The 63,388-nt window shown below is 47.3% G+C and overlaps 4 protein-coding genes and 2 long non-coding RNA genes across 12 annotated transcripts in view; 3 read left to right on the plus strand and 3 right to left on the minus strand.

Moving 5' to 3' along the window:
• The window catches only part of LOC133110962 (uncharacterized), a 14,555-nt gene extending 14,510 nt beyond the window's left edge, over positions 1 to 45 (minus strand). Inside the window, exon 1 of the long non-coding RNA XR_009704947.1 lies at positions 1 to 45. This exon is cut by the window's left edge and continues 16 nt beyond it. This is a non-coding gene — a long non-coding RNA (uncharacterized LOC133110962).
• The window catches only part of rassf7a (Ras association domain family member 7a), a 35,072-nt gene extending 28,121 nt beyond the window's left edge, over positions 1 to 6,951 (plus strand). For both annotated transcript variants that reach the window (XM_061221088.1, XM_061221089.1), the window contains 3 exons: positions 792 to 981; positions 3,410 to 3,517; positions 6,699 to 6,951. In XM_061221088.1, coding sequence (XP_061077072.1) covers positions 792 to 981; positions 3,410 to 3,517; positions 6,699 to 6,730 — 330 coding nt within the window. In that variant the 3' untranslated portion in view covers positions 6,731 to 6,951. The remainder of the gene's footprint in view (positions 1 to 791; positions 982 to 3,409; positions 3,518 to 6,698) is intronic.
• Positions 6,952 to 10,960: 4,009 nt separating this feature from the next.
• LOC133112113 (uncharacterized) lies at positions 10,961 to 12,368 on the minus strand. Its single transcript, XR_009705037.1, has 2 exons — positions 12,204 to 12,368; positions 10,961 to 11,650 (listed from the first exon to the last, which is right to left on the minus strand). It is a non-coding gene; the product is annotated as an uncharacterized LOC133112113 (long non-coding RNA).
• A 3,103-nt stretch (positions 12,369 to 15,471) lies between these two features.
• Positions 15,472 to 36,294, plus strand: phrf1 (PHD and ring finger domains 1). Of its 5 annotated transcripts, none has more exons than XM_061221992.1 (18): positions 15,472 to 15,559; positions 18,164 to 18,283; positions 19,377 to 19,550; positions 19,913 to 20,121; positions 21,363 to 21,446; positions 22,644 to 22,774; positions 23,663 to 23,754; positions 24,808 to 24,974; positions 25,933 to 26,056; positions 26,999 to 27,138; positions 27,648 to 27,838; positions 28,334 to 28,450; positions 28,713 to 28,867; positions 29,202 to 32,465; positions 32,701 to 32,780; positions 33,814 to 33,987; positions 35,076 to 35,204; positions 35,598 to 36,294. In XM_061221992.1, the coding sequence occupies exons 2-18, from the start codon at positions 18,190 to 18,192 to the stop codon at positions 35,733 to 35,735; spliced, it is 5,463 nt and encodes a 1,820-aa protein (XP_061077976.1). In that variant the 5' UTR covers positions 15,472 to 15,559; positions 18,164 to 18,189; the 3' UTR covers positions 35,736 to 36,294. The 5 variants fall into 5 exon arrangements, with proteins under 5 accessions (XP_061077976.1, XP_061077979.1, XP_061077980.1 ...); XM_061221995.1 differs by having other exon boundaries at positions 25,936 to 26,056; XM_061221996.1 differs by having other exon boundaries at positions 24,808 to 24,956.
• A 2,422-nt stretch (positions 36,295 to 38,716) lies between these two features.
• LOC133111788 (malignant fibrous histiocytoma-amplified sequence 1 homolog) lies at positions 38,717 to 48,034 on the plus strand. The gene is made up of 11 exons (XM_061222373.1): positions 38,717 to 38,791; positions 39,566 to 40,436; positions 40,677 to 40,971; positions 42,143 to 42,329; positions 42,855 to 43,033; positions 43,464 to 43,972; positions 44,374 to 44,528; positions 45,380 to 45,557; positions 46,742 to 46,809; positions 46,901 to 46,986; positions 47,569 to 48,034. Exons 1-11 carry the CDS (start codon positions 38,764 to 38,766, stop codon positions 47,590 to 47,592), a joined length of 2,580 nt encoding a protein of 859 aa, XP_061078357.1. The 5' UTR covers positions 38,717 to 38,763; the 3' UTR covers positions 47,593 to 48,034.
• A 2,513-nt stretch (positions 48,035 to 50,547) lies between these two features.
• Positions 50,548 to 60,701, minus strand: irf7 (interferon regulatory factor 7). 2 transcript variants are annotated; one of them, XM_061222301.1, is made up of 9 exons: positions 60,594 to 60,701; positions 59,348 to 59,504; positions 57,546 to 57,714; positions 57,005 to 57,099; positions 56,190 to 56,244; positions 55,273 to 55,401; positions 53,587 to 53,955; positions 52,899 to 53,014; positions 50,548 to 52,335 (listed from the first exon to the last, which is right to left on the minus strand). In XM_061222301.1, exons 1-9 carry the CDS (start codon positions 60,599 to 60,601, stop codon positions 52,183 to 52,185), a joined length of 1,251 nt encoding a protein of 416 aa, XP_061078285.1. In that variant the 5' UTR covers positions 60,602 to 60,701; the 3' UTR covers positions 50,548 to 52,182. The 2 variants fall into 2 exon arrangements, with proteins under 2 accessions (XP_061078285.1, XP_061078284.1); XM_061222300.1 differs by having other exon boundaries at positions 55,273 to 55,404.
• Between the last annotated feature and the right edge of the window lie 2,687 nt (positions 60,702 to 63,388).

Below are 63,388 nucleotides of genomic sequence, written 5' to 3' on the forward strand. Positions count from 1 at the left end.
GAAAACACACACGGCACTTCTACTATGAAGACTGTTGTCGGCGTCCACTTGAATGTTATGGGCACTAGTGCGCCCGTGTGGCTATACTATGCATCACCGTCAACAAACTCTGCAAACCAGGGCGCCCTCGTGTGGCGAACGAGTGGTACTGCCATTAAGACCTTGAGCCCAAACTTAATAAATCTTTGGATTCTCAGCTTTTTTATTTTTTAAATAATAATAAGAATAATAATAATCAACAAACTGTTAAGGGTATACATGTATTTCTTCTGTGTGGGCCACATTATCCAATAAAATACAAAAAAATAAGAATAATATGAAAATGCTGCACAGGTAGACTACCTTTAATTTGCAGCGCATTGTCAATCAGTTCTAATTGCTGGCACTGTTACGCCGTGTTCTGAAATAATGTCTGAGAGAGCAGGAAGATTAAAAACAAATAGGAACAATACAAATTCAGTCAAATGATGAAAAAAAACTAATAAAAAGTCATCTGCATTCATGCGGATTATATGCGGAACACTGCCCACGCGTGCACACACGCACACACGCAGGCACTCGCAGACACACCGACGTACGAGTTCCAACACGCACTGCGTTAAGAATTCACACAGCAAGTGTGTGAGTGAGTGGCAGACCCTGGAGGCTTGCAGGCACAGGTGTGGCTGGCTTCCAGGTGTATCGCTGACGGGGCTGTTTCTCTCCCCTCCACCCCTCTCCTCCACTCCCCTCCTCCACCCCTCCACCCTTCCACCCACCCATCCCTCCTCCACCCCCTCCGCCACCCCCAGGCTAAGAACGAGGAGCTGGACGAGCTGAACAAGGAGCTGAGACAGTGCAACCTGCAGCAGTTCATCCAGCAGACGGGCGCCCTGCCCAGCCAATCACAGACGCGCACAGACCTCCAGGAGCAGCTGGAACAGCTGGAGCAGCTGGAACAGCTGGAGCAGCCGGAGCAGCTGGACGGATACAGCAACGGTGGTGAGAAGCGGCAGTGACCTTCGCAGGAAATATGCAAACACATGAACACACACACACAGTCACACGTGCGTCCGCACACACACACATTCATGCACACATAGTCACACGCACGCACACAGTCGCACACACACATTCATGCACACACACAGTCACACGCACACACAAGCACACACACACACACAAAGCTGCCTATGTATACTGGCACACACACACACACAACTGCCTGTGTATGCAGGCGCACACACACACACACACACATGCATGCACAGACATAACTGCCAATGGCAGTTTTTCCATTAAAGGATAATATTGCTACAGCTTGATGTGCATGATAAAGTTATTGTGACAACAATGGAAAACAAGTTCAGTTGAGACACACTGCGTGAGGCAAATTTTGTTTGCTATAGGTGGATAAGGGTCCATCATAATTTGATTAAGTGCAGTGGAAAACACTGTAGTGTATGCTGGGACACACACACACACACCCACACTCACATTTGCTTAGTAGCACACTGACTGGTATATACAAGTCTATATTTAAATGGATGATAAGATGTATAATGTGTTACCGTTCGTGAAGTAAAATCACCCTCTGGAGGGAGTCCGTTTGAGTGCAAATAAGAAGTGAAAGTGATAAGAGACATTAACCCCAGTGAAGGATCCTGCGTACAGCGGAGTGTAACAAGCTTTTACACAATCTCACCCTGCGTACAGCAGTGTGTAACAAGCTTTTACACAATCTCACCCTGCGTACAGCAGTGTGTAACAAGCTTTTACACAATCTCACTCTGCGTACAGCAGTGTGTAACAAGCTTTTACACAATCTCACCCTGCGTACAGCAGTGTGTAACAAGCTTTTACACAATCTCACCCTGCGTACAGCAGTGTGTAACAAGCTTTTACACAATCTCACCCTGCGTACAGCAGTGTGTAACAAGCTTTTACACAATCTCACCCTGCGTACAGCAGTGTGTAACAAGCTTTTACACAATCTCACCCTGCGTACAGCAGTGTGTAACAAGCTTTTACACAACCTCACCCTGCGCACAGCAGTGTGTAACAAGCTTTTACACAACCTCACCCTGCGTACAGCAGTGTGTAATAAGCTTTTACACAATCTCACCCTGCGTACAGCAGTGTGTAACAAGCTTTTACACAATCTCACCCTGCGTACAGCAGTGTGTAACAAGCTTTTACACAATCTCACCCTGCGTACAGCAGTGTGTAACAAGCTTTTACACACTCTCACCCTGCGTACAGCAGTGTGTAACAAGCTTTTACACAATCTCACCCTGCGTACAGCAGTGTGTAACAAGCTTTTACACACTCTCACCCTGCGTACAGCAGTGTGTAACAAGCTTTTACACACTCTCACCCTGCGTACAGCAGTGTGTAACAAGCTTTTACACAACCTTACCCTGCGTACAGCAGTGTGTAACAAGCTTTTACACACTCTCACCCTGCGTACAGCAGTGTGTAACAAGCTTTTACACACTCTCACCCTGCGTACAGCAGTGTGTAACAAGCTTTTACACAATCTCACCCTGCGTACAGCAGTGTGTAACAAGCTTTTACACAATCTCACCCTGCGCACAGCAGTGTGTAACAAGCTTTTACACAATCTCACCCTGCGTACAGCAGTGTGTAACAAGCTTTTACAATCTTACTCTGCGTACAGCAGTGTGTAACAAGCTTTTACACAATCTCACCCTGCGTACAGCAGTGTGTAACAAGCTTTTACACAATCTCACCCTGCGTACAGCAGTGTGTAACAAGCTTTTACACAATCTCACCCTGCGTACAGCAGTGTGTAACAAGCTTTTCACTTCCCCACCATCATATGATTGTCTCCAGGGAGAGGCAAGGGGTTTCTCACCTGAGTCTGCAGGGGCTCCTCTATGTATGCTGGGATCTTCCCTCCAGGCAATCTCTAGATCAGTGAAGCTTCTTAAAAACACACCTTAATGTTCCCCATAATTTTGCACTTGGACAGTTTTTAACACAGGCGTATTATTGCTGGCACTGTCCATGTTCAAATGGTTTATTTTTAGTGAACACGTCTCTGTAGTTTCACCATCTTAAATCTCTCAAATTAATAACGTGGTACAGAACAGGTTGTAGCATGCACATATGTTGGCATTCATTACTCATTAGACATGTCCAATCATAACCATGTATTTGTTGTTTTTATTTCCAGAAATTGTTCTTACCTCTGTTGGGGTAATATAATGGGTAATAATGTTCGATGTTTCACCTGGGTCAAATACATAATTGTTTTGGATTCAAATACTTTTCATAGGTTAAGCTCGGTGAAGTGTAGAAAAGAATATGTAAGTATTTGAATCCAAAACAAGCTTGCTCCGCTCACGGACAGCTTAACCCTGTGCACTAAACCCCCTCCTTCCTCGCCCTTCTGTGTCCCCCGCAGGCTCCTTGTCGTACCCCTCCGAGTCGCCCCCCCGCCCCACGGCCAAGCAGTTCATGGGGAACCCCCGAAACCTGCAGAACCCCCTGGTGTCCAGTCTGAACCCCGAGGGTGTGTATGTGTGAGACCCGCCCGCCGGCTGCCCGCCCGCCCGCCCGCCCGCCCGCCTGCCTGCCCTCCGCTTCAAACCTGACTGTACCCTTCCAAAAAACACAGACCACCCCCCCCCCCTCCTCTCCTGTCTGCGGGATGTCCTGGGCCCGGTGTGTCTGCAGGGAACCCCCCCCCCCCTTCCCTCGCCAAGTTTCCTCCTCCCAGCCCGGTTTTCCCCTCTTTTATTCCGCTGTTCTTCTTTCATTCTGACTTTCTCTCTCTCTCTCTTTCTCTCTGCATCCATGACCCTGCTGTAATACCCTCTTATCTCTGGGCTGAGCCTCACCCCTCTTAATTCCCCCCTCTGTCATTCTCCCTCTCTTCTTCTTCTGTTCTGGACAGCCCTTTCTCCCCCCCCCATCTCCCCCTCTCCTTCCCTTCTTCTCCAGTTTCCTGTGTGGATTCTAATGGTGGCGTTGGTTTCTGACTAACCCGGCGTGTCCGTAGAGGGAGACGGAGAGATTTCCAGCGCTTTATTAATTCATTATTAATTCATCTAATGGTTACACAGGGGGAGGCTCAGATCAGACAGGCTAACAGATCATCTCTCTTTCGCTCTCCCTCTCTCCACTACTCCCCCCCTCTCAGGAGCTGCTCGTTTTAAACAGAACGAAGCGTCACCGAGCTGCACTTTGACCATTACGATAATGATTTACAGCAGAAAATATGACTGATGGCAGTACCATGGGCTGAGTGTTTGTGTTATATACGTGTATGTGGCAGTGAGACAGCCGGAGGGGAGCTGAGTGTGTCCTGTGGAATCATGGTGCACAGCAGCAGTTTATCACCTCCGTGGAGAGGATGAGAGAAAGGCAGGAGTGGAAGACAAAGAGAGTGCAGGCACACAAACGCACACACACACAGACGCACACACACAGGCAGACACACACACACACAGACGCAGACACACAGGCAGACACACACGCACACACACACACACACAGGCATACAGACACAGACACACAGACACACACACACACACACACACACACAGACACACAGCCAGACACACACACACACATACACAAACACAGACACACAGGCAGACACACACACACACAGGCATACAGACACAGACACACACACACACACACAGGCATACAGACACACACACACACAGACACACACACACACACAGGCACACAGACACACACAGGCAGATACACAGACAGACACAGACACACAGACACACAGGCACACAGACACACACACACAGATGCAGGCACACAGACACACACAGGCAGATACACACAGACAGACACAGACACAGACACACACACACACACACACACACAGATGCAGGCACACAGGCACACACACGGAGACACAGGCACAGACACACACAGGCAGACAGACACACAGACACACAGACGCACACACACGCCTCCCCTCTGTCCCGCTGGTCTGAAGTCACCGCTGTGTGCGGTGTTGATTGTGTGTGTGTGCTCTGGGGTCTGAGTTTAGACACACCCCCGCCCCCTCCGCCCCCCCCCCCCCCACCGCCACACACTTCAGCTGCCAGCACTGTGTGAGGGGCACCTAGAAATGGTCTCCATTTTGTTTTTTTTAGAAAAAAGAGGATTGAACACAGTGAAGGAATTCCCCACCATCACCTCTTCCTCTTCCTCCTTTCTGCAGCTCCCTGTATCGCTGCTTTAGTTACAATCCCCCGCCCAAGAGGGCACTGCTGAAATCCGGATTTTTTTGCTGAGCGCAGGGGTGTTTTAAAATACATGCGCCACACAGGCATGTCAGTGCAGCAGCCATTTATCTGCTTCCCAGTGGCGCTGTGCGACATATTTTGGTGCATCGACTGGTCCACACCTCCCTCACACACACACACACACACACCTCCCTCACACACACACACACACACACACACACACACACACACACACACCTCCCTCACACACACACACACCTCCCTCACACACACACACACCTCCCTCACACACACACACACCTCCCTCACACACACACACACACACACCTCCCTCACACACACACACCTCCCTCACACACACACACACCTCCCTCACACACACACCTCCCTCACACACACACACCTCCCTCACACACAGACACACCTCCCTCACACACACACACACACCTCCCTCACACACAGACACACACACACCTCCCTCACACACACACACACCTCCCTCACACACACACACAAACACCTCCCTCACACACACACACACAAACACCTCCCTCACACACAGACACAGACACACACACCTCCCTCCCTCACACACACACACACCTCCCTCACACACACACACACCTCCCTCACACACACACACACACACACACCTCCCTCACACACACACACACCTCCCTCACACACACACACACCTCCCTCACACACACACACACACCTCCCTCACACACACACACCTCCCTCACACACAGACACACCTCCCTCACACACAGACACACCTCCCTCACACACACACACACCTCCCTCACACACAGACACACACACACCTCCCTCACACACACACACACCTCCCTCACACACACACACAAACACCTCCCTCACACACACACACACACAAACACCTCCCTCACACACAGACACAGACACACACACCTCCCTCACACACACACACACACACCTCCCTCACACACAAACACACACACCTCCCTCACACACAGACACACACACACCTCCCTCACACACACACACACACACACACACACACACACACACACACACACAGACACACACACACACACACACACACACAGAGCTCACACACACAGACACACACACACACACACACACACACAGAGCTAATGTCTTCTGACAGGCTGGCAGGTCAAGCCCTCCCCCTCTGTTCCCTCCCTCCCTCCCTCTCTCTCTTTCACTCTTTCTCTCTCCCTCTATCCTGGGTGCTGTGCAGAATGGGGTGCTTCGGGAACATGGGACAAAAAGGCTTGCGGATGTTTGAGGGCTCGGTTGGGGGGAGGGGGGTTTTGGGGGGGATTTTGGTGGCAGCTGGGATTTTTCCCACAGAGGTATTTTTTTAACCTCACCAGCCCCCCAGCCCACCACCACCCACCCCCCCCCCCTCAAATGTTTTGACACTAAACAATAGAGGCATCATGCTGGTTATTTTTGTGTGTCTTGCAGTCTTGACATCCAGGGAGTCGTCTTGGAGATAAAACAGGAATCGCAAGTCCAAGGATTTGTTCACTGTTCGCTCATTATTTCACACATATGTTTAACCCACTGTTGTTATTATATGTATATATATATAGCAAAACATGTATTTACTGTAAAATATTTTATGAAACTTATTTTGTGAATTATTGTGTGTATATACACATATATACATATATATATATAAAATAAAGGTTGTCACTTTGTGAAACAGATGACTCTGCATTTGCATTGGCCGTGGTTGCATGGACTGTACTTCACATCATTCAAGATTTTTTATTTTTATTTCCCTCCCTGAAAGGATGGTTTTTATATGCCTTTAGTCAATCCCACAATGCATTGCATTCGGAGTAAGTGGTAATTTGCATTGGTAACCTGACATTCTGAGACAATCTAAAAAAATAAAATAAAAAGCCCCCAAGGCATGAGGAAATGCAGTCTTGCCCTGCTGGTCACACACACACACACACACGCTTACATCATGGACAGCATTCCCCCCTCTCTCTCTTTGTGTTAGCACGTCAGCAGTAGAACAGTGGCCCACTGTCTGCCCTGCAGTATAAATAGCTCATCTGGGCTCCACACACCCTGCACTCAGAGCTCTCCCTGTGGCTCTGGATCATCTCCCGGACACATGAAGCCGTTGTTTTTGCCGGTATTAGAGCTATAGGCTTCGCGAAAGGCACTCGGCTCCATGCGACGGTTGTGGCTGTGAGCCTTTGATCCCCTGGACACAGCGGGGGAACGGCTCGTCGCTGACGTCCGCCCGCAGAAGCAGACCGTTCGTAGTGCAGAGCACGCGTGTTCTCCCGATGACGGACACGGGCTCAGCCATCGTACCGGCGTGTTGCGTGTGCGTTCCTCGAGCATGCTCCGATCCCTCTGAGCTACGCGCAAGGTGTGGCGCATCGTCAAGACAACGGCGTCACCGACCCGGAGGATGCTGGGAGATTTCGCTCGTCAGGGAGTACCGGAGTAGTGTGCTTGGCGTGTCCAACCTTTCCCAGCGTCTGCCGGTCACACGTCAGATATTCTACAACCCCACACCTCCCGCCTCACCCTCAGTCCACCGTAGCTCCTACCAGGGTGCCACATTAGCTGACCAGTCGTCTGGCAGTCAGAAGGTTGCCGGTTCCATCCCCCAACCTGGGTGTGTTGAAGTGTCCCTGGGCAACACACCTCACCCCCCAGTTTCTCCTGATGAGCTGTGTGTGCGCGTGTGTGTGTGCGTGTGCGTGTGTGTGAACGAGAGGCACTAATTATAAAGCGCTTTGGGTAGCCCGAAAGTGTAATATCAATGTAGTCCATTTACTTGACCTGCGCAGTGACAATGGCCGAGACTTATGGGAACTTTATTTCACTTTCAGTTTCAGTTTCTCATTTGCCCTAAACATCCACTGAGAGTCTCACCCTCACTCAGTCACTGGGAGTCTCACACTCACTCAGTCACTGGGAGTCTCACACTCACTCAGTCACTGGGAGTCTCACACTCACTCAGTCTCTGGGAGTCTCACACTCACTCAGTCACTGGGAGTCTCACACTCACTCAGTCACTGGGAGTCTCACACTCACTCAGTCACTGGGAGTCTCACACTCACTCAGTCACTGGGAGTCTCACACTCACTCAGTCACTGGGAGTCTCACACTCCCTCAGTCACTGGGAGTCTCACACTCACTCAGTCACTGGGAGTCTCACACTCACTCAGTCACTGGGAGTCTCACACTCACTCAGTCACTGGGAGTCTCACACTCCCTCAGTCACTGGGAGTCTCACACTCCCTCAGTCACTGGGAGTCTCACACTCACTCAGTCACTGGGAGTCTCACACTCACTCAGTCACTGGGAGTCTCACACTCACTCAGTCACTGGGTGTGCCACGTGTTAGTACAGGGAAAGCATGGATGGGATATGGCTTCACTACATTTCAAACATCTTAGTTTATTTCCAAACACCTCAAAATCATCTGTACACAACTGCCCCCTTTCTGGAACCCTTCTAAAAAAAAGAAAATGCTACATTTAGAAGCTAATGCAAACGTTTATTGTTCCCATTAACTCCACTGCAAACATCAGTGTGTGTCCGGGGCACATATCCTGGAAGAGGATCTGTTGATTTAGTTTAGCTCTGCAAAACAGGGCACAGAGTTGGTTTGGCCAGGGGACAGACAGCAACGGTGAACGGCAACGGCAGGCGTTGTACACACATAATAACTACTTGCATTTGTATTGGCTTTTTCTCACACTCAAAAGTGCTTTACAGTGATGAGGGGGGAAACCCACCTTAACCACCAACCATGAGCAGCGCACACCTGGGTGACACACGGCACAACGGCGGCCATTTTGTGCCACGACGCTCACCACACATCAACTGACACACAATATCGAGAACAATTTAAACGGGTTACTTACGGTCCTTTGAAATGAAACCCATTTATACAGCCATTTACAGAGCATGAATAACGTCATATAAAGGCACCATAGGTCATTTCAGACTTCTAACAGTCGAGAGAGGAATTGCAGCAACAAACACCGTCAAACCGCAACACCCTCCCTCCCCCTTCTCTGTGAACACACACCATCATTGGCTGTGGCAATTAGAAGCAATTTTCAACCAATGAGTGAGAATGTTTGTACAGCAATGACAGGAAGGGATTTATGACGGTCTTGTAACAATGTTTTAACACAAAAATCTTACCTATTGTACCTTTAATGAAGATTAAGGACCTTAAATCAAGGGCAAAACCGCAGTACTCCACATGGGAGACACACCCACAACCTTGGGCCTGCAAGCCCAACCCCCAATTGTTCCTGGTTGGTGCCTTGCATGGCAGCCTACCACGGTGGGTGTGAGTGTGTGTGTGAGTGCATGGGTGAGTGCGAGGCATTAATTGGGCTTTGGATAAAAGCGCTATATAAACGCAGTCCATTTACCATTTTTGTTCCAAGTGATTACCATAGTTTCAGTTATCTGACAGCTGTATAAAATAAGAGCCGGTTCACTCCGATACATGATTAACACAGTAAAAGCTTTAGGACACGCTCGCATTCTGCAGCTCCAGCTGTTGCTTACCTGAACTTCACAATAAAACATGATTTGAGCCCATTAAATAATTAAAAACAGAAGTTGGCAAAAAAAAAAAAAAAATGAAATGGATTGACTTTTTGCAGCGCCGCTGTAACGCATGTAGGCCTGGGCTCTGATGGGAAAGCCGCCGGCTCATTAAAAGAGTGCAAAATGAACGACTCCCAGCACAGAAGGTGTCTTCCTGCAGAATCCGCCCGTCGATCCACCGCCGCGATTAAACGTCTCCGGTCGAGTCCGGCTGGGTTTCGCATTAGCCGCGGAGTCCGCATTCCATGTGCGAATGCACGCGCGTTCAAATGCTGCGAGTTAGCGAGAGCGAAGGCACCATGTGACCAGTCTTCCCTGCAGTGCGAACAGTCCACAGGGCAGAACTTGAGCAATCCGGGACGGGCGGTGACGGCAGCTGCTGTTTCTGCGGAGACTATTAGAGAAACACTTGAAGAAACTCCCCGAATAATGGCCACAAAGAGTGAGTTGCTCAAGCCCCCCCGCCCCCAATGCAAAAAGAGCCTCGTGCAGTCAGGAATGATCTTACACCGAGATACTGCAAGATGACAATCAATGCAGAATCGGTCCTAATCTTCAGAAAATCCGTGTTTCTGGATCACAACTGCTGGCGTCATTCTTGCTCCTTGACACAACCCCAACCGCCCCCCCCATCTCCTCCCCCAGCGCGCGCGCGCGCACACACACACACACACACACACACACACACACACACACGCACTGTCGCTCTCCATTTACACTGGGCCTGCGATACTCTGCGGGAAATTAGGCCGTCACTACCGCGCGCAGATGCCCTTATCCACCTAAAATGTTTGCTTTGAAAGAGCGCGCTGCGCGTGTCCCTCGTTTCAGACGAACCACAGGCATATCTTTCCCAGCCGGTCGAGTGGCCCATAAACCGAAAAGTGGTGGGCAGGAAACGATTTTGTGAAAGTGAAAATGATTAGGAAGAACGGCAGAATTTATCACACGTTACAACAAGAGCTCGTGGCCACTGGCAGAGTTGCACGTTTAACCCCATGCTTGCTGACGGCGGTATAAGGGATCGAAATATGCATCTTACACCCAGAATTCCACTTATTGGGAAAGGCGTCGCATAACAAAAAAAACAAAACAAAAAAAAAAACGCTACACAAGACTGGTAGAGATAAGCCAATTTATTCAAGTCCAAAAACGAGTAGTTCGTTATGTAATGCAATTACATAATTTCGTTTATTGCACATTTGTGACACCACATCTGAAATAAATCCAAATTTGTCCGGGCATTATGGATTACTTTTCGTTGATCAGATTAGGACAAAGTGTCCTTCGTTGTAGCCCTGTCGAATATTCATATAACGCACAGTATCACGAGTCACTCGCCTTTTTTAAACTTTTGGTTTCGTTGGAGTAGACTACAGTTTAATCGGGGGTAGTAATCTCCACTGGCCTTTCCCCTCCACAGCCGTCTGCTGCATTTCCCATTGTCTTGTGTCGGATAATGCCTCGACAGGAGCCAGCCACTACGGTACGGTTCGCGGTTCGATATTTCCCACATGACCCGAGTTTTCGGCCTTGTCAGCTACAGTATGCGTCGGATGGGGCGCGTATGGTCTTTCCATTTAAGTGAAGACTGAAACATCATTACCGCGCAGTCTGCGTCGCTTCTGGTCCGGCTGTCTCCGAGACTTGACTTGACGGGGGGGGGGGGGGGGACTTGACTTGGTGATACCCCGAAAAGCTGGTTAGCCGCTGTCACACGCACAGTGGAATGTGAAAAGCGCAATGTGCGTTAGTCAGTGGCTTACCTGCTTTTGGAAATAACAAGGTCCAGGCGCTTTACACAATGGGTGCTACAAGAAAATAATAGATACTCCCATTAATGAATGAGAACAATTAATATACTAGCCTCCTACTACGACGACTACTACTACTACTACTACTACTACTACTACTACTACTACTAACAATAATACGTAATAATAATAATAATAATAATAATAATATAATAATAGCTGATAAGAATAATAATAATAATACATTCTGCACAACTGAGAACAGGAATTACTTTTGAACAATAAGCATCTGCGAAATCAATGAACACTTACACCAGCTTCTGCATTCCGCCAATAAACTCGCGAGTTATTTACAGAAGCGAGCTAGAACTTTCATTTTATCAACAAAGCCATCTGGATGTGCTACAAAGACTGTTCTCCAATCGTGTTTTCAATATTCTGCAGATAGCCTATCTTCATTTAGATTTAGAAGTAGCTTGCCAGTCCCTTCAAAAATACCGTTTGAGAAGAGCATAAACATTTTAGAGAAAATTATGCATAATTTACATTTCTGTAAAATAAATTCAGAAGAAAATGCCAAATTATAGCAAGCAATTAGCTAGGTACTCACCATTATTTGAAGTTTTCTTTTGAAGCCAAAATATGTTTCTTTGTTTGGATGATTAGCTACATAATTTTTTTATATCTATTATCCTGTACCGGTTTGTTCGAGGGGAAAAAAAATTGTAATGAACTTGCATTTTCTTTTATAGCAACCTACTGTACCGCTGAAGTTCAGTACAGTTGCACTGATACAGCCCAACCCACGTCCCTGTGTCTGCAACCTGACCTGGATATGCAAATGATTTTGTTATTGGCATGACTTACAACCAATACGCCGACAAATCCGCAGAGTAAAACCCGCCTAATAAGGGCTCCTATCGTATTACAACCAACGAGGGGTGTGTCAAATGCCGCCAATGGGTTCGGTGGATTTTCTCTAGTTAGTTGGGGTGCGGCGCGTTCATTTTTGCACGTCTTACTTTGGGAATGAACCATTTGCTGGTCATGTACTTCCTGTCAAATGCGACTTTTCCCAACAGAGTCGTCGTAATTTTAATTTACCTGATTTTATAAAAGATCCTGTCAATATGGCACTGATTATTTGTGTCCAGTGGGGGGTCGATTCGACCCAATTGGAGAGCGCGCACTCTACCCGTGCCGAGCAGAGTGGTTGAACTCTGTACATTTGTGTACAGTGTTGCCATGAAGCTAGTGAGGATGTGCACGTACAAAGGATGCAGCAAGGCAGCGTCGACAAAGCGGCGCGAGCGAAAGGCTATCCACAGTGTACTCGCGGTCGAGGCGTATCTTTGAAATTGATTGACTTAATCGCGCAAGATGGCAGTAAACGTTGTCAATTGCACTGACCCAGTTGAACGGCTGCAATTGGCTAGGAACATGCAAAATGGGCACACCGAGCAGAACAAAGACAATTAAATCCGCCAAGAACAAGAAACAATTTATAGCCAGCACATGCGTCCCCCCCCCCCCTTACGCCGAGATAAGATTGTCGATTTCAATGATCGCAGGAATTGAGCTTTTTGATTTCTCCCTTTGCATTTAGCAATATAATTTTATATTAGAGCTACCCACATAGTCTGCCCTAAATAGTCCCAACTGTTCCTCTCCACCGTTTCGGTTTGCTTTAAATCATTGTGTGAGACATTGTGTGATGTAACAGGTCGATGAAAAGAAAATGGATCCGGAAGAAACTTGCTTTACAAACCCCTTTCCCCCATATGCGAGCAGCCTGGAACAAAAGCCCATTTGCTATGCATTTTATTTTTATTAATGTATTTTTTCAATTTAGCCTACCGCTGAACGGAGCGCATAACATCGATAGCCTATAATATATATATATATATATATATATATATATATATATATATATATATATATATATAGAGAGAGAGAGAGAGAGAGAGAGAGAGAGAGAGAGAGAGAGAGAGAGGGGTACAGTAATATCATTATAGACATGATATCGGTTTAAAACGAATATACCACCTAATTTAACAGTAATATATAGTGATTTATGATGACGCCATTTTAAACGGCGCATGAACGCACGCCTGAACTTTTAATTTCTCTAAAACGAGGCTCTCGACGCGAGACGCAACCGATCCCATCGCTCAATATCAGGATTACATAAGTGGACAGCCCAGATCCGACAGGCCCATATTAACAGATGGCTGTGCGCAGGCCTACAGCCTTGCGTCCTCTGTTTGAATACGTGTTTAGAGTTAATGCGTGCGCAATTCATGATTAGTTAATGAAAGTTAAATGATTTGATCGACCAAATTCTGACGCAACCCGACGGACACGACAGAACCTAAATGTAAAAAGGGTTTTTAACTTAACGCTAAACCTTAATTTCCTGTGCCAATGTCAAAAACAAGAGTCGTCCCTAGGGCTCTGGTGACCCGAATCAAGAATGTGTTCCCGTGTAAGAGATATTCTTAGAATGTGTTCGATAAAAAGTTAGTCAAAAAACAAAATGAAATAAAGAACATAATTATAAGATAAATAAACACATTGCTTAAATCAAACTAGAGGATATATAAACGGGTGATGTTTTTTATTTTTTTAGGAAGAATTGAGTGTCGTAATGTGTAATGGGTTCTATCCAGGGGAGTGGAAAATTCAGGCAGTGACTCACGGACTCGTCTGTGCGGAATACGACGGGTATGCACGCGCGTCCACGTAGCCCATGTCCTCTCACCGTTCCCTCACTCGCCGTACGGATTGCGCGAGATGGCGAAGACTGTTGGCATCGCGCCATAACTGTCCCCACCCACGTGCCCTGCTATTGTACCTCAAGTCACCTGTGATAAAAAAAAAAAAATTATTAACCGCAATTCTGTCACTTTAGATTCCGCCACCATTTACGATTAATAATCCCAGTGATTATTTTTATAATGTTTAGAATTATATTAGAATTAGAATTAAATTGTGAAGTCCGAAGGTGAATATAATTTCCACCTAAACATTCCAAATGACACTCAATATATATATATATATATATATATATATATATATATATATATATATATATATATATTTATTTATTTTGCAGTCTGTAGCCAAGTGGCTGGGACCGGGGAAGGTTCAAGCCCTGCTGTAACCACGAGAAGATATGCACAGCTGTTAGGCCCTTGAGCAAGGCCCTCAACCTCGCATTTCTCCAGGGGGTTATTATCCCCTGCCCTGCTTAGTCTAATCAACTGTAAGTCACTTTGCATAATTAAAAATATATACAATTAGAAATTATGAATAAACAAACAGTATGAATTTCCCTTTTTTGAATATGCTTAATTTCTGAATTAGCTGATGTGACCTCGGGAAGAAATGTATCCAAAGAGCATATTCTTAAAAAAAAAAAAAGTTGTGGAAGAAACAACTTTCAGGCACTGATTTCTATGCGTCTAGAAATAGCCTACCGCTAGTGCAAGGGGAAAACAAAGGTTTCTGTGTTCGTGCTGTTAGATTTGGCTAGCTGCCAAAAGCACATTTCACACAAGCACATTTCACACAGTGGCTCAAGCGACCCGCTACCGTCCACCTGAATGTACAAATATCACCGCCATACAATTATCATAGAAAACCACTTGAAGGGATCTTCTCAGCTAAACATAGCAATCAGTTTTCAGTAGCCCGTGAAGACACATTTTCTTTAGAGGGCTACGTGCCGAACTGAATTAGAAATACTCATCGTATCCAATCCAGTATTATCAGACATTGACAGAAGGGACTTTTAAGCGGATTGTCACTCAGTAGCTACATGTAAATTGGCCCACTATATCTTTAAGAGTGTTACAATGATTTTGACACGTTCGGCTATTTCCGCCATCTCCAGCCGGTCGTGTCTTTCAACGCACAAACCGTGGACTTCGGAATACTTCAAATAAGGCTCACAAACTGATTTCGGTAGGTGTTTAACATACGCGTTAACACACGTACTCAACATTGTGTGTGTCAATACTAACGCATGTTTTGATTGCACAATGGTACATGCGTTGCCTGGTTCTTTTTGTAGAATTTAGATCCGAGCTAGCTAGCTCTGCCCAACACGATAGTTAGCCAGCCAGCTAGCTAGCCAGTTCACAAGAGGCCTGCTTTCGTGACCGGCTAGCTGCACAGTTTTGACACGGTGTTGGGGTAAACCCACTAATATGTGATCATGTAAACATTATTTTGCATTTTGTGAGCGTTTTTCGTTTGATACTGACGAGTGGTTGTAACAGAGCCAACAATTCAACGCATTGTTTGCATTTAGCATGCTAGCCTAGCGACAGGCTGCTGTGTTGTGCTATTGGCTTTGTAAACATATGTATTTTCAAGCCACGAGACGTTTTGTCAATACATTTCTTTTATTCATAAATTTGAATTTATTTTTAGCCATGTTACTACGCTCGCTAGATTTACGGGTTAATAGCACAGTCTGTCTGCTTTAAATTGAGATAAAAGTTGGCCAAGTTACTATTTAACGATAAACACTGACGCTCAATTATTATTTTAGTGAAGCGAGCAATACGAAAAAAAACTATGCAAAGTAAACGGCCACGTTGAAGTTTGTTGCTGGTAATATTTTAACCAAAGCCGTGGGCGAGTCCGCAAGAGCAGTTCCTACAATAGTTGGCATTCGTAGTAGCTTCGAGCAGCATGGTGCGAGCAGGAACCCTGAAGAGTTTTATCAGTGTCAGAAGCAGTACGTTAGTAACACTAGCCCATAGCTCTGCAAGTTGAAACATAAAATGACTAATTTGTTGGTGTCCATGAAATATATATTTTTTTAATCGTACAGCAGCAAAAATGCCCTATTGACATGGACGAGATATCCTGGCGCCGTACCGTTGTAGCGTTTCTTTACTTTATATAGCCTAGAGTCCGCCATTGTCTTGGCTCAACGTTTACCTTTTGTGGTCAAGGATACCGTGCTCCATACTCTCTTATTGGCTTTCAGAACCAGTGTGCTCTTACATAAAACATTAAATAAAGGTGTATTGTGTTACCCAAGGGATTGTGTGTAATTTGCACAATTGGAAGCCAATCAACCCAATTACCACAGAAATGCAGATGTAACAGGGCATAAGGCCTTATTGTGTGTCTGTTTTTTGGTTCGTATTGGCAAGGAACGCTTGTGAAATTGTATTCTTGATTTTGAAAAATGTTTTACATCAACTGAGGTAGCCTTATGTTAGTAGTTCCCAAACCTCTCCTTGGGTATTTGGTGTGCTTCAGGTGGAACACGTGAAATACCTGTATCCAGCTGGGAGTGCATGTGACGAGGGTTTGGGAACCACTATTATACCGCAGGTTAGGGATGGGCCATATTTGTTTCTGGGTTTCAGGCCAACTTCTCCTCCTAATTATTTAATTAGCCCAATAATTTACATCATCTGTCATTTGTAGCCACATTTCACGATATAAACGGCAGCCGACAAATAGTCTTGCAGTGTTTTGTTGTGGTCTAATTTACGAGTGAATCGGTCGTGGCGCTTATGGCTAATTAGCTGATTGAGAGAGGGTAACTGGTGCCAGTAAAATCCTGCATACACACGGGCCCTCCCAGGACTGGAGTTGCCCAACGCGACTGTAGGTCATCAGCTGAGTTTGCTTTCATCAGTTAAATGGCAAAACTTGTTCCAGGAAATTGGGAAGCCTCAGTGCTGTGAGGTTCAGAGCCTGATGAAAGTTTTTTTTATTTGTTAATGTTTATTTATTTACTTTTTTACTTTTGACTAAGATGGCAGAGACACTACTTAGGTCAGGGGTCGGCAAACCTGGTCCTGGAGAGCCGCAGGGTGTGCTGGCTTTCGTCTCCACCTTAAAATAAGCAGCCGATTCAGACCCAAGAAACCAGGTGGGGTGAGTTAACTGTGTAATCAACGGCTTTCATTGATCAATTAATGCCAATTAACAACGAAAGCCAACACACCCTGCGGCTCTCCAGGACCAGGGTTGCCGACCTTGTTACAGTACAGTTGTTTGAATGAAAAGGAAAAGGGCCTACTTATTAAATCCTGTATTATGAAGAAGATCCAGTGCAGGGTCGGGGTGTGTGTGTTCGTGTGTTCGTGTGTTCGTGTGTTTGTGTGTCGGGTCTGTTGGGTTGTGTGTGTGTGTGTGTGTGTGTGTGTGTGTCGGGTGTCGGGTGTGTCCCAGGTCTGTTGTGTGTGTGTGTGTGTGTGTGTGTGTGGTCGTGCGTTACAGGTCTGTGGGGCTGTTCGTTACAGGTCTGTGGGGTTGTTTGTCACGGGTCTGTGGGGTTGTTCGTTACAAGTCTGTGGGGTTGTGCGTTACAGGTCTGTGGGGTTGTTGATTACAGGTCGGGTCGTGCGTTACAGGTCTGTAGGGCTGTGTGTTACAGGTCTGTGGGGTTGTTCATTACAGGTCTGTGGGGTCGTGCGTTACAGGTCTGTGGGGTTGTGTGTTACAGGTCTGTGGGGTTGTTCATTACAGGTCTGTGGGGTTGTGTGTTACAGGTCTGTGGGGTTGTTCATTACAGGTCTGTGGGGTCGTGTGTTACAGGTCTGTCGGGTTGCTCATGGTCGACCATGGATGAGGAGGACAGCCAGGACGAGCTGATCGCCAGAAGCTCCTCCCACCGACGGGGCAAACGGCCTGTCTCGTCTATCATCTCGGACGAAGGTGAGACTTGTTTAATTTGCTCTGTGGGCCGGTGAATTAATCACATAAAACCTGTAGAAACCCATAACCAAATAATTACAGTAAGTAAACACGTGAGGATTTCAAAAAGTTTTCCCCCAGAATTCAAACTTGGTGCTCTAGAACTCCATTGCTTTCAATTACTGGCATTAGAATCTTCAGTAAAGAACATCCTAATTGCATATTTGTGAGCTTATGGATGGTTGGCCGTTCATTCTGTCTTGTTTTTTTTTTTCTTTTTTCTTTTTTTTCTTCCTTCTACGCTCAGTTGGGACAACGATCTATCACGGTGACCATTTCAGTGTGAATTAAATGATCGTTCTCAGCACGTAAATGGTAAATGGCAGGCATTTATATAGCGCCTTTCCATTCACCCATTCATACACACGCCGACGGCGATTGGCTGCCATGCAAGGCACCGACCAGCTCGTCAGGAGCATTTTAGGGGTTAGGTGTCTTGCTCAGGGACACTTCGACACAGTCCCGGACGGGGGATCGAACCTGCAACCCTCCGTCTGCGAGACGACTGCTCTTACTGCCTGAGCCATGTCGCCCCCTACGTTCGTTTTCAAGGAACTTTGTGGATTTGACACAGTCCCTAAGACACATTGCACCAGCACAGAGCTGGGAACTTAAATTATTAAGCAGAATGACGTGGTGTAGAAGTATTTTGGGACCAATTGCCAACACTCCCGACACCGGTTACACTGTATCGCGCTGTCGGGACGGAGGAGACCCAGCTTTCTCTAATCTCTCAATTTAGTCTTAATTCAGTAGTAATGAGTAGTCTGCTATGGCTTCATGTCACTCCCAGACCTGTGTCAAATACTAATTAGTTACTGGTAAAAATCTGATTAATTGTCAGGGATGTGCAGGCGATTATCAAAACTTGCAATTATATGAAATATGTTTTTATTGTTTTGCGTTTAGGATTTTTTTTTTAGTTGCGTGTCTAAAGCATTAAGAGAGTTTCTGATGAAGTATTTGTCCAGGTTGTGGTCACTGGGGTGTCGCCTTCAGGTGTTGATGTATTCTTGTTTTCGCCACGATGCAATCCCCTCGTCTTCCCCCGCAGAGGAAGACAGCGATGAGAGCCGGGGTGATTCCGGGGCAGGAGAGAGTGAAAGTGGGGACGACAACGATGATGATGATGATGATGAAGGAGAAGAGGAAGACGAAGAGAACCTGGACGGAGAGGATGACGAGGAAGAGGAGGAGGAAGACGAAGAGGAGGAGGATGACAGCGATGGTAAGTGCGTCTGGAAATTGGCGGTCTGTTGCCCAAGTGTTGTTTTTCATTGATTTCAAATGATGTGTGGGTTTAATTGGCGCACCATCACAAGGGGGGTAAACTACCACTCACAAGTGTGTAAAAATGTTTTCAGCCGTGAAGATTGCAGACCATTTGGGAGACTATACCTTGATTTTTCTTCCTTTCTACACTCAACACTGTGACTGCGTCTTAGTCACGGTGACCGTTTCAGTGCACGTGCTGTTCTCCTCATTTCGCCACGTTAATTGCCTTTCTCATCTGTGTCCCTGCATTCCCTTCCCGGCACCACTCGGCACCCCTGGCTCGATCGCGTTCCATTTGTGCGACGCGTCAAACAGGGGAGGGGCGCGACGCAGCGAAGGCGGGGCTAGAAGGAGCCGTGGGCGGAGCAACGGGCGGAGTCCCGGCCGACCTGTCCTACCTCAGCTCGGACGAAGACGCGGAAAAGTGCCCCATCTGCCTCAACTCCTTCCACGAGCAGCCGGTGGCCACGCCCGAGAGCTGCGCGCACTACTTCTGCCTGGACTGCATCCTGGAGTGGTCCAAGGTGGGTGCGGTCCCGAGCATCGAGAGGAGCTCGGGGCTGTCCGACTCTGCTCCCGAAGATTCGGCGTCCTGTAAAGTTTTCATTTTCAGCCCTAAGTTTGGCACGCCTGATCGACTAAAGCGCGGCAGCTCAACGAGATCTAGTCGCTGGGTGAGGCGTGTGCTTTGTGGAGCGAAAAACTGACAGGGCAGTAGATCTCCAGGAACAGGGTTGGGCAGCCCTGCTCCAGCTGTTGAAGGAGGTGTGCTTTGTTAGGGTTGGAGTGAAAATCTACGGGAAGATGGATCTCCAGGAACAGGGTTGGGCAACACCTGTTGTAGATTGTACACAGCTGGATTTGTTTTCGAGAACTGATGTACTCTCAGACCTGTAGTCTACCCATCTGTGCCTGGGATGAGAACTGAGATTGGAAAATGTTCACACACCACGCTCCATAGTCTGAGGAATACCTGAACTCTCAACTGAAACTGGGGCATTTTCTTAAAGGCCCACTCAGTTATTTCAGTCGTGGATAAAATGCAAATTGCTGACAATGAGGGGAAAAAAAGACATGCCACTAGAGGTTAGAATTATTAATAAAATAATGATAAAAATCCCCACGAAAGCTCTTCAAAAGGAACTTGTTGCCAACTTGTCAGTTAAGATATCGAAAGGAGTGGTTAGCTCATATTTTTCCCAAATAGACCTTGCCCAGCTTCCTGAGATGGACGTGTCATTACCATGGTGCTGTTATGGGAACTGCAACGGTAGCAAAGGCTAAAAGTACATTGATCCTCCAAGTTACTTTGTGACCATCTGTGTAATTCTTGTCAATTATCAACCAAAATTACTGAGTGGTCCTTTAAGTAAAATGATTAATTGCTAGTCAGATGTGGCCGTTTTTTTTAAATCTCTGAAAATAGTGTAACTTTGTGGAGGCTTCCTTTTTAAGTGTGATTGTATTCTCAGAATTTGCTGACGTTGTAAAACTCTGGGGCTGCTGTTTTTCTAGGTCTCTCTCGCAAAAGTTTTTTGATTTTTATTTCATGACCGACTGGTTAAATTGTAAATTGGTGTTTGAATACAACCGACACCATCACTCGCATTCTGATCCATGCAAGACGATGCCTTGTGAGCCATGACATGAACACTTGACAGGGAGTGCTTGCACTTTCTAATTGCATATGACGGATGTACTGGAACAAAGAGCGCACGCAGGTGGAAACTAACCGTCTTCCTCTCTGGCATTTTCCCCTTTTCAGAATGCAAACTCCTGTCCCGTCGACCGGATTGTCTTCAACAAAATCTGCGTGAGGAAAAATCACGGGGGTAAAGTTCAGAAAGTGGTAGGTCACGAATTCAGACCTTTTTTCACGCACACTTCCCAGGGTCGACGCTGGATTACTAACCACATTCATGTTGTGGAACTGTGACTTGCTGGCTGAGGTCGGAGTCAGCTTGGTCACATCCCTCGCCTTGAGATGTGAGCAGGTTGATTCCCATCGTGCCGGGTTCGAGCCTCATTAATTCCAGTCGATTAGACTAAGCACGAGACAATCCTCCCCTGGAGCAATGCAGGGTTAAGGGCCACGCTCAAGGGCCCAACGGCTGTGCGAATCTTATTGTGCCTGTCCCAGTCATTTACCTTAACCACTACGCTACAGGCCGCCCTACTATTTGATGTGTATTGCGCTTTTCACTTGTCACAAAGACACTTTACAGAGTAACAGAAGGTAAATAAAACAACTCCCTAGTGTGCAGTAAAACCCTGTAACAGTGGTGAGAGAAAAAAAAAAAACGGATCTCATTGTGGCTACACCCGGGATTCGAACCACCGACCTTGCGTGTTCCAGTCCGTTACCTTAACCACTACACTACAGGCCTCCACCTCAGCACGATCCTGTCAGAGCAGTGGAACACTCGCACAGTGGTTAGCACGGATGCCTCGCTAAGGAGGTGGCTCTGGGTTTGAGTCTCAGCCAGCCGGGATCCTCTCCGCGTGGAGTTTGAATGTTCTCTCCGTATTCGCAAGGGTTTCTTCCGGATAACCCGGTCTTCCTGCCACAATCCAAAAAACACGAAGCCCAAGGTCTACAGGTGAAAATCGCCTCACCCTTGGACATTCACAGAAATGTTATTACTGTGCATTGACCTTGTCAAATAGATTAAGTGAAACGCGTTCTCATCCCACCATAATTACTGCCAGGCGCCGGGGCCCTGTATAACAAAACATGATTACGAAGTTAATCATGCAACCCTCCCAAGTCTGGTAGTGGCAGTAGAGCGCTAGTTCTGGGTTTTAACCTCAGTCAGCCTGCTTCGTGGAAACACCCCCCAGTTGTCAATGACTGATAAGCCTCTCCTCGAGTCAGTGCTAGCACTCTCCTGTAGTACTGTGTGGGGTGCTCGGAGGCAGGATGTGCTCTTATGCCTGTGTGTGTGTGTGCGCCTGTGCGCCTGTGCGCGTGTGTGTGTGTGTGTGTGTGTGTGTGTGTGTGTGTGTGTGTGTGTGTGTGTGTGTGTGTGTGTGTGTGTGTGTGCAGATCACCCTGCAGAAGCCAGCAAAGGCGGGTCAGGTGGTGGAGGAGCCGGAGCTGGACCACACTAACTGTGAGGTGTGCGGTCAGAGTGACCGCGAAGACCGCCTGCTGCTGTGCGACGGCTGCGATGCGGGGTGAGCCAATCGCCTTTCAGTATTGTACTGTGGGCCAATCATGTTTAACCATTGTTAACAGTGAGCCCAGTTGTATTTCAGTATTGTACTGTGGGCCAATCATATTTAACCATTGTTAACAGTGAGCCCAGTTGTATTTCAGTATTGTACTGTGGGCCAATCATATTTAACCATTGTTAACAGTGAGCCCAGTTGTATTTCAGTATTGTACTGTGGGCCAATCATATTTAACCATTGTTAACAGTGAGCCCAGTTGTATTTCAGTATTGTACTGTGGGCCAATCATATTTAACCATTGTTAACAGTGAGCCCAGTTGTATTTCAGTATTGTATTGTGGGCCAATCATATTTAACCATTGTTAACAGTGAGCCCAGTTGTATTTCAGTATTGTATTGTGGGCCAATCATATTTAACCATTGCTAACAGTGAGCCCAGTTGTATTTCACAATTGCAGGTTCAGCCAATGGTGTTCCATTTGTCCCTATGTATGGACTAACTTCAGTTTCACACCATTTAGTTTAGGCATATTTTTAGCGTTTCGGCCAAAGTCCGTTTTGTCTCTTTTCCCTTTTTCTGTGGTAAAGATAATGGAACATTTTTTTATGCACCGATAAGGAAGTGTTCACCTTTGGGTGAGGCAGTGATGCCTGATGTCAGTTTGAGTTTTATTCTCAAACCGTGAACCTGTTCTTGTGTGTCATGGTAGGTTCCGCACGGTATTAAAAATATGGTATTGAATCCAGACTGTGCTCGTGCTAACAGCCACGCAGGGTGACATTCAACTGGCTCGAATATCGGCCGGGGATGGGAGGGTTTTAGTCGGCTATACCTCCCACTAGTGACGCGGCCGCAGGTTTACCCCTTCCTGTTCTCCTGTGCCGTGGTAGGTACCACATGGAGTGCCTGACCCCTCCGCTGAACGCAGTCCCCGTGGAAGAGTGGTTCTGCCCGCAATGTTCCCCCAACAGTGGCCGCTCAGGTAATCCGATCTGGTCAAGTCAAGTAAAGTCAGTTTTACATTATTAGCATTTGGCAGACGCTCCTATCCAGAGCGACGTACAGTTGATTAGACTAAGCAGGAGACAATCCTCCCCTGGAGCAATGCAGGGTTAAGGGCCTTGCTCAAGGGCCCAACGGCTGTGCGGATCTTATTGTGCCTGTCCCAGTCATTTACCTTAACCACTACGCTACAGGCCGCCCTACTATTTGATGTGTATCGCGCTTTTCACTTGTCACAAAGACACTTTACAGAGTAACAGAAGGTAAATAAAACAACTCCCTAGTGTGCAGTAAAACCCTGTAACAGTGGTGAGAAGAAGAAAAAAAAACTCCCGATGGGAAGAAATCTATACCCGACTATAGGGGGGTTGAGCTGGTAACAGAGGTTTTAAACCAGCAAGTAGAACGTCCACATTACATTACATTACATTATTGGCATTTGGCTGACGCTCTTATCCAGAGCGACGTACAGTTGATTAGACTAAGCAGGAGACAATCCTCCCCTGGAGCAATGCAGGGTTAAGGGCCTTGCTCAAGGGCCCAACGGCTGTGCGGATCTTATTGTGGCTACACTGGGATTAGAACCACCGACCTTGCGTGTCCCAGTCATGTACCTTAACCACTACGCTACAGGCCACATGAAGGGACATGAAGTATGCTGTTCAGAGGGGTGGTATGTGGGCCAGGTGGTGGTATGAGCCAAGACCGTTTTGGCCTGGCTAATGGCACTGGTCACCATTAGCCGTAACACTTCATGTTTTACACAAATTAATGGTAGCAGCAATAAGCAGATCTTCCATTCATTGTGAATAGCCACTCATATTTGGATTATGGGTAAGGTTGCTAAAAAGTTGAATGGAATTCAGTTGTGGACTTCTTTAAGCACTCAGTTTCAAAGGAGGTAACACACTTCTATAACACTCTCTGGAATTGATAGCGAGAGTTGGAACGATTGGATATTCCCAAAAAAAAATTACAAACAGGGCTTACTGCAATCCGGGGGTTGATCTTGTGTCTCCGTGGTTACCCTCAGGTGCGTCCGCTGCAGTTGGGGCGGGGGACGTGATCCCCACCACCAGCCGCCGAACGCGGGCGTCTGCGGCGGGGCCGACCCGCGCCATCGCCCGCACGCAGCAGAGCGAGAGGGTCCGGGCCAACGTCAACCGGAACCGCATCACACAGGCACGCGCCCCGGCCGAGGTCCGCCGCGCACAGCGCAGAGATTTTCGCTTCTGATTTCTCCCAATTCCATGGCCGATCGTACCACGTTTATTGTCAATTCCCGTGCGCTGTTGAGGAAACGCCATCACAACAGTGCGGTTGTGATGGTGTGGTTGTGACGGTGCTGGGTGTGGTTGTGACGGTGCTGGTGTGGTTGTGACGGTGCTGGTGTGGTTGTGACGGTGCTGGGTGTAGTTGTGACGGTGTGGTTGTGATGGTGCTGGGTGTGGTTGTGACGGTGCTGGGTGTGGTTGTGACGGTGATGGTGTGGTTGTGATGGTGCTGGTGTGGTTGTGACGGTGATGGTGCTGGGTGTGGTTGTGACGGTGCTGGTGTGGTTGTGACGGTGCTGGTGTGGTTGTAACGGTGCTGGGTGTGGTTGTGACGGTGATGGTGTGGTTGTGATGGTGCTGGTGTGGTTGTGACGGTGATGGTGCTGGGTGTGGTTGTGACGGTGCTGGTGTGGTTGTGACGGTGCTGGTGTGGTTGTAACGGAGCTGGTGTGGTTGTGACGGAGCTGGGTGTGGTTGTGACGGTGCTGGTGTGGTTGTGACGGTGCTGGTGTGGTTGTAACGGTGCTGGGTGTGGTTGTGACGGTGATGGTGTGGTTGTGATGGTGCTGGTGTGGTTGTGACGGTGATGGTGCTGGGTGTGGTTGTGACGGTGCTGGTGTGGTTGTGACGGTGCTGGGTGTGGTTGAGACGGAGCTGGGTGTGGTTGTGACGGTGCTGGGTGTGGTTGTGACGGTGCTGGGTGTGGTTGTGACGGTGCTCGTGCTGGGTGTAGTTGTGACGGTGTGGTTGTGACCGTGCTGGGTGTGGTTGTGATGGTGCTGGTGTGGTTGTGACGGTGCTGGGTGTGGTTGTGACGGTGCTGGTGTGGTTGAGACGGTGCTGGGTGTGGTTGTGACGGTGTTTTGCCCCTTACCTCCCCTCAGCAGGCTCCCAGGTTGTCCACCTGGCTGGACGATGCCATAAACGCGGTGGTGGCAGGATTGAGCACCGCCGTGTATGTGCGCGACCTCACCCCTCGGCCCGGGACCAGCAGGAGACGCCGCACCGGTAACGCCCGTCATCAAAATAATCTTTTCACACCTCTTGTTTTTTTTTTGGGGGGGGGGGGTTTTTACCCATGGACCTTAGCCAGTCATTGTTTTACAACCAAGCATAAAATCAGCGGTCGATTTTTTTATCACACTGCCGTTTAGCAGAAACGTATCCATGCAAATTACAACGTTAACACTCGTGCAATGATCAGGCAGTGAAATGTAGAGGTAACTGACATCACTGCCCTTCTGACGCAAGGTGCTGTTGACCTATCATCTCATTTCAGATCTTCAGTGTTCTCTCCTCTGATTCGATCCTCACGGCATATACTTTGCACATGTAATGTGTCATTTGATGCCTTTGTTTTACGGTTTGTACGTGTTAACCTGCAAAGGGACGACTGTTGAGAAATTTAAGTAGTTAAATCTGGTGAGGGGAATTGACATGGTTGCTAATGCTTTTCATGGTCTAGTTTAGCTGATTAAGTGAATACAACCACGCAATGGAACGTAGACCACACAGCAGTTGTCCCATGGGAGTATCTTTTGCCTGCACAATATTAGTCAATAAGAAAATATCACAGGCACACAATGGTTATGGTCCTGGTTCACGAACAAGGATGACTGAGATAGCTGGATAACTGCCGAGAAACTCACAAACTTCAGTCCAGATGTTCCAGATTTGGGAAGGGTCCAGGTTTTACGTAGTGCAGTTATCCACCTAACTTTAATCCTGCTTTGTGAAACAGGCCCACAGTGCAGTCATTTGAGCTTGCAGGCTGAAATCTCTGCTGGATGACGTCCAACTGCTGCCTGAACTACTTCAGTTCATGAAGAGGAATACGTACTGGATAGGACGTAGAAAATTTAAGCCATATTGTGTGGTGGGATAAGAGTTTAGTTCGCGAAGCAGATGGATGGTTATGACGAAACGTGTTGTTTTGACCCGCTGCTGCAGTTAGACGGAGGAAGACCAGGAGCAAGGTGTCGCGGATAAACGAGAAGACGGGCGAAAAGATGGGGGGAAAGACGAGAGGGAAGGGCGTTAAGCGACGGAGACGGCGGCGCACCAGGAGGACTAAATCCCGCAGGAAGCTGGTGAGCAGCCGCTCGCCCGGGACAGACGCACCAAAGGCGCGATGTCAGCCCACGTAGCAGGAGAGAGAGCTTCTGACCCGCCCCGGCAATTAGTAACCGCAGTAATGGCGGCAGTGTTCCGGAGTTCCGTTGACCCCTTTTAAAAGTTGTGAGATTAGAATGTTCTTGACTGAACACTCTGATGCCGATGTAACCGTCAGGACTGGTAATTGAATGCAACACAAGAGTTTCTAGAACACAGAGAAATGGCCATAGTGTTCGTAATACGCGAATACTAACCGCTCCGGATCCCCTCATTAATTAATTATAGCAGTATTTGTAACGGTGAAAGAGATAATGCATCAGACTCCTGCCTCTTTATCTTCATCAACTAGTAATAGCTGTAGTGGTAAGGGGCTTTGAACCACCTCACAAATTCATAATAGGGGTAATGCCCCAGACTAGCCCGATTAATTGGTTATGGCGGTATTGACTCACCCCCCTCTGAATCCCTCCCTCCTCCCCTGCAGGTGACGAAGGAGCCCACTGCCCGCTCCCGCATCGCCAAGAGCCTGGGTTTGGGCAAGCCGTCCCGGAGCACCTCCATCCCATCCGTGTACCGCCCCACCGAGCAGAGTCTGGGCAGCATGCGGGCCGACATCGGCGCTGCCTCCCTGTCCGTCTACGGGGACCCCTTCGACCTGGACCCCTTCGACGACGAGTACGTAGGGCGGCCGCCCCGCTAACGACGAGCACGCCGACGCTCTGCGCCGCCCGCTTCCAGAAGTTTCCGGGCATTTTTTTTTGAGAGCTGGAGCGTGCACGTGGTTAATCCGTCGCGAGCGGTGGTTAACGTTGGACTTGACTTCATCTGTTCCTGGGAAAGTGCAGAAGTTGGGAGTTAAAAACCTTGCGGACACTCGCTGACACGGGCAAAAAGGCTTCTATGATCTACTTTCTAAACTTGGGCACTGAGCGATTTGGACTGTTGTAGATCAGATTCTGGGCATCGAACGTCCTGTTTCTTTGAGGGCTGGAGCGTGCACGTGACAGTTGGTGGTTGTTAACTTTGGAAAAAGGCTTCTATGGTCTACTTTCTACACATGTGTGCTGAGAGATTGGGACTGTTCTAGGTCTGTGCCAGGTCTGATCTGACTGATGCTGCCGTGGCGTGTGGTGTTCCTGGAGTAACACTTGCTGTGTTTTTGTTTTAAAGGAACGAACAGTCCTCAGGACCCCCCTCCCCAGTGGCAGTAAAGAGGCAGGGCCTCTCTCGCTCCGCCCTACGCTCCCACCAACCTGTGGCTCGACCAATCCCGGTTGGCCTCCCCAGGTAAGAGCAACCCCCCCCCCCCCCCCCACCCCTTCCTCCAATGTTGTTGAGCTGTGGTCTGACTGGTATGGTTGCTGGTCTGATAGATGTGATGACACAGGTAATGGGTGTGGCTATAGGGCTGATTCCCATGGTTACAGGACTAATGGCCATAGTCACATGAGCAATTGATGCATTTCCATAATAGCAGTTGTACAGCCATTGGGCGGGGTTATGGGGGTAACTGCCATGGTTACCGCACTGATTGACATTGACATTGTAGGCGGGGCCTTGGTATCCCTGCGCGGGAGGTGGATGCAGAGGCTGCTCCTGTCCCAGACCTGCTGGGCAGCATCATGTCCGGCCAGAGCATACTGATGATGGACAGCTCGGATGTGGTCATCCGCAGAGACGGCACTCTGAAGGCCATCAAACCTGGTGGGTATGGTGGTAAACATGTTCAAATAGCGCTAGAATAACGTCACTCCTGTGAGGGTAATTACAACATGAATCTGCATTTTCTTTGTAATTTCTCTCACCTACATGTACTGGTATGCGTACTGTAGAAGTATAATTGGCAATAGTCTACAAATGATACATCTGGCGGCAGATGTTGCGAATTAGCATTTACCACTGAAGCAAATCATCTTAGATGTCAGAGTACTGTCTCTTTAAAATGTTAATGCCTCCCATCAAGTACATGCAACGATATGCAATTGCCCTATTGTGCAAACTCATTGTCTTTTTTTTTTTTTTGGTTTGTTTTTTTCAGTTAGTGTACCGTCTCCGAAGGCTGGCAGTTCAAGGGTTTCTGGGAGTGCTTGTTCGCCTGCAGCAGGTACCCATGCGGGAACGCCTCCATGGTCCGGAACTAGCCCCTGTGGCGGCAGCGGTGATACTGGGCCACCCTGCATCCTCCCAGGCCGGCCCTCCTCATTGTCCAGCTCGTTCTCACCCCTACCCACTTCCCCTCGACCGGGCTACTCTCCCCCTCTGCACGCCGACACGCCGAGAGATGCTCAGCCCCGTCCCCGCCCCACCCCGGGTCTGCCCCCCAGAACCGGCTCTCCTGGGAGTCACCTCAGTGGTGCTTTCAGAGGGAGGGAGCCAATGGCAGTGGCCATGGCGATGGAAACGGGCCCAGTAAAAAAGCCCCTGCCCAAACCGGTGTGGGTGGACGTCTCCGCTCTGCCCCGGATCCCAAAGATCAGGAGGGAGTCGAGAGACGAGAACAGAGGCAGTAACAATGGGTTCCCCGATTCCTGTATGAACAGCCTGGCAGGCACCAGGGGACGTCAGCAAGCCGTGGATCAGGGGGCCTCCAGGGATAACCAGGGGCGAGTGCAGGGCAGTGGGAGATCAGGGCAGGAAGGAGCAGGCACCTCGTCTGCCCTGTCCCACTCCTCCACCTTCTCCTCCTCCTCCTCCTCCTCCAGCTCCCCCGCCAACGCCAGCGGTTCCACTTCCTCTACCTCTTCCACGGTCAGTTTCCGGATCAACGCCAGCGCAAACTCCTGGCACGCCCGGCGACTGGCCGCCGCGGGGTCGTTCACCAACCCCCTGGAGCCCGCGAAGGACGACTCCTGGAAGCAGCGGCTAAAGAACAAACGGCTGCTGCTGTCATCCGCACGCTCGCAGAGCAAGGAGAGCACCAGCGCCACCAACTTCTACGACCCCTTCGACCCGACAGGCTCGGGCTCCGATGGATCCGACAGCGGCCCCGAGGTCGAGAACGCAAGCGGCGTGACCCAGGTCTCCAAGCCGGCGATAAAGAGAGGTCAACCCTCCGGGTCGGAATCGACATACGACGGGGAGTGTACTGGCCACCGTATTAAAGAGGAAACACTGGACGGTGATGCGATGGATATTGATGGTGAGCTCATGGACGTGGATGACAGCCCAGGTGTGGTGGGAAAGGAGCAGCCAGAAGGGGTGGAGGTGAAAGAGGAGCCAGAAGGCATCGAGGAGGAGGAGGAGGAGGAGGAGGAACGGCAGCCAGAAGGTCGGGCAGTGAAGGAGGTGGTGAAAGGCTTGGATGGGAAGGTGCCAGATGGTGTGGAGGTGGCAGGCATAGAGGAGGTGGTACCACAAGGTGTGCAGGTGAAGGAGGAGCTTGAACGTGTGCAGAAAACATCCAAGTCTGACGAGTTGAGCACCCAGCCTACATCTGAAGTGCGGGCCGATGCAGCCGCCAAAGGAACAGAGCCCACAAAGCAGAACCTTCTGCCTGCAAAGCGATCTCGCTTCCAGTCAAGGTCCCGGTCCAGTTCGGCCTCTAGCCACCACAATAAGAATGTCAAATCTGAGCAGAAACAGGCGCCCAAGAACCATCACTCAAGATCAAAGTCCCGGTCGAGATCAAAGTCGCGGTCTTCTGCAGAAAGGAATCGGCCGTCTGGCGGGATTAAGCGGTCGAAGGAGCGCAGGTCCTCCTCGTGCAGCCCGGACTCCCAGCGCAGGAAGACAGAGGTGGGAGGCAAGAGCCAGACAAAGCGTACCCGACGTTCACACTCCAAGGAAAGGAGGAGGACGCGATCCCCATCGGACAGCTCAAACTCCGATGCCTCCGAGCGGTCGAGGGGGAACAGGCGAAGGTCGCGGTCTCGATCGCGGTCAAAAGACAGAAGGCGGTCTCGCTCTACCAGTGAAGAACGGTCGAGGAGGAGGAAACACAGGAACGATAGTCGTGAGAGATACTCCCACAGGGAGAACAGAAGGAGTAGAGAGTCGAAGGACAAGAGACGAGGTCGGTCGCGTTCCAGATCAAGGTCCAGGTCGCGGTCGAGATCACGGTCCCAATCCAGAGAGAGGAGGAAGGACTGGAAGTGGTCGCAATCCACTTCCAGGTCAAAGGACAGAGGTCGGTCGAGGTCAAAGGATCGGAGACGAGGGAGGTCACGGTCCAGAGAGAAAAGAAGTGAAGCCCGCCCATCGCAAGGCTCTCACTCGGCGGCGCTCAGGAGCGCTCCGAAAACAAGATACCCCGCATCGGATCCCAGAGACGCCAGGGACTCCAAAGAGGAGAAGAGGGAAAAAATAGTCAGTCTATCAAGCTCTATCAAAGTGGAGAGCAAATCCAAAAAGGAACCGGCGGTTAAAGCCGAAAGGGCCCCCGCCCTCGGCGCGGTCAGAGAGAACGAGCCTAAAGTAATTAAAGTGGAAACGGCCGTCCCTCTCAAAGACGGGGGCCTGAGTGAAACCGGAGAGAGAACATCGGCGTCTCTCAGCTCGGTGAAAGAAGAGAAGCACCCCATAGAAAGTGACAAAAGGCCCACCTCACCCAGTGTGAGGGCAGAGAGGGAGGTGAATAAAGAGGACACTGAAAATGTCAAGCTCTTTTCTCATATTGAGATCAAGGAGCAGAATGAACCTGAAGAGACTGGTAGCAAATTGCTCAGACCTCTTGGCCCTGTTAAAGGTGAGAGCACACTTAAGGATTGCAAGAGCGAACCCACTTCCGTTGGTATGGATGAGGAATGGCCCATCATGGCTCAAGAAGACGAGAGAAAAGATGAGGAGAAGAGGAACCAGGAAAGGGCGATTACCGAAACTGAGCTGAAGACTGAGGCGGTTATGGAGAGAGCAAGCGAAACGGTGCTGGTATTGCCTGAACCATCTGCGGTGTCATCCTGCCAGGCGGTTAAATGGGAGCCAGGCCCTGCTTTGGAGGACGGCCAAGAGGGGGTGCCGGCCCTGAATATCCTTGCTTTAGAGTATGCGGAAGAGACCACCGAGGACATACTTCCACCCGAAACCGACCTGGTGAAACAGGAAAAGGAGGAGCTTTCCACAGACGAAGACATCAACGTGGACTACATCCTAGACTGCCTGGACTTTGTAAAAGGAGGAAAGGCTGAGTCCACCCAGGAAAGGGATTTGACCTCGGGCGCAGCGGTTCCGGATGTGCCCCCGGTAGCGGTCAAGCCTGAAGTGGAGCCCGTTCCAGTCACGGCCAGCGCCAAACCCAAACCCGCGGGCAAGAGGGTCACCTGGAACCTTCAGGATGCAGACCAGTCCCCCGTGGAGAAAACTGGAAGTAAGTGGTGCATTGGATGTGTCTCATTGGATGTCATAATGATTAGCAGGAGGACCTCTTGGGTAGTTTGCCCTGCTAAGATACTGGATTCCAGTTTGGATTCCAGTTTGCATTGAGGCACATGTTCCTATGGGTTTGAATAGGACTTTGATTAACTTCTCATTGTCACTGATGTTAATTATTGGGGGGGGGACCTGGTCATGAAAATGACTGTTGAATATTCCCCACGTTCCAGAGCTCAACAAGTTGAAGCAGAGTCTGAAAGAGGGATCTCGAAAATCCGCCAACTTCAGCCTGACTTCAGAGCAGAAACAGGTATGCAAAACACCAGCCTGACCAGACAAACCTTCACAGCAATTGTGAGCCCAGACCAGATTGCATGATTACTTTAAACGCTTTAAACCATTGAGCTCCAGTAAAACTCCTGCAGAATACTGAACATTTGCTGAATATTGCTTTTCAGCAATATTCAGCACTGGTTCATCTTTAATATTGTTGTGTTTTTGGACAGCATATACGCAGAGGTGCTTTAAAGTTTCACCAAAACAGTTTCAAAGTATTTGAAGTACTGTTTGTTAATATGGTTTGGAGTCTTGTGTGCCTGGTAAAGATCCTTGTGTTTGTAGAGCCCTGTTCAGTTAATTACCATTACCTGGGGTTTGGGAGTGGAGGGCCCGATTTGAGTATCTGTTGCAGACGTTTCTCGGTTTTTGAGTCACTCCACTGGATTGTAGTGAACTTAGTCAGTCACAAGATGGCAGTGTTGAGTTGGGAGAACCACACATTTCCTGGAAGGCTGTGAGAGTTGTAAAAGAAGACACGTCATGTGATAGAAACTGGAACCAGATCAGGAAACCGTTTCAGAGTAAATGAAAGTAAAAGTCAGTGGCTGAGAAATTGAAACTGTTGGAGTTACTTACTTCCTGGTTAACTCAGATATTTATAAATAATTTCCATTCAACAGTATATACTGACTGGCCATATTGACCAGCTGTGGGAAAGTACATGTTATTAATGCCTATTGCAAGGAAAAAAGCAAGATATGTGGGCGAAAGTACCATTTACCACTTTTTCCACTGTGCAGCTGTACACTTCATCCACAATATGTCATGTCACCTTAAATTTTAAATGTAAGTTAAAGGAATACATTTTACTTACCTTAGCAACAGCTTTGCATGCAATTTTCATGCGATCATTAAAAAAAAGTTTTTGGAGTGTAATTGCATAAACATTGTCCCACTTGGGATTCAAGCTCACAACCACCAGGTCTCAGACCATTGCACAGTCCTAGGTTGTGGGCCTGACTCATTTGTTTCATACTTACCTCCACACCGATGGCCTTTTACAGGAATTTGCCCAGCCAGCTGCGGTGCCACTGGGGGAAACCGCCACCCATGTGACCAAGAAAGGGCCAATGGCCGCGGTGCCCTCTGCTGGGCCTTCCGGATCCCAAGTCCAGACAGGTGTGCAGGACCCCACACCGGGAGGGTCAAAAACCAAGGAGGAATCCCAGGAAACCACGGTGAGGCACTAAGGAAGGTGAACATCTATACAGGGGCGGCCTGCAGCCCCAGTGGTTAAGGTGCATGGGACTGGGACCCGCATGGTCGGTGGTTCGATCCCCGCTGTAACCACAATAAGATCCGCACAGCCGTTGGGCCCTTGAGCAAGGCCCTTAACCCTGCATTGCTCCAGGGGAGGATCGTCTCCCGCTTGGTCAACTGTACGTCGCTCTGGATAAGAGCGTCTGCCAAATGGCATTAATGTAATGTAATGTACCTTGGATCATCAAGGCTGGCCCTCGAATCCAAATCCAGCCCTTTTTTCTTTTTTTTTTTGGGGTAATTACAATTAGTTCTAGTGCTGGCCAGACCCTCTTCACACCTTGCTTCGTAGGGGAGGGTGGCAAACCAGCATTTCTTGGCCCTCGAGGACTACGATTTGATGATCCATGCTGGGAGTGTATACTGTAACATAGTAGAGCATGGCAATGTAGTTTAACGGTCGGGGAATTGGGCTCTGAAGTTTTGAAGGTCATTCCTTTTGATTGAGGAACTTGAGGATCCCGAATTGCCTCAGTTATACATCCAGCTGTACGCATGGACGATGGGGAGAATGCAAAGCCGTGTTGGTCGCTTTGAGATGGGAGTAGCTGCTAAATGCCTCGGAGGGCAGAGGGAGTAAACGACGGACTCCTTCAGAATGCGCAGAGTAGAGGAGTGGGGGCTGGGGGGGAAGAGTGCTCTTCTGTGAGGACATCACCGCTAGTCATATTGAGCGTAGCGTATAACAAGACTCTCCAGATATAGTTGTGCGGTTCTGCGTGAAGTCAAGTGACCTGACCGCACGGTAACGGAAGCAGAAGCAGGCAGCGTCTGGCGACAGCCGTTGTGGTTTCGCGCTGATCTCAGATTTGCGAGTTTGAGTCGTCATCGTGGTGATCGGGTGTTCTCCCCGCTCGGAAAGGCTGTACCACGCTCGGATCGCTGCTCCGGTAGCATCCCGGGTCGGGCCGAGGGGCTATACGTTCATACGCAACTTTGCTGCGGTCGGGTGCCGGTTTAATAAAACGTCTGGGCCGTTGTCCCCCCCCCCCCCCCCCCTCCGCAGTACATGAAGAAGCTGCACATGCAGGAGCGAGCCATTGAGGAAGTGAAGCTGGCCATTAAGCCCTTCTACCAGAAGAGGAGCATCACCAAAGACGAGTACAAAGACATCCTGCGCAAAGCCGTGCAGAAGGTACGCACGTCCGACTCGGGCAGAGATCTCTGTCCGGCAACCCCAGGGGGACAAGGGCATTGGTAGTATTCACACACGTGCACTCAAAAGACGCAAGCGGAAACGCACGCACTCGTGAATGTGCATACAAGCAAAAATTGGCAAGAATCCACAGACTCCATGCAAACACAAACAATTCTTAGGGGCAGCCTGTAGCCTAGTGACTATGGTGCATGACTGGGACCCAGAAGGTTGGTGGTTTAAACCCAAGTGTAGCCACAATAAGATCAGCTGTTTGGCCCAAGATCTCTCCAGGGTGGAGTGCCCCCTGCTTAGTCGCTTTGGATAAAAGCGTCAGCTCAATAACTGATGTAACGTTCATACGCCCGTTCTCTTTGTGGCATTCTTTTCCAGGTGTGCCACAGCAAAAGTGGGGAGATAAACCCGGTGAAGGTGGCCAATCTGGTGAAGGCCTACGTGGACAAGTACAAACACACCAGGAAACACAAGAAAGACGACGGCGGGAAGGCCAAGGAGCCGGACACCCCCTGAAGGCCAGCCTCCGGCTGCCAGTCAAGGAGCATCACCTTCTCCATTGGCCCAGTGATCCCCTGAAAAGATTTCAGCTGTCAATTTGGGGGAAGACCACCCCGCCTGCCCATTTGGTCCTGAGGTGCGTCACCCCATGAAGGCCAGCTTTCAACGGTTCTTTGGGGGGGAAGACACTCTTCTCCACTGGCCCAGTGATCCCCCCCAATGGCTGGCTTATACCTGTCAGACCACCATCTCCTCATTTGACCCCTGAAACTCCGCCCACCGAAGACTAGCCTTCAGTTGTCAGTCATGGGAAGACTGCCTCCTATCCAGGCAATGTCTGTTCATATCCTCTTTGCTGTTCTTTTACAGTTCAACTTTAATCTGAGTTTATGTGCAGGAAGACCTGTAGGACACACAAGGGCTTTGAGAACTCTGCCTTTTTTTTCTTTTTCTTTTTTCTTTCCCTCCCCTTGTTGTAGATATTTTAAAGGAAGATGACAGCACTGTATTCTTGAATATTTAATTTTGTCTACAGTTGTGGTCTGTGTGGGGTCAGTAAAACACAGTGAACCTACCAAGATGGTATTAATTCCTCCTGTTTCTCTCTCTCGCTCTCTCTCACACACACACACACTCACACTCTCACACACACACACACACACACACACACACACAAAATCACCCCCGCCATCTCACTTTCCCCTTGGGTTCATTGCCAGCCTCCATATCAATTTATTTCGGAGTCGCATGTACAGACACAAACAATATTCCTATCCCCTCACTTAATCAGTGGCCAAATGCATTATAGCCATTTGGTCTAAATGCATTTCAAAAAGGCCAGTCCTTTTGATTATTCTGGTGGGGGTGGTAGAGTGTCTAAAGAAAATGAGTTAATTTCTATCCTCAATTCATGGTGTTGTTTCTTGTGTTCAGAGCATGAGTAGAGGATAGTGGCAAGAAGATCTTTTTAAAATTCTTTAATGGTATTAATTTGTTAACTTGGCGGATGACCGTCTCATTTATGCATATACAAATCTTAACTGAAGCAAACTGGGCCCCGATACGTCAAACAAAGGTTTGGATGCAAATTCCTTTCAAATTCCTTGAAGCCTAAAACGAGAAGCCAAGCCTTCGCACCTCTGCACCACAATGCTGTCGTCAAACGTTTTTTCCCCTCTTTGTTGTCCTTCTGGCATCAGTTTATTTATTTTTTTGTGGGAAAGGCATAGACACCACGCTGTGTCAACTTTGATCTTTGCTCGTTATACATGAATATGTAAATATAGGAACCATGTCCAGTTGTGGTTGTATATATATATATATTACAAAAAAAAAACATAGTTCTTTGCTTTCAGAAATTGGGGAAAAAGACACAGAGGAAGTGCAGATGTGCTCCCAGGATCCTTTGCTGCAGTTGATTGGCAGCGCCCTGCGTCTTGAGCACAAATCTGACCTCTAGGGTCGCAGTGATCTCTGCGTCTTTTGAGTGTCAGTTTTTTTTCCCCTCATGAGCCCCTCTAGTTGTTAGTTTACATGTAATCGCATCGCTTGCCAAAAGCAGGCAGCTGTCAAACATAAGTTTTTAAATTGTGTAATAAATACTCACTTTTGAAATGCTGTAAACGGTGTGTTTTTATGACCCAAGTCTCCTCCGTAGGTAATGGCACAGGTGTCCCAGTGCGTGCGTGCGTGCGTTTTCTGGAAAATATTCTACAGACGTGTTTTTCCAACCCCCACAACCGCCCACAGCAACCTAAATCATGGGATGATGATGATGATGATGATGATCACCCCCAGGGCAGGTAGCCACGGTCCCGCTGGGCATCAGAGCGACAGCGGTGGCAGTGTGCTCAAGTTTACTCTCAAAAGGCATAGGCGTGCTTTAGGGCTCAGGGTGCGACCGTACGCGTTCTACCTCCAGGCCTCATACGGAAACGGGGGGGGGGGGGGGGTCGGGCGAAAGGGCTTCAGTGTGGCCGACGCCGTAAATTTGTTTCTTTTTTCCGTCCCCGTGCTTGCACTCAAAATGTCCGTCTTCAGTTTACCTGGGACACTGCCCCCGCTGTTCAGTGTACAGCTTTCGGCTTTCGACAGTGGAAGCTTCCAACATTTTGGGGGGATACACCATTCACCCCCCCCCCCATTTTCTTTATTTTTAGGGCAGTTCGATATGCCTACCTGCCTCTCTCACTTCCTCCCCCTCTCTGGTGTAAATATTGAGTGAAGGTGCTTGTTGTTCAGGTTCCTATATGATCACGGTGGATCTACGAGATGGAACTCTGGATTTTCCTGATCGTCAGACGTCCAGCCCCAGAGCATGGTTGTACTTCAAGAAAATGTGGTTTTGCCGGGTATTGTTTGTTTAAAATTGAATACAAGTTCTTAATTTTTTTCAGTTTTGTTTCCTTGCAACTTTATTTTTATGTCCAGAAAGGAATCATGCTGGTTTAGCATGAAGAGGGAACAAACACCAACAACAAACTTGGAAAAAAACAAAGTCCGTTCTAATTTGCTAGTGTTTTTCAAATTATTTTTGCTAGTGTTGCTGAGCAATGGGGTGGGTAAATAGTATTGAGAAAAAAAGAAAAGGGTTTGAGAGCAACTGTTTGACTCAACTGACTCAACTAAACAAAATGGAGGTTTCAACTCAAACTGTATGTAAATATATTTCTTAGAGAATGTCTTTAATAATAATTAAAAAAAACCTATTGACAATGTAAAGCCAGTATCTCTCTGTATTTTTAAAAGAAAACACACCTGAATTTTGTTATCCTAACAAGAGTGATTAGTGAGACACCAGTTTCAGGTTTTTGCCATGTTGTTCGGTGACTCAATCTCAGTTCCGTGTAATATTTAAATATCTCAGCTGATCTAAACCTTGGTTAGGTTGATGTACAGGTAGCCATCACACAAAGCATGCTGACAAGTGAAACCATTTTGAATAGCACACCTAGCCCCACCCATCTAGTTATAATGCCTCCCAAGTTCTTGCCATGGTAGTGGTTGGCTGGTGTCGAAACAAGCAGACCGTTGTCGAAGGTGAATGAAGAACGTGATGGCAGACTATAAAGGCAAGTACTTCAATTCACTTTGAATTAAGATGTGCTTTTGTTGTAACGTACTTGGCAGCAATCTTGGAATACCATTTACTCAAAAAGATTATTAGGATTAGTTTACCCTTAGGCTTTAGGTTATTACTGGCATCGTGCACATGAGATTTGAATAAAATGTGTATGAGGTTGCTAAATGCACAGAAAGGAATGGATTTCACTGTACATCACAAGTAACATTGTAATTATGTCACAATTGATCTGATCAGTTTAATTTTACAATTAAATTAAACCATGAATACTGCAAATGTATACTGATCATGCAGTTTACTGGTGTCAAATTCTACCGTGCCTAAAACAGAAAATCCATTTTCCTTAACCCTAACTTTTTTATTCGGATACTAAATGTAGATGCAAGATGAACACACGTTCCCATTTCATACCCAGCCAAACTGGAAATCTGATTCTTCAGAACACAATGTCCCTTTCGGTTTCAGTTGTCATTTACCAGAATCGTTTCCCTCAGACTGTACAATTGACTGTACTTTTCCAATCTTAAAGGTACAATACCACAAACACGGCCATTGGCTGTGGCAATTAGAACCCATTTTGAACGAATGAGCGTTGGTGCGTTAACTGTATATTTTGAATAGAGGATCTCCTGTGTTTGTGTGGCAATTTGTACATTTGCCTTCAACTGCAAAGATCTTATGTGGGGTCAGAGCGTTGTGGCCACTTCAAGCAGATACCTATAAGTGGTAACAATGAATGTGTCACTCAATTTGATTGTACCAGGGGTCCAGCAGGCTCGAAAAGAGGATTTCTCCAGAAGGAAGCTCGAAGAACTCCCCACGGAGCTCTTCCGCCGAGCCGAACAGGTGGAGAGCCTGGACCTCCAGGTGAATCAGCTGAAGCAGGTCTCCCTAATCTCCATGCTGGTTAACCTGAAGGAGTTGTTCCTGTCCTGGAACAAGCTCTCCGAGTTCCCGCCCGCGATCCAAGAGCTCGGCGACCTGGAGGTGCTGTACCTGAACCAGAACGACATCGAACGGATACCCAACGGGGTCTTCGCCAGGCTGGGTAAACTGCGGCAACTCAACCTAAGCAGCAACCGCCTGGGCGAGCTCCCCTGCGACCTGAAGCAGTGTGGGCGCCTGGAGTTCCTCAACCTCTCCAGGAACCGGCTGCAGGACCTGCAGGCAGCCGTGGGTCTCCCACGGCTGAGGGAGCTCTACGTGGACCACAACCGTTTGGTGGAGCTTCCTGCCGAGCTCTTCCTGGACACAGGCCTGACCAGCTTCCAGGCGGCGGGAAACCGTCTGCAGAAGCCTCCCGAGGAGGTCTGCGCCGGCGGCCTGAAGGAGGTTCGGAGCTATTTCGGCCAAATGGGGGTTGGCGCGAAGGTGGAACACACCCGAAAGGTCAAGGTCATGTTCCTGGGCTCCTCCATGGCGGGGAAGTCCACCCTCTGCCGCAGCCTGAGGGTGGGATATGCCGAGAAGGTGGCCGTGTCCGACCGCACCGTGGGCATCGACATCTGCGAGGTGGTGAGGGAGGGCGTCCAGATGCTCTTCTGGGACTTCGCTGGGCAGGAGGAGTACTACCTCACCCACCATGTCTTCATCACTCCGCATTCCTTCGTCATCCTCGCCGTCAACCTGGCCAGGTGAACCAGGGTCTGCTCGTTCCGCTGGGGGACGGTCTCAGGAGGAGGGGGAAGGGGGGGGGGGGGGGCGGGGCGTTGGGTTGGGTTGGTTAATGAAGTATATCTTCTCTTAAAAGGTTAACATTGTTCTTGCTCACACTGACTTGCCATATACCACTGGTGTCACTTATATGGTGTTGTTCATGACAAACTTGCCACTAAGCAGGCAATTTGTTTTTTTTTTGCCTCTTGGTCTTGTAGTTACAGCATCTCAGAGCCCCAGTCGTTCAAAGATAACGTGAGCTTCTGGATCAATAACGTGTTGATGAGGGTTCCCGACTCCGTCGTGCTCCCGGTGGGCACGCATGCGGACCAGTGCACCGACGCCGAATTTGCGGACAAGAAAGAGGACATACGAAGGAAAACCGAAGCCATGCTGGAGGACAGGAGGTCTAAACTAGAGCAACGGATATCAAACATCAAGGAAAAAGACGACCCCACCCTTTTCTCCGAACAGCTGAAAAGGCTCTATCAGCTGACGACTTACAACTTGAAGGTGCAGTACACATCTGCGAGATTGCTGCTCATCTGCAAATTGCATAATTGTATCTTGTATTGCATTTCTGTCTCTAGAAGTCCTTCCACTCGTTAAGTTTCCATGGAAAGGTTTAGCAACTGCGCGACAGTGAATTTTTGCGAAAAGTTGGCAAAGGAAAACGTGAATCGGTGTGTGTGTTTCCATGTTATGCAAATATTCTGAACAGGATGCAAAGCCTCTTTGGGCTTTCTGAAGTGGAAGCATGTGACTTCGTCATGCCATTAAAAAAAAAAAGTTACCATCACCTGAAAGATACAATAGGTAATTTTGGACTCCTAACAGTCAAGAGAGGAATTGCAGCAACAAACACCCTCAAACCCCAACACGGTTTATCCCGCCCCTTCTCTGTGAACACGCTGACGTTGAACCAACCCCCCCCCCCCCCCCAATTCCACGCCATTGGCTGTGGCAATTAGAACCAATTTTCGACCAATCGCATCGGTCCGTCGCCTTTATATTTTGAAACCCGAATTTAAGGACTATAAACAGGCAGGGTGAGTTGACATGTCAGTGAGCCTATTTCAATGATAGGAAGGGATTTACAATGGTCTTGCGACAATGTTTTAACACAAAAATCTCACCTATTGTACCTTTAATAGCATCTTCCCTTGATTGATACGGCAACTTTTCCACCTTGGCCAAGGGTAAAAATGTTTTGCAATATTTCAGCATTTTTCCCCAGGGTTATTTATGTGCAAATTCAAAAGTCACATGATAACAGTAGGATGGAAACCCAACTGCTGTTTGAATAAATCTCACAGAGACAGGTCTTTGCTGAACTGTGGAGGACCACTGTGCAGTAATCAAGCTCCTGTTGCTTAAAGATGGAACATGCTGCACTATTTAAATAAGACATACTAAAATATAGGCAAATTATTTAGCCTTCTGAAATGGCAACATATTCATTTAAACATACATGGATTTGAAATCTATTTTCCAGTATATTACATTTCTGTAAGGGGTAGTTAGTGTTATCTTGATGTAGTATGTGATTCAAAAATAACAATACATTAAGGTGACCTACCAATTAGAACGATTGTTTAAGGTGCCTCACAAATATTGTGATTTTGTATATTTTTATTTTAATGACCACACTATGCATAACCCAATGTGCTTGCTTTGCCAACAGGTGCTTGACATTATGTCCATGGACTGCACCAAGTCTGCAGAGATCGAGAAGCTGCAGGAGCAAGTCCTGAAACACGTTCAGGACAGGGACCTGTTTCCCAACTTAGAGAAAACGCTCCCACGGAGCTACCAGGTCGTGGAGTCATCCATACGAGACCTCATCAAGAAGAAGAACATTCCAGAGCACGGTAGGTGCCAATTTTAAGGCGTGAGATCACAAACACAAACACTTAGCCAAAGCACTGTACAAATGATGCTTCTCATTCGCTCACACACACACACGCTCACACACACACACACATACTCACACTCCAACGGCCATTGGCTGCTATGTAAGGCACCAACCAGCTCGTCAGGAGTGATTAGGGGTAAGGTGTCTTTCTCAGGGACACATCAACACATCCTGGGCGGGATCGAACCGGCAACCCTCTGACTGCCAGACAACTGCTCTTACCAAAAACACACACACAAACACAAACACCACTTGGTAGCTGTGGCGGGAAAGTTCTCATGCCGATGTAATAATCACTGCTGCCAGTTTAAAGCAATGGGGTTCTAGAACAATGAAAAAAAAAAAGTAAAAAAAGTATCTTCAAAGGGTTAATCACAAACTGTTCATTCGTGGTTGTTCTGTAGATCGCGAAAGAACGGTAACAAATGGTGGGCTCAAATTAATTTTGTTTGAAACGAATCTAACACTTTGACATGGACAGGAATAATGGCTATCGACGAACTTCAGCAATGCAGCATTGTCGGGGAACTAGACACGGAGGACTGGCACTGTATATTGCGGTACCTCCACAGAATCGGCATCATCGTGTGGTACGAGGAAATTGAGGCTCTGAGGGTCAAGGTCTTCACCAAACCATCATTCCTCATCACACTGTTCAAGGCAAGTGCTTGTTTCGAAACCGGCACGGCTGGCAATATTACCTTGGGACCCAATGCACTCAGCCAAGCATGCAATATTTAATCAGCACATAACTAGACGTTAAAACCAGGTGGTGGGGAAATCGAACCTCTGACAGACCAGTGTGACTCGTATAGGGGTTATTCATGCCCTATACCTGGGACAAACGCATCACTGTTTTGGATTCAAATACTTTTCTGTGCCCGACTGATCTTGCCTAGTACAACTGAGCCAAAGCCAAGAGGATCAGAGGGCAGGGTTTGCACTTTGAGATCATTTAATTCCAACACACCAAACAAGCTCAGGAAAGCGTAGGAAAGTCTTTGAATCCACAACAATTACGTATTTGACCACCCAGGTCCGACCGCCTCCGAATCTTCATTTCTTGCTGTCACTCTCTCGTCTCTGGCAGACGGTGGTCAGGCACGACCTGGCCAGGTGTTTGGAAGACCTTCCTCGCAACATCCTCCAGAAGGTGAACAGCCTGGGGAGGCACAAGGGCACCTGGGTGAGTGACCTGAAGAGCAAGGCCACCCTCCCCAATGCGGCCATCGCCGCCCTGGTTCACCGAACCCTCATGCAGCAGGACGTGGCCAAACAGAAGAGGCTTGTGAGCGCGTTGGCTGGCTCCAGAAACAAAGAAGGGGAGCTGGTGTGCTTGCTCAGGCATTTTGACGTCTGCCTGCCCACAAAACTCTCCAATCCCCTGAACCCCAATGCCCAGGAGTTTGCCCAGGGTGAGACCTGGAGCACCAGCCGCTCCTCTGCGCCTACTCTCCTAAACCAGGGCAGCGCCTTCTTGTTCCCCGGTTACCTGAAGGACACCGAGATGGTGAGGAAGATGTGGGGAGAAGATACAATGGAGGACATCAGAATTAATGTCTATTTCCTGCCTGAAATTCCCTACGGTGTCTTCCACAGGTACTCCACGGTTTACCTACTAGTTTAATGTTTAATGATTAAAATGTTACCATCTGAACTTAAAGGCCAGCGGAGGATGGGCATGCCCCTGTAGCCAGGTACCCCCAAACATTTCTTCCCATCGGGGAGTTTTTTTTCCTCGCCACTGTTTGAGGGTTCTTCTCCCCATAAGGGAGTCGTTTACCTCGTATGCTACTTGGGGGGCCTTAGGGCTGATACATTTAATTCCCTTCTGTCACTCTGTAAAGCGTCTTTGTGACAGCCTTCTGTGAAAAGCGCTCGACAATTAAAACAGAATTGAATTGCTCTGAGGTCAGTTTTTCCCCGAGTTATTTTACTTGATTGACTTAGCTTTACATTTTGATTATTTGAATGCTTTTCTCCTCCATCATTCCTTCCAGACTCATCATTCGGGCCTGCTCCCTGTACTCCAGCTACTGGGTGGGCAGTGACTGCTGTCTGCTCGGCTACAACACCACCCTGGTGCTGCTGAGACGCGAATCTGAGGGCGAGGACCAGTACATCCAAATACGCTGCAAGAGACCTGACAAGAGTGGTGAGGAGTGTGTGTGAGTGTGAGTGTGAGTGTGAGTGTGAGTGTGAGTGTGAGTGTGTGTGAGTGTGAGTGTGAGTGTGAGTGTGAGTGTGAGTGTGAGTGTGAGTGTGAGTGTGAGTGTGAGTGTGAGAGAATGATGGGGCGACACTGGCCTCAGGAGGTAAGAGCAGTCGTCTGGCAGTCGGAGGGTTGCCAGTTCGATCCCGCCCAGGGTGTGTCGAAGTGTCCCTGAGCAAGACACCTAACCCCTGAAATGCTCCTGACAAGCTGGTTGGTGCCTTACATGGCAGCCAGTGGCCGTTGGAGTGTGAGTGTGTGTGTGAATGGGTGAATGAGAAGCATCAGTTGTGCAGCGCTTTGGCTCAAGGCGCTATATAAATGCCAGCCATTTGCCATTTGATGGTCTGTGCGTGTGTGCATGCAATCGTAGGAGTATGCATTCCATTCCATGTATAATATGTGACATCATTTGTGTTAAAAATAAATAAATAATCAAAATCCAGATTAGTGTAACCCCATTGAATGTATAATTAGAAGGTTCTTGTTAGAAGACCGTAAGACCAAAAGTCTTGTTATGGGTGCAGCTACAATAAGTGATCAGTCAGTGACCGTCTTGAACCAATCAAAACATTACGTTCTTCACCGCAAAACTCGACGATTGGTTGAAATCAGGGAGTCACTTATAGTTCAGTGTATTGATAGCTCTGTCCATTTTTTTTTTTTTTTTTTTGTTCAGTCAATTCAGGAAGTGAATTGGGGAAAATCTAAATGACAATCACCCTGGCTCTAACTGGACTGGAGTTCAAACCCTGGAGTTGAATAACTGAAGCGTTTGTCCCCCCCCCCCGCAGACGATTTCAGGCGCTCGTGGGACCTGATCCTGACGATAATGCGGAAGCTGTCCAGGCTCGCCGAGCAATGGCCAGGCCTGTACCAGATCGTCAGCAGTCCGTGCCGAGAGCCGGACTGCCTTCACGATTTCGAGTGGAGCGACTTCGGGAAACTGGACGGACGCGACATCTACGACGCGTAGGCAGTCAAATCTCAGCGATACCGTTTGTCATTTATTCCATCCACTGCCAGTCTTTTACTATTTTTTTCTTTTTTTTAATTATTCTAGTTGTGGTTGTCTTGTTTTACATTTTGGCAGTTAACGGGTGTCCTAACCCGGCGCCACGGACGTGCATGGTTAAGGCATCGGACTCTGATGCAGGCTTCAGCTTGATGCAGTTGCAAAAAAAAAATTTTAAATGTAAAAATCTGAAACAAATTTCAAAACAAAAACAAAACAAACAGGTATCCTAACCCAGAGGTACTTACTGTTCCTACATTCTTTACAGGCTGTTCATACTGCTTCAGGTTAAGTACATTGCTCAAAGGTACAACAGTGACTCACTGTGGATTCATACCTATTGATTTAATCTGACATCCTACCTCTGAAACAGACCCTTTTTTAAATTTCTACGACATGATGAATTATGCATTCAGATATACTGCGCAGACTGAAGACTTATCAGGCTGCACCTTTCCCTCCCTACCTAAATGGTAAATGGCAGGCATTTATATAGCGCCTGTATCCAAAGCGCTGTACAATTGATGCTTCTCATTCACCCATTCATCCACACACTCACACTCATACACCGACAGTGATCGGCTGCCATGCAAGGCCCCGACCAGCTCGTCAGGAGCATTTGGGGGTTAGGTGTCTTGCTCAGGGACACTTTGACACAGCCCGGGCGGGGGATCGAACCGGCAACCCTCCGACTGCTAGACGACTGCTCTTACTGCCTGAGCCATGTCGCCCCCTACCTCACAACCACGATTAGCCTTGTGTATGCACTTATGTATTTATTGTAGTACTCTGGGTATTCTAGCTGCCAACCGTGGTTTGCTACTTGGTAAGGTGATGCACTCTTCAAGGGTTCAATTTGTATCCTGCTAAAAACTGTACTTTCCTCTAGGGTCCTGAACGTATTTTGGGTTTGATTTGCACTTCATTGTATGTCGCTCTGGATAAGAGTGCCTGCTAAATGGTACCATGATCACTTTAACAGTATGCAAACTCAGAATTGCCCTTTATCAACCTTAGAAATTGTTTTTATCAACCTTAAATATCTGGAGGTTGGAACAGCACCGGAATGTATGGCTTTGTTAACTGACTGACAAAAAACTTCCTTCCTGTGACGCCGTGGATTTTTCCTGTTTTTCCTCAGTGTGCAGGAAGAAAAACTACTCTGCAATAATGGACACAGATGCCGAACTGAATTACTTTTCCCAAAAGGTATTATTCTTTATTATCATTATCATTATCAATTTGTGACCTCTATAATTGGCAGTTGGCTATGTAATGCGGCTGCATTCTCCGTTCACAGTCCCGAGTGGTCCAAAGGCAGCCAGTGAGCAGCCCATCACCCATCACAACATCACGACTGGTCACACGACTGTCATTGTCAATCAGGCGAGTTCCCAAACGGTTCGGATTCATTGACAGGTTCCAGGAGGGGTGTGGTATGCTTGACAGATAACAAATAACAGAAAACAGTGATGTCCACACTACTAGTGAAATCAAACGTGCTTACTGCATGTGTAACACTAGTTATGGTACACAAGCAGATGCTCCAATATGCTTTTTTTTTTTTCTCAATATTTTACGCCAAGTGACTTTGTTTGGCCACATTTTAAGTCCATCACAAGAAACCAGGTGTGCTCAGAAATTTTGCAAACCACTGACTTAACAGTCACTTCTGAAAGTTTTTTTTTCCCCCCAGCATCAAGTAGATAGGGTTACAAACAAAAATGTACTTTAAAGTACGTTGTTGTTTAGAACAGCACTTCATGTGTATTTTACTCATTACGGATGTGATACTTTAACTTGTGGAAGAACCTATGCACTTGTAGATCGCTTTGGATTAAAGGCGTCTGACAAATGACTAAAATGTGAAAATGTAAAAATAAAAATACAAAAAATAAAAAAGTGAATGCACAGTGAGATTTACACGGCGATAGCATGCAATAATCATGCAACTCATTTTTCTTGCAGTTCCCTCTCCCTGAAAGCCACTGAAGTCGGAGAAGTCGGTTGGAAAACATGAGCGAAGTAGTTTACCCCCCTGAAGATGTTGTATTGGGCCAACCTACAACCTACCTTCGCTGATATGTACATTTGCTTAAATTGTAAATATGAATTTACACGGATATAGTTTTAGTGGGTTGGTGAAACTACTCAAACAGAATCGGACTTTATGGAACAAAAATTGGCAGAGCAATGACATGCCATCACGTGACCCACGGATTTCAACCAATAGCTGTTCTGCTGTGGATAACAAAATCGTTTGATTGGCCCAAGCAAGTCAATAGCTGACGGTTCATTTTGGCTTCACTGATAATGGGGTGACGGTGACCTCACTGTCCGATCTCTAGAAATCTTACATTTTTTTCATATTTAATCTGATGAATTTCAAGCATTTTATTTTGTAGCATTCCTGTATCATTCTCATTAAACCAAATTCTCCACTTGCAAGTTACTTGTTGTATCTCCAGTATTTTACAATGTTGTCTTCTTTCATTAAAATAATAACTTGCAGATTAATTATCAAAAGTTTGAATGTGCTATTTTGAAAAGAGTGAAAACTGATGAAAGATGGTTTTCGGTGGTGGCAGAAACCGAAAGGCCTATTGCTCGCAGACGGTTGAAATGATTACCTGAGGAATTCACTTGTATCGAGTGATGTAGCCTACCTCTTTTCCAAAGACAATTCTACAGTGCAGTAGCTATTAATACAACGCTTGTTTAACTGAAAGGTTAGGGAACTAAAAAGCGTAACCTGAGTTTATAGCTAATTATTATTAAACCATAATACGTTCCTGCTGAAGTGGTCCCCGACTCTCCAGAACAACCGAGACGGCAAGCCAACGGACTTACCTGTGGATGGGAAGTAAACCTAGCAGAAGCCGCGAATCGATCGCTCTGGCCCCGCTCATATTCCAGGTTCTGTCGGCCGCCGGCGTGCCGTTTTGCGATTCCAATAATAATCGCCTACAGGGAAATAGACGGCGAGGCAGACTCCACGAAGTTAAAAAAACAACAACAAAAAACCGTTGGAAATCACTACAACCGAACTTGGTGAAACGACAGCTACAAAACAAAAATCATCTACAAAACATAACTCCATAGTTCGCGTCCAAGGTCATCTGCTCCAGAACCTCTTCTGTTTACCCGAGTGTTCAACAGTTTCCCGCCACTATTGATTTCCCTCTGACCTGGAGGTCAAGCGGACAGAGGTTAAAAACCTCCTGCAACCGCAAAGAGGGTGTTGGTGACATCGCAGGCAATATCAAATATAATAAATACATCTGAAACGTTGGTACGATTGCGAAAACGAAGGCGTTGAAGTAGTATTTTGTATGTTGAAGTAGTATGAGAAATGATATATACAGTTTCCTCCTAAATTAATTGTTCAGCTGTTACATGTTGGGGAGTTGTATTGCTGTAATGGGTACACAGTTACCTAAATGGCCTTCGCAAGTTTAATTCGATCATTTAAATTAAGCGGTTTAGGCTACTGTTCTTGCAAGGCTAGGCCGGAATACATATTATTTAGCTATAGGCTGAGGCGAACACCATGGGAAAATGGAGCGCTGAGTTCATGATAGTTGGTGAATCTCTCACCGCCCGGTCTGCAATTGCGAACTACTCCCACTCGGCGGTCGGTAAATATACTTTCTAGACCTGAAATAGTAAGGAACCACCGAAGCAAGTGGACTTTTAGGAGCTTCCACAGACAGAAGATACCAACTGTACAAGACAACCCATACAACTGAGGTGCTTCTTATTGGATAAACGTTTTGGGGTTTGGTTCTCACTGTTTTTGTCTGTAACTGGATTTAAGAAAATAAATTGATGCATTTTTAAAAATCAGTACCTTTTTTGTCTGTAACTGGATCTGAAAAACAGTCGGGTTTTGGTGATCTCTTAAAAATGTCCACTGCGGATCCAATATACATATACATTCCCTCACTACGAGCACCTGGCGGTCGAGCTGCACGTTCACGCCCGTTTTCTGTTTGCCTAGTTCCTTAGTGGTGGAATGACTTGCCTACCACTGTCAGGACAGCAGAATCCCTCCCCCTATTTCGACGCAGACTAAAATCACACCTTTTCAAACTGTACCTTAGTCCTTCCTCCTAACCCCCCCCCCCCCCCCCCCCCTTTACGATATCCCCCTTGTCTAACCCCCCCCCAAAAAAAGTAAAAAAATTTGCATGATGACTGTCTTTGTTTAGAACAGCATTTCATGTTTATTTTACTAGTTATGGATGTGATGCTTTAACTTGTGGAAGAACCTACGATCTTGTGAATCGCTTTGGATTAAAAGAGTCTGCCAAATGTCTAAAATGTAAATGTAAATACATACCTAAAGTAGTAGAGTGGGCATAGGGTGGCAGTGTCGTATAATTGTTAAGGAACTGGGTTTGCAGTGACAAGGCTATTGGTTCAAGGAGGGCTACTGTACCCTTGACCAAGGCAATAAACCTTAATTGCTTACGTAAAATAACCAGCTGTATGAATGGACGGAATCCAAAAAGAATGCAACCTGTGTAAGATGCTCTGGATGAAAGCATCTCTATAATGTAAACTAACCCCGGTGTAGCCACAATGAGATCCGCACAGCCGTTGGGCCCTTGACCAAGGCCCTTAAAACTGCACTGCTCCAGGTGAGGATTGTCTCCTGCTTAGTCTAATCAACTGTACGTCACTCTGGATAAGAGTGTCTGCCAAATGCCAATAATGTGATGTAATACTTCTGAACAAGAGGAGTCGCATGAAGGAAAAAGAGGATTGACTATGGGGGCGCACCCCTTGTCTCCCCTTCGAGACCAGACATGCATTCTGTGTGAACATGCCTTAGGAGAAATGTTATGAGAGGATAAACATTTTCCCTGTAAAAATGAGCTATACAACTTTGACCTTAAGAAGCACCTGTAGACCAAGGACAACACTTTAAAATGCAGCAATATCTTATTGGTTAAACACAAGGTTTTATTTGTCTACAAAAAGACACATTGTACTTTGCAACAAGGTATAACAGTAGCTCCAGCATTGACAGTAAAGGGTTTTAGATGAGAGCCAAAATAACCAGTGTATCAAAGTCTTTATACTATGTGCAAGGAGGACGTGCTTGCTTTCCCAATTTAACCCATAGGGCAGAATGTCGGAAAAAAAAATCTTCACAAGAAGAGAAAACACAATGAGTTCTATAAACTCATTTACCAAATTCAATTACACATCAGTGTAATGACTTTGGCCTTTTCCACGCATTTTTTTTTTTTAACAATTGTTTCTGATTACCCCCCCCCCCCCTCCCCCCATTTTTTCCCAATTTGGTAGCCAATTGTACCCTATCTATTCCAATCGCCCACGGCGCTGTGGATACACCACAACGGGCCTGTCGCTCGGCACCCCGGGAAGATCAGGATAATAAGAGAGCGATACGCCTTCTACAAGCCGCATCGTCTCAAATTCTCGTGAAGCAAGTGCAATCATTCGCTCTGCTGTATTCGGCGATCCTACAGGCCGTGCCGAGTCCACTCCACCCTACCCCCTCCCTCGGAGCAGCGAGCCAATTATGCCACCCATGCCGGCTAACCTCGGCTTTGGCAGGACCGGAGATCAAGCCCCGGCCACAGCCCGGTCCTCGGTGTGCAACTGCGACGAACTGATGCCGTTATCGCGGCACTCAAGAAACGCCCATCAAACACAACGAGCTCTTTTACCGAACACTTAAAGAAATTATTGATTTTAAACATTTCTTTAATGTCATTTTGTTAACGCTTTCTATGCATGAGTCCTTTGATGAGCCAGGCAACTCCTACACGAGCACAACACGAATATATAAAGTTCATGAATGTTTATGCCGATCACCAAAAGTCGGAAAATAGTGTGTCATATCGACACTGAAGCGTCAAGTGACGTGACCGATGTCTCTTTTGCCTGTTCGCCGTTTTTTAACATAAACATTCATGAAGGTCTGTGCAGTGCTTACTGAGGACCAGTCATAGAAGGCGTTATCTCTTATTTCCGAAAATGAGGTGAAGAGAGAGCAAAGGCACACCGCCATTAATACCCTCCAGCATCTGCTGATTCGTAACAGTGTTAAATACAAAATAAAAAAATTAGAAATAAAAAAATAAAAACATCGGTGGACCATATTGTGACTAGTTTCTTCTTCGCGTGAGATTTCTCCATACGGAAACATCTCTCCAAATAACAAGTGGATGTCGTACTTTCCTCGAGGGTCCTGAACGTGCTTGTCCCTGGGTTTGATTTGCACTGGGTAAGAGCATCTGCAAAATGCCGTTAATGTAATGTAATAATCGACTTAACTGGCACCCCTTCCAACTGCTTTCAAATGAGTCAAGTGCTTAATTAACTGGTATTTCATTTTCTTCCTCTTCTTCTTCTTCTTCTTTTCCATAGTGTTGGATATTCTTAGTAATGATAGGCATATACTGAGGCAAAACTGCAGAGTAATGACAGAGACTGATCGAAGGAGAGAGAAACAGAGAGAGTATATGAGAAAGAGACCGAGAGTAGAAGGAGTTTCCGTTCAGAAGTGCTCCCAGGAGGGTTGAGGAGTGTCGGTGGTCAGAGGCTTCAGACTTCGACGGAGGGCATGCTGTACACAGACTCGATGAGGTCGAACAAGCTGTTGTGTGAGATCTGCAGGCTGATGCTCCCGCTGTGGAGGGACGAGGCTCCTTCTGCCTGCGCCTTCTCATGGAGGTACCGACAGAACAGGGGCACCACCTGCACACAGAGACAGAGAGGGAGAGAGAGGGAGGGGGAGGGGGGCAGAGAGAGAGAGGAGACAGAGAACGAGAGGGAGGGGAGGGAGACAGAGAGATCGAGACAGAGAGGGAGGGGGGGAGGAGAGAGACGGTGGAGAAAGACAGAAAGAGAGAAATAGAGGTGACCCAGAGGGAGGGGGTGGCAGAGAGAAATAGAGGGAGGGGGGGGAGACAGAGAGGGGGAGAGAGAGACAGAGGGGGGGGACACAGAGAGAGAAATAGAGGGAGGGGGGAGGAGACAGAGAGATAAATAGAAGTGACAAAGAGAGAGAGAGCCAAGGAGATGATGATTGACAGAGAACGAAGAGAGAGAAATATCCACAAGACCACAAGAGACATTGAGGGAGTGAAAGAGAGAATGAGGAAATGTGAGTGAAAGATGAATAAGGGAGGGGGAGGTAAAAAAAAAGAGAGAGATCCCATTAATTATGGCATTCTGTATTTAGGGGGGAGATTATCTGTATCACGTTGAACGTTTATTCATGTCATAGAACAGCGGCAGTTGCAGGGTTCAAGGATTACCTTCACCGTGATTAGCTTCTTCTCGCGTGGCTTTCCATCCGGAAACTTCTCTCCGAAGCACAAGTAGATGTCGTACTCCGGGGACCTCTGCCTGTTGTTCTGAAAGTCCCCCAGATCTGAAAGTAGCAGACGGTGTCGAGGTAAAGACCGAGGGATGTGGTCAGACAGAACAATATGGGTCTAATCTGACATCAGTGAAACCAGCTCCAGTTCCTGAATCGAGTGTGTATTTTGTGCCTCTGTCTGAAACCATAATCCCTCAAATACAGTCTATCTATTCAGCAGGAACTTGGGTTGATAACAGAGATATAGATATAAAGCTGTAATGTCAAACCATCATTTAAAATGCACTAAACATCTTCAAAATTAAATTCAGTAAAGTAAAAAAAAAAAAGGAACCTCAAACTGAATGTACCATAACATGATGACAAGAACAGGCCATTCAGCCCAGCAATGCTCCTGTCTACCGAATGCCAAGTTTATCTAAAAGCTAGATAGTACCAGGCACAGTATCAAGACTTCAAAAACCAGAGTTTCTCCCTCCATGACATGACCTAGCAAGCGATTCCAAGTTTTTGTAAAAAAAAACAAAAAACAAAAAAAAAAACTTCTCATCGTTTTTCCTTCCAGATGATTCCCTGGGAGACACGGGACTGGGGTGGAGGGAGGGGGGGTGGGTAACCCTTACCGCTGAGGAACTTCTGAAAGTTGAGCAGCTCCACCTCCTCCTTCTGGGGCAGCTTGGTGGGGTGCGGGTGGGGCACCTGGGAGGAGGCGCCGGTGCTGGCGAACACGTGGCACTTGTCCTGGCGGACGGCGTACACGCCGGTGCCGCGCACCTCCAGCAGGAGGCCCCGCTGGACGCTGGCCAGGATGCGCTGCGTGTACTCGATCTGCTTGTGGTCCAGCAGGCCCTCGGTGTTGGGGAAGCAGACGGGGACGGCCTGCAGGGCCGGTTCCTCTTGCAGGTAGTGCAGCTGCACCCGCGGGCTGGTCAGCGTGGTCTTCAGCACCTCCCGGCTCCTGTACTGCACGGTGAGCTCCAGCAGGGGGTACGCTATAAGGAGAATGCACAGTCCTTTATTTATACAGTGTACATTCTCAGACATAAAAGTGCCTCAAATGGTAAATGGTTGGCATTTATGTAGCGCTTTTATCCAAAGCGTTGTACAATTGATGCTTCTCCATTCACCCATTCATACACGCACTCACACACCGACGGCGATTGGCTGCCATGCAAGGCACCGACCAGCTCGTCAGGAGCATTTGGGGGTTAGGTGTCTTGCTCAGGGACACTTCGACACAGCCCGGGCGGGGGATCGAACCGGCAACCCTCCAGGCGACTGTCTCTGGGCCAGTACCCTACACTGTAGGGACATAAAATTGTACCCATAACCAGCAATATATCATTCATTTGTACCGTTTTTCCTTGGAAAACGTACTCAATGGTACCTAAAGAGTACTGTGACAGGGTACATTTGGGAAATGTTATCCTTGAAGAACAAAACATGTACCTGCACTGTCACTTTATTTCTGAGAGTGCGCTGTAGGTTGACTGAGCATACTCATACTCATTCACAGCAACGCCCTGTTAAATTCCCCCCTCTCCCAGTTGGCTGACCTTCATGTCTTTGGATTGTGGGAGGAAACCGGAGGACCCGGAGGGAACCCCACACAGACACGGGGAGAACATGCACACTCCACACAGAGAGGCCCTGGCTGGGATTAAAACCCAGGCCCTCCTTGCTGGGAGGCCAAAGTGCTGTCCACTGCACCACTGTGCTGTTTAATAGTGATTTGTATGTGAATATTTATTTTGTTCACAACGTTCAGCAATTATATTCAGAGGACAATCACAAGGTAAGAACAGTGAAAAAGAGCGAAAACTAAATGCAAAATTAAACAACGGTAATTTATTATGAATGGCCTTATTATAATCTGCCTTTAAATTACCAGTGGAAAAAAAAAAGCACATCTAAAACGCATTGCAGAGCACATTGGCAGATGCATTTGTGAAACAGGCAGACATCTCTGCACTCCCCTGATGGCAAGGTTGCACAATGTACAAGTGATTATTTTTTAACTCACTGCAAATAAATACCCACTCGGGGACGCAGACCTGGGTCAAATTCGGTTCGGATTCAAATACCTTTCTATGTCTGCCTTTCTGGTTTATTGGAACCAATGAAATGCTCTCAAAACGTGCAAACCACTGCTGGTCCTCTTGGTCGGCTCAGTTCCACCAAGGCAAGTGGAAACTGAGCGCAGTAAAAAGTATCTGAACCTAAAAGAAGTACACACGTATTTGACCCAGGTCTGCAGTCTGTGTGGCAGTGCCTCGGCTCACCCAGGCCCTGAATCGAACGCGCCTTACCTACGCCGCACGGCGGAACGGCTGGGGCCGCCATGTGGTTCTGGCTCATTATCTGGGGCTCTATGGGCTGATAGACGTTCTGTACGGCAGGTATATTGCAAGCATACGGATCATTCCAAAGATGGTCACCTGCTGGGGGGGTGGGGGGGGGTGGGGGGTGGAGGGAGGAGGAGGAGGAGGAATAACAACATGAGCTAATGTACACACATCTACAGGCACTGCACAGGAATGCAATCTGTCTCGCGTTCAGACATACGTTGAGCTCATCGGTGAAAGACATACACTCACGCGTGTGGCCAAGACCGTCCTACATCTACAACAAAGTCGAGTTGCGACGCACTCGGAAACGATTCGTCAAATAACTCTCTTCACCCTTTCAACCAATCAAAATCACTCTTACGCAATTCTTTTCAGCCCCTATTTACCCTTTCAGTCCCAAGTCTGATATGAAGTAGCTGCATCCAAATACCAAGGGGGTTGAATTGGGGCTCACAACCGCAGAAAAGCAGCCATTGTGATTGGTTGAAAAGATATGGGCTGAGAGTGCCTTTTTACGGTAGTTCCGCTTGAGCCCTAGATCACTGAAAGGACTGAAAGGGTTAAACCCCTGACTGCATTCTCTCAATTTTCTCAATTGATTTCCCTTTGGATTTCGGTGAAGTGACTTCATAATGGGCTTGGGACTTCGATCTAATTACAATGTCCTTTTTCCATAACTGTAGCGAGCAATTTTTGCAAAAATATCTTTTCGTAAAAAAAAAAAAAAAAAAAAAAAAACAATCACAAAACCAAATGTGATTTTGCGTTAGCTGCTCCCACTGTTACGTACATTATTTCAAGGATTAAAATAATCTAAGACAAACACATTCTACAGAAAACATATGCATCATAACCAGACCAGTATTATAGAGTAGTACCTTGCGGTTGGTTGTTAAGAGTTAAGCCATCCATGTCATTTAACAACTCTTCTTCCTAGAAGGAAAGAAAATAGAAAAACCGTCTAATGAAAATCGGTAACTCTTTTCCATTCAAAGGGACAGTTTTGTGTTTTCCCGTGGCAACGAGAACACACGGGTCACACCAATGCCTTCTATAAGGCATGACCACAGACATTTAATACACCAGCCAGGTAACTTGGGTCAGTGTGCTTACTGTATTGCTTAAACTTAAAGGGCCGGTTTCACAGACACAGATTAAGCTTTGTCATGGGCTAAATTGAGTTTTGTATGGAGAATCTCCATTAAAAATTTGTATTCAGTCTCAGACTAAGCTTAATCGTGTCTTTGCTGTAAAGCTGGGTTGTTTGGACTTTTTATGACCCAGGGACCCCCATCCTGGCTTGAAGGCAACCAGTGGACCCCATCATAGATGATAAAAAGCCGTTATATTTCAAATAAAGGTTTCATAAAGATCACAGACTGGGGGGAGGGGGTGTGGTGTTGAGGGTTGAGATGGCAATCGCAGAAACGCCTACCGTACCTTCACGGTCACCCAACCGAAAACCCAGCCCGTAAAATATGTTTGTTTTTTTTCACCCCCCCCTCCTGGTTTTCTTTTCTCCCAAGTAATTAACTGAACAATTAATTAGTGCTACTGTGTGTCTTCACACCTGACTCCCAGGTAAAGGGAGGGTGGAAAACAAGTCCTCTTCCCCCAGAGGACTGCAATTCGATTAGCCCCCTGCCTATGAGAACCAAACAAAGGCCCTGGTGTATTAGTGACATCACTGTACCTGCATAGCTACTGGGTCTGTATTGTAGAGGTCTTCAATCAAGGGACAGCTGGAGTCCATGAGAATATCCCTTGCAGGCGGCTCTTCATAATTATCTGGGGAACAAAGCAATCGAATGATGTGCACTGCAATGCAGAGACTCGGAATGCAAGGCCTTGACTAGTAGGAAATCCAGCAAGATTCAAATGCTGTGCCGGGAAAATGGTATAAAAAAATAATAATAATTTGATTCAACTTCGGAAAGTTAGTGACTGGGCTGCCTTAAATTGTTAACTTCTGAAGACAAGTGTTTACACGAATCAGTGTAGGCATCTTTGTTTTATCAAGGAAAAATATTAAGGCACTAAGCTTTTTAAGTTGAAACTTAAATGTTTTCTTAGAGTATATTTATACATACTCTTTTGTTACGGAGTGGCACATATTGGCATACATTGCTTTTGTTTTTTTTTGTGTCCAAGCGAAAAGTCATGACACTGTGAGCCCGGGAGGTTTTAAGAGGAGAACGGAAGCGGGTGCCACCTGCGGTGTGTCTGGAGCTTACACTCGGAGGTGGAGAGCTGGAACACCTTGTGGGGGTAGTCCGGGTGCTTGGACTGGTCCTCCACCATGCGGAACTTCTTCTGGCAGTTGAGAGCGCAGCGGAAGTTGGTCTTCCACTTGGCCCTGTCGTTCGGGTTCTCTTTAATTTTGCCACTGGCCTCAGCCCAAGCCTGGCGGGGCACATAAAGGGAGGGGAAGTCAGTGGCAGTGACTCGGCACACTGGTTATATAACGGCTCCTCCTGTTACCACCAGTATACACCTTCTACCCTGCTCTACAGCAGCTGCCATGGCTACAAGATAAGATAGCAAGATAACTTTGCTGGCATTAACATTATCCAGAGCGACGTACAGTTGATTAGACAAAGCAGGAGACAACCCTCCCCTGGAGCAATGCAGGGTTAAGGGCCTTGCTCAAGGGCCCAACGGCTGTGCGGATCTCATTGTGGCTACACCGGGATTAGAACCACCGACCTTGCGTGTCCGAGTCATTTACCTTAACCACTACGCTACAGGCCGCCCTATAAGAATATAACGCTTATGCTGCCATCAACACTCACTCCTACTATTGCTACTAGGATTTACACTACTTCACTTTGAACCTCTTTATGCACCAATACAAGTCAACCCCATTTACTAATGCTACAACTACATGCTGGGGTCACGGATGGTGTAGTGGGTAGCACAGCAAGGAGGTCCTGGGTTTGAATACTGGTCGGCCCAGGGCCTCTCAGTTTGCATGTTTTCCCCGTGTTCATGTGGGTTTCCTCCAGGTACTCTGGTTTCCGAAGACATGCAGGTTAGGCAGATTGGAGAGTCTAAATTGCTCGTGGGTACGAGTGTGTGAGTGAATGGTGTGTGTGCCCTGCGATGGACTGGCGACCTGTCCAGGGTGTATTCCTGCCTTTCACCCAATGTACGCTGGGATAGGCTCCAGCGACCCTGTTCAGGATAAGCGGGTTAAGATAATGGATGGAAAACTACATGCTTACTTCATCTACTGGGATAGTCCTGCAAACAACACTGCTGCTGCAGGCAGCTAATACTACAACTCATAATAAAAATATCAATAATAATAATGTTATTACAACTAATGCTGCTACTACTAATAATAATAATAATGATAATAATTATTACTACAAATACCGCTACTACCACCATACTTCTAAATGGCAATTGGTTGGCATTTATATAGAGCCTTTATCCAAAGTACAATTGATGCTTCTTGCTCACCCATTCATACACACACTCACACACCAATGGCGATTGGCTGCCATGCAAGTTACCAACCAGCTCGTCAGGAGCATTTTGGGGGTTGGGTGTCTTGCTCAGGGACACTTTGACACATCCCTGGCGGGGGATCGAACCGGCAACCCTCCGACTGCCAGACAACTGGTTGCGTTTACCTGAGCCAATGTCGCCCCCATAGAACTGTGCTATGGGCCAACCTCACCCATAGAGCCTGGGGCACAGTCGGACTGCATCCAAATTCAATATATATATATATATATATATATATATATGTCACTCAAAATCACTCAGCTGAAACTATTTAAAAAAAAACACACCAGTCTATAAAAAAAAAAAGAAGAAGAAGAAGAAACAACAGGTCTTGAAAAAGGCGCCTTCAAAACTGACTCTCCCAAGTCTCTTCCACTCTCTAACTGCAGAAGTGTCCACCTTTCATCCTTTTCTGCAGCTGAACCCAATTACCGATCGATTAGGCAGTCAATCGGCTGCACCTGAAGGAGCCAGAGGCGACCGAAACACCTGTCACTTCGCCACCACTGTCCCCGATTCTCACCTTGAATATCTTGCTGTCCTCATCACTGACGTCCTTCCTGGAGTTGTGCTTCCAAGGGACCCGGAACTTGTTGTTGTCCACCCAGTTCAGCCCCTCGTACTGGCCGCTGTTGACCTGGCGAATCAGCCAGTCGGCGAACTGCGGTTTAGTGCTGGCGCTGAGGCAAACGCGGTGCGAGGAGAAAAGGCGGAAAAGGTTAAGTCTTATTTGTGTTAATGTAAAAGACATGCATAAGAGGTACTAGCATGTGATAGCATCCATGGACGTAGGTCCCCGGACATAGAACTTCAAATAGCTCCTTCCACCAATCACTACTATAATGTTGTACTTGCTCATAGTTAGTTCCCACAAAAAAAAAAAAACAACAACAACACATTTCCTGTTTGTTGTCCCTCTCCCCCCAGAAAATGTGATCTACGGCAGTGTCGACCATGGGCATGTTTTTGTTGTGAAGGTGGGATTTGCAGCCAGAAGGTTACTGGCTCAGTTCCCAGATGTGGGACAGCCACATTGGTAATTGCATATGGTACATAGCATAAACCAAACAGAACATCAATAAATTAATTACATAGCAACTGAGTCACAGGACTCGGCGAAATAACAAAGGTGCAAGGTGAGGTAGCAACGTCAGCGGTTTATTTTGAACTACGAATAGCGGCAGCAAATAAGACTATAAGACAATAAGACAATAAGACTGTTCTTAAAACGTGAGTTTTAATTGTTAAGGATCTCCGGTGCTTTCCGTATGAGAGCAGCGGTAAAAGTTAAGCTCAAAATATTTAACCAGTTAACTCCTTAAACCTCCCTTTTATTTAAAAACATAAGTAAACAGCATGCTCTGCGTATCTGTGATTGAATACGTGCGGCTACAGAGCGGGCGGTAATGAGGCGCTGTTTTCTTAAAATGCAGCACATTGACCACTCTACAAATGTTAAAAAAGTACGCGCTGGCTCATGTCACGTGACGGCAATTTACTTAACCACGTCGATTCGCATAATCTTGATATTAATGAAGTCTGCGCCGTAACGCCACAAGCAACACTGGACTTCCTTGCTGCTGTTGGAATACGCCTTATTAGAATAATAATAGTAAAAAAAATTTTTAAAGTACATTCGGCAACCGAATCTATAGCTCCCTCAACACATGCGCTCGAATTAAATGTTGCTATTAAGACATTTGCACAATAAAAGCAGCGCGACACATTGGCACATATGATAGCCTCCATCTAAACGGATATAAACCAACCTCTGCATCTTTGCTCGGTCTCCAGTCGCAAGCTACCTTGTACGAGTAGGTATGTCGCATAAGCACTCTCATTGATCGTCACAACTACTTACAAAATACTTACTGTACGCAAACACTTTATACCGATTGTGACGCCGACATAGATCCTCCCCTTAACGGGCGGATCTTCTTTTCCGGTACCGCCTCATCTCCTTTTTAGTACCATAAGATCATACATAAAACTTGTTTTCACATTCGGCAGGAGCATTTCGCGAGAAACCACGTGCCGAAACTGAAAGTTAACTCGGAGATAACTCCGGAGGCACCGGAGTTTGGGTTAATGTAGTGTTGCGTCATCGGTTTATTTTGTGCTTGGTGATGAAACACAAATCATTTTACTCATCAACGTTGTTAACTTGGAGAAAACGTGCAACGGCAACATAAACAGCGACATTCATTCATTCATTCATTCATTCATTCATTCATTTAATTAAATTTATTGTGTTGCAAAGAAAAAAGCGTTAGAATTTAACAGCGTTATGCATGCATCAGGCAACGCTAATTTGTGCGCAAATAGCATTGGGAGTCTACAGCGAGTAGCCTTCTGATTTCGCTGAAAATCAGATATCATATTTCCAGCCAAGATCTTTTTTTCTTTGATGATAATCCTAATGGAGTTTCCTAAACAACTTAACTTTCTAAACGGAGATTTCTAACTCATATCCCATTCCACCCCGAAATTCCAGGACACTGGGAAAAATAAATAAATAAATAAATAAAAAAACTCCTCTGTAGCTCCTCCTTAGTGGGTAAATATTATGACATCACACTCAGGGATAGTGCAAGAACGTGGTTGGATTTTATTGGTTGGTGTAACGGAATAGGGATGAGACCGCAGGTGTGTAGATCTGCAGACAAGTCACGTCGATGGTCACGATCTCACGTCTTCGACCGGAATCTCCCCAAAAGGGGCGAGGCGCTTGCGTTGAAGAGACCGGGACTGCGATCCATTATCCCGTAGTTTGTCATCTCTATGTCAGTCACCGTGCACGAACAAAGTCCTCCGGCCAACCTGTTGTTTGTCTTGTATTTCAGCTGAGTATTTCACCCGGCTGAGGTGTGTTACGTCCCCAAGACTCTCGGCTGTCCGTAGTGGAACGAGCCTGGTGTGCTCGGTGATTTTAACTTTTATTGCAGGATTGGTGGCGCCCGTGGGGAACCCTATATGAAGACTTCTGAGGGAGGAACTTGGGAAAATAGCTACCATCAGTCGTTCCACGCTGCCCATATTGCTTATTTTGGTCTTTTTGTTAATAAATTCATCTATTTTTATAAATCTGTCGTTTTCCCATTTCGTGTTGTGACCAGCCTAGCAATGGCCATAGTGGACAGCAGCAGCTGTTGCGGCACAGCACAGGTGGCTCTTTCAACCACAGAGGTCACTAATGGATAACGAGGCAGGGACCATCCTGTTGACCGAAACTCTCCTTCCCTCGGTGACCGTTGCGGCGATTGCAGGACCCCTTACACTTACAATTGAGATCTGACAACGAACAAGGACTGAACTGCACTGATAATGCATAATACTGGGGTGGGTCACAGCTGATGAGCTTCATTCTCATTTACCTTGCACTCCCTCAGCTGAAAACCTCAGCTAAACAGGGTGCCGGGCATGACAATCACAACCAACAAGCATATCACAACAAGCATGCCATTGCTGTCATCTCTGACTGTGTGTACCCCATAACACTTCCTGACATGGGAGACACTGCAAAAAAACAGGAAAAAAAAAATCAAGATTGGGAAAGATGACGTAACACTATAACAATTCCATTATATTATATACAATCTTATATTTATACTGAAATCAAATTTCTATTACTCCTTTGCTATTAAAAAAAACAATCATGCGAGACAGTACTGGCCAATGGGGCAAGCACATTTCACTCGTTGAGCAAACAGCAAGTAACAAGCTAATATTTTCTATTTGAGAGAAAGAACATTTTTTTTTAAGTCCCATTACAAATGAAAATGCTCGTTTCCGTTGCTCCCGCCGAGGTCTCTGCTGGGCACTTACGGGAAACGCACCCTCCCGCCCTGCCGGAGTGCCTGCGCGACTACGTGACGAATCGCTTTCCCCTCCCAGCCTCGGAAGTCGGCGCTCACGCCCAACCCTTGATCACAGAGCTCCATTTGAACAGTATTGTGAAATAAGCCTGTAGGGCCACTCTTTTGTGCGGGCTAAAAATGTGGAATGCGGTTCGTCACAAATTCCTGCAGAATTAAACCAATAACTGAGAGCCCCTTTTGGATTTTGACAGAGGCATTTTTGTATGTGTGTGTGGGTGTGTGTGGAGACTGTGTTTGGTTCCATCAGTGCCGGAAATTTCACTTTGTGGCCCGGGAACAGCTATACGATCGGACCATGAGAGAACAGGAGCGAGAACAGACTGATTGGGAATGTGAGGTAGAAAGGGAAAAGACAGGCCCGTAGGATTTGTTGGCCTTGATGCCAACACGAGGGCCACATCCAATCCATGACTCATGAATGTCATCACTCCTGCTAATGAAATGGCCAGGCACAGAGAGCCACTGGACGTCTCAGTGCATGAGATTGTGCAGCCTGTACGTGATGTTACAAACATCTCACATTTGTGCGTGTGTGTCTGAGTGTGTGTGTGGGTGTCTGAGTGAGTGTGTGTGTGTGTGTGGGTGTGTACATGCGGGCATACATTTCTTACATGTTTGTTTCTGAGTTTGCAGGTGGGTGGGTGTGTGTTTGTGTGTGTCTACGTCTGCGTGGTTGTGTACAGTGT

Source organism: Conger conger, chromosome 15 (assembly GCF_963514075.1).
Source record: "Conger conger chromosome 15, fConCon1.1, whole genome shotgun sequence".
Lineage (NCBI taxonomy): Eukaryota > Metazoa > Chordata > Actinopteri > Anguilliformes > Congridae > Conger > Conger conger.

Coding starts and splice junctions, on each gene's coding strand:
- phrf1 (XM_061221992.1), top strand. CDS start 18,190: ATGGATGAGGAGGACAGCCAGGACGAGCTGATCGCCAGAAGCTCCTCC. Junction 28,868..29,201: donor TCTGAAGGCCATCAAACCTG/GTGGGTATGGTG, acceptor TGTTTTTTTCAG/TTAGTGTACCGTCTCCGAAG. Junction 33,988..35,075: donor AGGAATCCCAGGAAACCACG/GTGAGGCACTAA, acceptor CCCCCTCCGCAG/TACATGAAGAAGCTGCACAT.
- LOC133111788 (XM_061222373.1), top strand. CDS start 38,764: ATGAAGAACGTGATGGCAGACTATAAAG. Junction 38,792..39,565: donor CGTGATGGCAGACTATAAAG/GCAAGTACTTCA, acceptor TGATTGTACCAG/GGGTCCAGCAGGCTCGAAAA. Junction 40,437..40,676: donor CTCGCCGTCAACCTGGCCAG/GTGAACCAGGGT, acceptor TTGGTCTTGTAG/TTACAGCATCTCAGAGCCCC.
- irf7 (XM_061222300.1), bottom strand. Junction 55,405..56,189: donor TCTTAACAACCAACCGCAAG/GTACTACTCTAT, acceptor CCACCCCCCCAG/CAGGTGACCATCTTTGGAAT. Junction 52,336..52,898: donor AGAAGCTAATCACGGTGAAG/GTAATCCTTGAA, acceptor CTCTGTGTGCAG/GTGGTGCCCCTGTTCTGTCG.